This window comes from Sorex fumeus, unplaced genomic scaffold (assembly GCF_029834395.1).
Source record: "Sorex fumeus unplaced genomic scaffold, SorFum_2.1 ptg000075l, whole genome shotgun sequence".
Classification (NCBI taxonomy): domain Eukaryota; kingdom Metazoa; phylum Chordata; class Mammalia; order Eulipotyphla; family Soricidae; genus Sorex; species Sorex fumeus.
The window spans coordinates 25,656,487-25,728,575 of NW_026606132.1; the positions used below are offsets into that span (position 1 = coordinate 25,656,487).

At 42.4% G+C, this 72,089-nt stretch overlaps 1 protein-coding gene across 1 annotated transcript; it reads left to right on the forward strand.

Annotated features, from left to right (window-relative positions):
• The first annotated feature begins 7,186 nt into the window (after nt 1-7,186).
• GPR50 (G protein-coupled receptor 50) lies at nt 7,187-27,104 on the forward strand. The gene is made up of 3 exons (XM_056130265.1): nt 7,187-7,220; nt 21,885-22,162; nt 25,582-27,104. Exons 2-3 carry the CDS (start codon nt 21,958-21,960, stop codon nt 27,102-27,104), a joined length of 1,728 nt encoding a protein of 575 aa, XP_055986240.1. The 5' UTR covers nt 7,187-7,220; nt 21,885-21,957.
• Nucleotides 27,105-72,089: the final 44,985 nt, after the last annotated feature.

The following is a 72,089-nucleotide window of genomic DNA, read 5'->3' on the forward strand; positions in this document are numbered from 1 at the left end:
TGCCAAGGAACTTCGTCATCTAAGGGAAGGTCAGGAAAAGCTGGAAAATATTTTCCAGCTTCCGTCAAACATTCACCTTATGGGAATGAAGACAAGGAAGGAAATTTATGCCAAGTACATCACTTGGTCTAATTCTGAGGTCAAGCACCATAAATCATAAATATTTTGTAATTATTGTGTAATGAAAACCAGATGAAACTCAGCCTGACTTTTGGGACCTGGATCAAACCTGAGATCCTGGAACTGTATAGCCAGTCCAGGCCCACTAAAAGCATTTTATAGTCCCATACCAGCAAGAGGAAAATGATTTGGTTATACTGATAAGTGCAGCATGCTGGTCAATATACACTCTGGTTTTTTCCTTAGCTTGGCTACTGTAATAAGTGCTTCATGAACATAGGTGTGCATATATCCTTTCAAAATGATGTTTTTGTGTTTGGGACTAGATGTCAAGAAGTGTTATCAAGGGATTGAACAGAGTTCTACTCCTACATTTTTAAGATCTTCATTTTCTCCCACAGAGGTTGCAATGAATGGCATTCCCACCAAGAGTATAGGAAGGTTCATTTCTCACCACGATCCCACCAGCACTGGTTATTTCGAGATTTCTTGACATACCCATTAATTCTCATTGGTGTAAGATAATATTTCATTGTTGTTTTGATTTGTAATTCCCTAATCACCAACCAGTGAGATGTGGAAGCTATTATGTTCTTTTGGTCTTTTTTAATCACACCTGGTGAAACTCAGGAGTTCCTCCTGGCTCTGCATTCAGGAAACCCTCCTAGCAGTGCTCAGGGGACCGCATGGGATGACAGTTACCTGGGTCAGCTGAGTGCAAAACAAATGTCCTAGCTGTTGGACTACCAGTCTAGTCCCAGAAGCTTTTTCCCTAAGTATTTAAGAAGTCTCCAAACTATTTCTAAAGAGGCTGAAGCAAGTAACAGCCCTATCAGTACTGAATAAGAGTTCATTTTTCATAAAATCTCTGGCAGCTCTAATTGTGTTGATATTTTTTAAAAAAATGAAAGCCATATTTGCTGGTGTGCAGTGATATTTCTGCACAGACAGAGAAGGAAAGAAACTTGTGGGGAAGAAGAGTCCTACCAGAACTAAATGGAAGGTCGTTTTCATAACATCTCTGGCAACACTCATCTTTTGGCATATTTTTATACAGGGAATGCTTGCTACTGTGGAGTGATATCTTCCAAAAAAGTAGACGGAAGATAGAAGGAAAGAAATCAAGGGGGGAAAGGGAATAAGAAGAAATGGTGTAACAGGCACAAGGGGTTCAGTTATACCAGTGATATGAGGGAAGGGTTTTGCCATATACACAAAGATCAGATTCAACAGAGATGTAAGTGGCAGCCACTGGAACTATGTAATGTGTCTGTCAAGTCAACAGAGGGGATGGAGTGGGGTTTGGCATGGGGAGGGAATCAGGGAAGACTGATGGAGGGGAGTTGACGCTGGTGGAGAGATTGGTGTTGCATTGTTGTATACCTAATAGATAACTGTCAGTAACTTTGCAAATTGTGGCTCCTTAATAAATATTGTAAAAATTTGAAGATAGAAAAAATGAAACAATTATATATTGAGGCATTGTAATTTATAGCACAATGAAAGCTGAGTTAATGTTTCCATAATTGTAATTACCACACCAACCACAATAGTATCCACTTGCCTCCACAGGAACCTCAAAGTCCCATCCATTCAAGCCCCCTTCCCGCTAACTCATTTCTGTGGGACAACTTTCCATTTCTTCTGTCCTTGACTACTTGTTGCTAACCCAATGTACATCTTTGAATCTTATACATGAGAGAGATCATTATGAATCTATCCTGTTACTTGTGTCTTCTCTCATTGTGATACCTCCTAGTTCTATCAATGAACTGACAAATTTAGATTTTGTCATTTTACACAGTTGCATAGCATTCCATTGTGAAAATGACCACAACTTCTTTTTTTGTTATTTTTGTGCTTGGATTTCAATTATACAATGATCGAGTACCCATCCCTCCACCAGTGCCCATTTTCCACCACCACTGATCGTAGTACCCCTCCCACCCCCACCCCCTTCCCCCCTTGCCTCTGTGGCAGGGTATTCCCTTTTGTTCTCTCTCTCCTTTTGGATACTGTGATTTGCAAAAGAGGCATGAGTGGCAATCATGTTCGGTCTATAGTCTACTTTCAGCATGCATCTCCCATCCTGAACCACAACTTCTTTTTTTTTTCCCTTTATTTTATTTTATTTTTTTTTAAAGTTGTAGATTTACAATTTTTTGTGCTTTGGTTTCAATTATACAATGATCAGATACCCATCCCTCCACCAGTGCCCATTTTCCACCACCATGGATAATATCCCTCCCACCCCCATCCCCCCATCCCCCCTGTCTCTGTGGCAGGGCAATCCCCTGGAACCACAACTTCTTGATCCATTCATCTGTAGTTGGGGATTTGTGTTGTTTACATAACTTTTTTACTTTAATGAGTGATACAATGAATATAGGTGTATATATGTATACTTTAAAACTGATGCGTTGTTTTTGGAAGTAGCCATCAAGATGTAGTATCACTGGATTGAATGAAGTTTCATTCCTTCTCCTTTGTAGATCTTCAATTTTCCCACAGATTTTGCACGAAAGGCATTCCAGTAAGATTAAAGGAGACTTTATTGTGAATCACAGTCCCACCAGGACTGTTTTCCCCCTAGATTCCTTGGTATACCCTATTAATTCTCATTGGTGTAAGATGATGTCTCATTCTTTTTTTTTTTCAATTTAATTAAATTATTATTATTATTATTATTTCTTTTTGGGTCACACCTGGTGATGCACAGGGGTTACTCCTGGCTCTGCACTCACGAATTACCCCTTGAGGTGCTCAGGGGACCATGTGGGATGCTGGGAACAGAACCCGCGTCAACCGTGTGCAAGGCAAATGCCGTACCTGCTGTGCTATTGCTCCGGCCTCTCTTGTTTTGTTTTGTTTGTTGCTAATCACCCGTGATGAGACAGGAGTCTATTCTTTCACTTTGTTATTTTTTGGACACACAAGACGGTACTCAGGGTGCCGTCTTGACTTTGCACTCGGGAATTACTTCTGACAGTGCTCTTGGGTTCATATGGGATGCTGGGGATAGAACCCGGGGCATCTGTGTGCAAGGCAAACCCTAGCTGAACTCCTAGGACTCCAATACAGGATGCTCTATTTTTAAGTCTTTCAGAAGTCTGCAAACAATTTTTGCAAAAAGAGGCTGAAGCCAGTAACAGTCCTACCAGTACTGAATAGGAGGTAATTTTTCATAAAATCCCTGGCAGCACTCATGTTTTGGTATTTTTACATAGAGGGCATTCTTGCTAGTGGGCAGTACTATCTTTGCAGAGAAATAGAAGGAAAGAAATCATGAAGAGTAAAGGAGAATAAGAAATGATAGATTAAGAGGAAACCGTGCTTCAGTTATATGAGTGATAGGAGTGAAGAGTTTTTACCATATACTCAAAAAGCAATGATTCAACAGAGCTGAAAACATGAGATGTAAGTGGAAATCACTGAAATTTTTAACGTGCCTGTCAAGTCAACAGGAGGGACTGGGGTGGCGTTTGGGATGGGGAGGGAATCAGGAACACTGGTGGAGGGGATTTGACTCTGGTTGATGGATTGGAGTTGCATTGTTGTTTGCTTGAAAGCGAAATTATCAGTAATTTTGTAAATCATGACTCCTTAATAAGGTAAAGGTAAAAGGTAAAGGCCCTCCCGTTGATCGTCGATTTGCTCGAGCGGGCCTAGTAACATCTCCATTGGAGACTTTGTTGTTACTGTGTCTGGCATATCGAATACTCTCGGTAGCTTGCCGGGCTCTCAGAGAGGGACTCCTTAATAAAAGCTATAAAAATTAGAAGGTAGACAAAATTTAAAAAGCATAAAACAAGTATTTATTGAGCAATTGTGATTTAAAACAATATGAAAGCTGGGTTGATGTTTCCATAATTTTAATACTACCCCTGCCACCAAACTACACTTCCCTCAACCAGGATCTCAAAGGTCCCACCCATTCAAGGCCTTTCCCCACTAACTCAGTTCTGTGGAGCAACATTGAATTCTTCTGTCCTTGACCACTTCCTACCTAATGTACATCTTTTCATCTCACACATAAGAGAAATCATAATTAATCTATCTCGTTACTTGTGTCTTCTCTCATTATGGAACCCCCTAGTTCTTCATGTCCTGGCAAAATTCATTATTTTTCATTTTATATAGTTTCATAGTATCCCATTGTAAAAAATGACCACACCTTTTTGATCTATTCAACTGTAGTTGGGCATTTTGATTTTTTCCATATCTTTTTCATTGTAATAAGTGCTGAAATAAACATATGTGTGCACATACCCGTTCAAACAGATGTTTTGTTTTTTGAAGTAACCATCAAGTAGTAGAATGTTTGTAATGAATGGAGTTTCATTCCATTAGTTTTATTTTATTTTTTCTCATTAAAATTTTTATTTTTATAAAGTTCACAATATTTGATTATTTTTAATATTCAAACTCCAATTCCACCACCAGTACACCTTCCCACCACCATATTTTTTTTGCTCTTTTTGGGTCACACCTGGTGATGCTCAGGGGTTACTCCTGGTTCTGCACTCAGGAATTACCCCTCGCAGTGCTCAGGGGACCATATGGGTCTCTGGGAATCGAATCCGGGTCGGCCATGTGCAAGGCAAACGTCCTACCCCTGTGCTATTGCTCCAGCCCCAGCACCACCATATTTTGGATGTTTCCATTCCAAACCCCAACCCTGTCCCAAACAGGACCAAAATAATTTATTTTGTACTTTTTGTTATGAATAAACCGCTGAAAATGATACAAAAAACTTTCTTTAGAGGAGAGTGTGTGAAGATGGTTGTATTTCACCCAGGGGCCATTAAGTCCTTCTATAAGAGATTACTAATCTGTTGTTAAAGTTTGAGCCTTGTGTGCTTTTACACATACATATATATGTAAAAATATTATTCCCTCTAAGATTGGTTGTCTTGTACTTTAAACCCCATCAAATGTGGTGCACTACTCTTGGAAAATGAGTGGTGTGAGTTATGAGATGTCACGCAGCTACATTTGCAGCCGCGAGGTCCAGGGATAGGTTTACTCGCATTCCACTCATTTTAGATCTTCTTTTGTTTTCATCACAGCTTTTGCACTGAAAGCTATTCCCACCAAGATTGAAGGAGAACTCCTTTCTCACGACAGTTCCACCAGCACCTTCTTTTTTTCATGATATGCCCAACAAATTCTAATTGGTGTAAGATGATATATCATTTTAGTTTTAATCTGTATGTCCCTAATCACTAGAGCTGATGCAGAAGCTCTATTCATTTTTATTGGTATTTTTGGGTAACACCAGGCAATACTCAAGGTTTACTCCTGGCTCTGTAGTCAGGAATTACTCATGGCAGTGGCGGAGGTACCAAATTGGATGCTTGGGGATTGAACCTGGCTCGGTTGCATGCAAGGTAAACGCTAGCTGCTGTCACTCTAGTCTCTGATGCTCTATTTTTAAGGCTTTTAGAAATCTGCCAACAATTTCTTCAAAAGTAGGCTGAAGCAAGTAACAGTTCTACCAGTACTGAATGGGGGTCCTTTTTCATAAATCTCTGGTGGCACTCATGTTTCGGTAATTTTTTATACAAGACATTTTTGGCACTGTGCAGTAATATTTTGGAAGGAAAGATATCAAGGGGGGGACAGAATAAGAAGAAATGGGTAACAGGCATTAGGTCGTCAGTTATTCCTGTGATAGGAGTGAAGGGTGTAGTCATAAAGGGAAAGCACAGTTTCAACAGAAAACATGAAATGTGAGTGTCAACCACTGAAACTCTGTAATTTGCCTGTTAAGTGGGCAACTGGGGGGAGGATTGGTAGGGGTTGGTTTGACGAGGAAGCCTGGGAACACAGGTGGAGGGGAGTTGACACTGGTGGAGAGATTGGTATTGCATTTTCATATGTCTAACATGCAACTATCAGTAACTTTATAAATAGTGAGTCCATAATGAAAAAAATTAAAAATAGAATGCAGAAAAATTTAAAAATATATAAAACAAATATTTATGAGGTATTGTGATTTACAACACTGAATGCTGGGTTGATGTTTCCATAACTGCAACACCACACCAACCAACAGAGTATCCGCTTGCCTCCACCAGGATCCCAAGGTTCCCATCCATTCAAGCACCTTCCCTGCAAACTCATTCCTGGGGAGCAACTTCCTATTACTTCTGTCCTTGACTGCTTGTTGCTGCCTCAAATATACATCTTTGGATCTCACACAAGAGAGATAATTATGAATCTAACCTTTAACTTGTGTTTCCTCACAAAATGATGCTCCCTAGATTTATTCATGTTCTGGCAAACATCATTAGTTTTCCTTTTATACAGTTATATAGTATTCCACTCTGAAAATGACCACAATTTCTGATCCATTCATCTGTAGTTGAGCTCTTTGGCTTTTTATATACCTTTCTTATGGTGATAAGTGCTGCAGTAAACCTATGTGTGCATATATCTGTTCATACTGATGCTTTGTTTTGGGAAATAACAATCAAGAAATTATATCAGTGGATTGAACGGTGGTTCATTCCTAATCTTTTTTAGACCTGCATATTTTCACCACAGTTTTTCATCGAAAGGGATTCCCAACCAGATTGAAGGAAGGTTCATTTCTTACCACAATCCAACCAGCACTTTTTTTTTTTAGTTTTTCTTGATATACCCAATTCTCATTGGTGTTAGATGATATCTCATTATCTTTTGCTTTGCCTGTTCTTAATCACGAGTGCTGATGCGGAAGTTTTCTCTTTTCCTTATTTTGGTATTTTTGTCACACCAGGAGATACTAGGGGTTTATTCCTGGTTCTGAAATTTGGAGTTACTTTTGGCTGTGTTGGAGGGATCATATGAAATGCTGGGGATTGAAGGCAGGTCGACTGCATGCAAGGCAAATCCTAGCTGTTGTCCTATGACTCTGGTCCCTGACACTCCACTTTTAAATCTTTCAGAGGATTCCAAACAATTTTTGAAAAAATAGCCTGAAGCAAGTAACTATCCTACCAATACTTAATGGGAGGTCCTTTTTCATAACATTTCTGGCAGCACTAATGTTTCCATATTCTTTTCGTCAGGGCAATCGTACAGTGTGCAGGAATAACTCCGTGAAGACATAAAAGGTAAGATATCAAGGGGGAGAGAATAATACGTGATGAATTAATAGTGTTAAAGTTATACCAGTCATAGAAATGAAGGATTCATTCATTCATTCATTCATTCATTCATTCATCATCCTGTTATTCGTCGATTGCCTCGAGCAGGCCCCAGTAACGTCTCTTTCATCCTAGCCCTGAGATTATATTCAAGGCTCTTTAGGAGAATGAGACCCATCATTGTTACTGGTATTTGGCATATTTGGTAAGCCACAGGGAGTTTGCCAGACTCTGCCCTGTGGGCAGGCTACATTCGATACCCTGCAAGTTTGTCCAAAGTAGGAATGAGATAATAAGATGTCATAAAAAAGATGTCTTGATAAGATGTCGCGGCCGCGCGGTTCCAGGAGCTGGATTTTATAGTCTCTGAGTCTTGGCCGTTGATGGGATTACACGGCGCCAGGGGGCCAGTTGGTGGGTGTGACCCCCGCCTACTGGAATTTGGAGGATCTGGGTGGAGGATGCTCGACTCCAATCTGAGTAGGCTTGGAGATTTCGGCCCCGGAACCCGCGTGGCTTTGTCCCTCTGCCAGTACCTTCATGTGTGCGGAGAGTGGTCTCAGCATGGTGGTGGCTGGTCCTGGAGGTCTTCCGCTGCCGGATCCCTGGTCGGGGAGGGAAGGAAAGCTCAACCCGCTCCCCTCCAAGGGACCCCGGCGAGGAACAGCCAGGCGCAGGGGCAAGAGACTGCACTGGTCTCGTCCGGGAGCTGGATTTTATAGTCTCTGAGTCTTGGCCGTTGATGGGATTACATGGCGTCAGGGGGCCTCGGGTTGAGAAATGAAGGATATAGCCATATATGCAAACACTGACTCAACAGGAAAATAAAAGAGATATAATTACAACCACTGAATATTTGTATGTGCCTGTCAAATAGAGAGGAGGGGGTGGTGTGGGTGTTGGGATGTAAAAGGATCTGGGTGGAGAAGAGTTGACACTATTGGAGGGATTGATGTTGAATCGTTGTATGCCTATCCTGTAGCTATTACGTTGTAAACAATGCATCCTTAATAAAAATTTTAAAATAGAGGACAGAAAAAAATTTTTTAAAATGTACTTATTAAGCAACGTGATTTGTTAACACTATGAATTATGGGTTGGAGTTTCCATAATTGCAATACCACACCCACTACCATACTATCCACTTGCTTCCACCAGGATTCCAAAGTTCCCATCCATTCATGCATCTTTCCTGTTAACTCATTTCTGGGGAGCAACTTTCCATTTCTTCTGTCCTTGACCACTTTTTGCTACCTCGATATACTTCTTTGAATCTCACAATGAGAGATCATTATGAATCTATGCCTTAACATGTGTCTATTCTCAATATGATACCCACTAGTTCTATATAATATGATATACCAACTAGTTCTATATGATATCTCAATATGATACCCACTAGTCTTTGTAAACCTCCTAACTTTGTCCTTTTATAGAGTTGCATAGTATTCCATTGTGAAAATGACCACAATTTCTTAATGCATTCATCTGTACTTGGAACTGTTTTTCCCATATTTTTCTTATTGTAATACGTGCTGCAATGAACATAATTGTGCAACATTTGTATAAATTGATGCTTTGTTTTTGGAAGTAACCATCAAGAATCTGTATCACTGGATTGAATAGAGTTTCATTCCTACTCTTTTTTAAAATTGAATCACCGTGAGCTACAGTTACAAAACTTTCATGTTTGAGTTTCAGTCATACAATGATCGAACACCAGTCCCATTTTCTACCACCAATGTCCCCGTCCCCAGTATCCTTCCCCCCGTCCCACCCCTATTTTTGCCTCTATGGCAGACAATTTCCCTCTTTCTCTCTACTTATGGGTATTATGGTTTGTAGTACAGATAACGAGTGGCCATCATGTTTGGTCCTTTATCTACTTTCAGCACACATCTCCCATCCCGAGTGATCCCTCCAACTATCATTGACTTAATGATCCCTACTCTGTCCCGGCTGCCTTCCCCCAAGCTCATGAGGCAGGCTTCCAACTATGGAGCAATTTTCGTGGCCCTTGTCTCTGCTGTCCTTGGGTTTTTTTAGTCTCATAATATGATATTTTATATTCCACAAATGAATGCAGTCATTCTATGTCTGTCCCTCTCTTTCTGACTCATTTCACTTAGCATGATACTCTCCATAGACATCCACTTATAAGCAAATTTTGTGACTTCACCTCTCCTAACAGCTGCATAGTATTCCATTGTGTAGATGTACCAGGGTTTCTTTAACCAGTCATCTGTTCTCGGGCACTCAGTTTTTTCCAGATTCTGGCTATTGTAAACAGTGCTGCAATGAACATACAGGTGGAGATGTCATTCTGGTTGGCCTCTTTTTTTTTTTTTTTAGAAACTCATTTATTTCACAATTTTTCTCTGAAAGGTATTCCCACCAAGATTGAAGGAGGGTTCATTTCTCACCACAATCCCACCAGAACTGTTTTTTTCCCTGATAGTTTTTACATACCCAATGAATTCACATTGTTGTAAGGTAATATTTCATTCTATTTTTGATTTACATGGCCATAATCACCAATGTTGATCCAGAAGCCCTACACTTTTTTGGGTATTTTTGGTTACAACAGGCGATATTAAGGGGTTTACTGTTGGCTCTGCATTCAGAAATAACTCCTGGCAGTGCTCAAGAGACTATATGGTATGCTGGAATCGAACCCGTGTCGGTGGTGTGCAAAGAAAACCCTAGTGACTGTCCTATGACTACAGTCCTGGATGCTGTATTTTTAAGACTTTCAGAAATCTGGAGACAACTTCTGCATAAAAAGGATGAAGTTGTAACAGTTGTACCATACTGAATGGGGGGGAGGTTCATTTTTCTCATTTTTCTAACTTCTATGGAGCACTGCGTGGGTGGTCGTGCGAGAGTGCCAGCTGGAGCGATAGCACAGCGGGTAGGGCGTTCGCCTTACAAGTGGCCAACATGGCCGACCCGAGTTTGATTCCTCCGCCCCTCTCGGAGAGCCCGGCAAGCTACCGAGAGTATTCGATATGCCAAACACAGTAACAACAAAGTCTCCAATGGAGACGTTACTGGGCCCGCTCAAGCAAATCGATGATCAACGGAGGGCCTTTACCTTTACCTTTACCTTTTATGGAGCACTCGTGTTTTGGTGATTTTTTAATACAAGGAATGCTTGCTCGTATGCAGTAATATCCTCACACAGACATAGAAGGAAAGATATCAAGGGGGGAAAGAGAATAAGAAGTAATGCGTTAACAGGCACCAGTGCCTCAGTTTTACCAGTGATAGGATAGAAGGGTACAACCTTATAGGCATGCATAACAGAGATTTAACAGAGCTGAGCGCATGAGATGTTAAGTAGCAGCGATTAAACTTTGTAATTTGCCTGTGAAGTGGACTGGAGGGAGTGGAGTGGGACTTTGGTTCAGGAGGGAATCCGGGATCATGGGTGGAAGGGAGTTGACACTGGTGGGGGGATTAGTATTGCATTGTTGTATGCCTAAAAGCAATTATAGGTAACTTTGTAAACAATGAGTCCTAAAAATTAAGAAATGGAAGTTAGAAAAATTAAAAATAGACCCATAATAACACATACTAATTGAGGCAATGTGATTTACAACACTATGAATGCTGGGTTGCTGTCTCCATAATTGTAATACCACACCCACCACTATAGTATCCACTCTCCACCAGGATCCCAAACTTTTCATCCATTCAAGTGCCTTTCCTGCTAACTCATTTCTGTGGAAGATCTTTTCATTTTTTTAAATACTTGAACACTATTGCTACCCCAATATACATATTTGAATCTAAAACACGAGAGAGATCATTATGAATATATCCAGTAACTTGAGTTTACTGTCAAAATTACACTCCCTAATTTTATCCATGTCCTGGCAAACTTCATTAGTTTTTATTTTATACAGTTGCACAGTATTCCACTGTGAAAATGACCACAATTTCTTGACCCATTCATCTGTAGTTAGGCAGTTGGCTTTTTCCATATCTTTTTTATTTGTAATAAGTGCTGCAATAAACCTACATGTGAGTATAACAGTTCATACTGATGTTTTATTTTTGGAAGTAACCGTAAAGAATTTATGTTGCTGGACTGAATGGATCTTCATTCCTAATCTCTTTTAGACCTTCATTTTTATTCACCACAATTTTTGTACCGAAAAGAATTCCCAACAAGAATGCAGGAGAGTTAATTTTTCATCAAAGCCCCAAGAGCGTTGTTTTTTGTTTTTTGAGATTTCTTGATATACCCAATGAATTCTCATTGGTAGAAGATGACTTCTCATTTTTGTTTTGATTTGTATGTCCCTAATCACTGGTGCTGACACAGAAGCTCTTTTTTTTGTATTTTTGGGTCATACCAGCTGATATTCAGGCTCTACACTCAGGAATTACTCCTGGAATTGCTGGGGTACAATACGGGATACTGGGGATTGAACCCGGGTTGACTGAGACCAACACAAATCCTAGTCACTATCCTATAACTCCGGTCTCTGATGGTCTCATATTTAGCCTTTGAGAAGTCTGCCAACAATTTCTTCAAAAAAGAGACTGAAGCAAGTAACAGTCTTACCAGTACTGAATGTGGGTTCCTTTTCCATCTTATCTCCCGTAGCACTCATGTTTTGGTAATTTTTTTACACAGCGCATTCTTGCTGGTATGCAGTAATATCCAGTAATATCTTCACACAGACATACAATGAATGATATAAAGTGTGTGTGGGGGGGAGAGAATAAAAAGCAATGAGTGAAAAGTCATCAGGGCTTCATTTATACCATTTTTATGAGTGAAGGGTGTAGCTGTATTCGTAAAACACAGGATCAATAGACCTTAAAACCTGAGATAGTGGCAACCTCTCACCCTCTGTAATTTGCCTGTTTATTGGACAGAATGGGTTGAGTAGAGGCTGGATGAGCAGAGACTCCAGGAACACTGGTGGAGGGGTGTTGTCGTTGGTGGAGGGATTGGTATTCCATTCTTGTATGCCTAAAATGCAGCTAGCAGTAATTTTGTCAGTAGTGAGTCCTTATTAAAAAGTTAAAAGAAAAAGAAAGTAGAAACATTTGAAAATATATAAAACAAGTATTTATTGAGGCATTGTGATTTACAACACTGTGGATGCTGGGTTGATGTTTCCATAATTGCAATGCCACACCCAGTACTATAGTATCAACTTGCCTCCACCAGGATTCCAAATTTCCCACCCATTCAAGCACTTTCCCTGCTAACTCATTTGTGGGGAGTGAATTTTTCAAATCTTCTGTCATTAAACACTTGTTGCTACTGCAATATGCTTCTTTTAATCTCAAACAAGAGAGAGATCATATGAATCTATACAGCAACTCGTGTTTGTTCTCAAAATGATATCCCTAGTTTGATCCATGTCCTGGCAAACGGCATTTTTTCCTTGTACACAATTGCACAGTATTCCATTGGAAAATGACCACACCTACTTATTCATTCATCTGTAGTTGTGTGCTTTGTTTTTTTCCATATCTTTTTTGGTGATAATTGCTGTAATAAACATATGTGTCCATATATTCATTCATTAGATGCTTGATTTTTGGAAGTAAGCATTAAGAAGTTTCATTAGTGGATGAATGGAGGTTCGTTCTCAATATGTTTAGACTTTCATTTTTTTCACCAGTTTTTCACCGAAAGGCCAACCCAATAAGATTGAAGGAGGATTCATTTCTCATTCTCACCACATTCCCACCAGCACTGGTTTTTGTTGTTGTTGTTGTTATTTGTTTTGTTTTGTTATTTGGCGATTTCTTGACATATCCTATGAAGTCTCATTGGTGTAAGGTGATATCGAATTCTTGTTTTGATTTGCGTGTCCCTAATCACCAGTACTGTTGTGAAAACTGTTTTTATTTTTATTTTTTTGGTCATACAAGGTGATACTCAGGGTTTGCTCCTGGCTTTGCAGTCAGGAAACACTTTGCAATGTTGGGCAATTATATAGGATGCTGGGGATCAAACCCAGAGGGCTGTGTGCAAAGCAAACTCTTGCAAATGTTATTAGTTTTACTTTTATACAGTTGCATAGTATTCCATTGGAAAATGACGATCATTCTGGATCCATTCATCTACAGTTGGGCACTTTGGTTTTTTGTTATCTTTTTTATTGTGATAAATGCTTTTCAAACGGATGTGTACATATCCGTTCATTCTGATGCTTCCTTTCAAGAAGTTATATCATTGGATTAAATGGACTTTTGTTGCTCTCTTTTTTATACTTTCATTTTTTTACCACAGTTTTTGCACCAAAAGTTATTCCTACCAAAATTGCACCAAAAGTTATTCCTACCAAAATTTGCTAATTCCTCACCAAAATACCACAGACACTCTTTTGAGATGTTTTTGATATGCTAAATGAATTCTCATTGGTATTATATGTTATCTCATTCTTCTTTTGATTTGCATGTCCCTAATGACCAGTGCTGATGCTGAAGCTCTCTCTATTCTTTATTTTTAATTTTTTTTGGTCAGCCCAGGAGATAATCGTGGTTTACACCTAGATCTTCAGTCAGAAATTACCCCTGGCAATGCCTGGGGGACCATATGGCATGCTGGGAATCAAACTTGCATCGGTTGCATGCAAGACAAGCCCAAGGCACTGTCTTATGACTTCGGTCTCTAACGCTCTATTTTTCAACTGTTTAGAATTAAGCCAACAGTTTCTTCAATAAAGAGGCAGAAGCAAGTAACAGTTCTACCAGTACTGAATGTGGGTTCCTTTACCATCTTATCTCCAGTAGCACTCATGTTTCAGTCATTTTCACAAAGGGCATTCTTGCTAGTGTGCAGTGATATCCTCACAGACATAGAAAGTAAGATATTGAGCGGGGAGGCAAAGAGAATAAGATCTATTGCGTTAACAGGCGTCAGGGCTTCCGTTACACCAGTGATAGGAGAGAAGCTTGTAGCTATATTAGTAAAACTCAGATTAAACAGACCGGAAAACATAGTATGTAAATGGCACCCTCTAAACCTTTGTAATTTGCCTGTTTATTGGACAGGATTGGGTGAAGTTGGTGTTGGAAGAGGAGAAATTTCGAGATACTGGTGTAGGGTTGTTGACACTGGTGGAGGGATTGGTATTCCATGGTATTTTTAAAATCAGGTATCAGTAATTTTGTAAATAGTGAGTCCTTAATAAAAATTAAAAATAGAAGGTAGAAAAATTTAAAAAATATAAAACAAGTGTTTATTGAGGCATTGTGATTTACAATGTGAATGCTGGATTTGTATTTCTCTAATTGCAGTACCACACCCACAAATTTAGTATCCACTTGCCTCCACCAGAATCTCAAAGTTCCCACCCATCCAAGCACTTTCCCTGCTAACCCATTCTGGGGAGCAACTTTTTCAAATCCTGTGTCATTGAACACTTGTTGCTACCCCAATATATATCTTTGAATCTCACAAATGAGTGAGATTATTATGAATCTATCCAGTAATTTGTGTTTGCTCTCAAAATGATACTCCCTAGTTTTATCCATGTCCTGGTAGACTTCTTAGGCTTCCTTTTTATACAGTTGCATAATTTTCCAAAGGAAAATAACAACAATAAAATTTCTTGATCAATTCACGTATAGTTGGGCACTTCTGGTTTTTCCATATCTTTTTACTGTGATAAACGCTGCTGAAACATGTGTGCATATATCCTCTTACTGATGCTTCGTTTTCAGAAGTAACCTTCAAGAACTTGTATCACAGGATTTAATTGAGGTTCATTCCTCTCCTTCTTATACTTTCATTTTTTTCACCACAGGTCTTGCAATGTAAGGTATTATCACCAAGATCGAACCAGGGCTCATTTCTCACCAAACCACACCAGCACTTTTTTCGAGTTTTTTTTTTTAATATACCCAATGGATTCTCATTGGTGTAAGATGATATCTCATTCTTGTTTTGATTTGTATGTCTGTAACCACCGGTGCTGATGTGGAAGCTCATTCTATTCCTTATTTTTGGATTTTTTTTGTCGCACCAGGGGATAGTCAGGGTTTAATCCTGGTTCCATAGTCAGGAATTACCCCTGCCAATGCCTGGGGGACCATATGGGATGCTGTGGATCGAACCCACGTCAGCTGCGTGCAAGTCTAACCTACTAGGCGCTGTCCTATGAATCTGGTACCTGATGCTCTATTTTTCAGCCTTTTCAAAGTGTGTCAATAATTTTTTTAAAAAAGAGTCTGAAACAAGTAACACTTGTACTATCACTGAATGGGAGGTCCTTTTTCTTAGCATCTACAACAGCTCTCATAATTCAGTAACTTTTTATCCAGGACATTCTTGCCAGTGTGCAGTAATATCTCACACAAACATAGAAGGAAAGATATTAAGGGGGTAAAGAAAATTAGAAGGAACGAGTAAACAGGAATCAGGGCTTCAATGATACCAGTGATAGGAGTGAAGGGTGTAGTCATATTTACAAAGCACAGTTTCAACAGAGCTGAAAACATGAGATGTAAGTAATAACCACTGAAACTTCATAATTTGCCTGTTAAGTTGGCAGGAGGAGGTGGATTGGGTTTGGGACTCGGACGAAATCCCAAAACATGGGTGGAGGGGAGTTGACACTGATGGAGGGATTATTATTGCATTGAATGCCTAAAACGCAATAATCAGTAACTTTTAAATAATGGGTCCTTTATAAAAAATTAAAAACAAATGACAGAAAATTAAAAAACATGAAATAAGTATTTATTGAAGCATTGTGATTTAAAGCACTATGAATGCTCGGTTAGTATTTCCATGTTGTAATACTACAACTGCCACCATAGTATCATCTTTCTTCCACGAGGATCCCAAAATTCCCATACATTCAACTACTTTCCCTACTAGATCATTTTTGGGAGCAACTTTCCATTTCTTCTGTGCTTGAACACTGTTGTCACCCCAATATACATGTTTGAGACTCACGCATGAGAGAGATCATTATGAATCTAACCCTTAACTTGTGTTTCTTCTCAAAAAGAAACTCTCTAGTTTTATCCATGTCCTGGCATACTTCATTAGTTTTCCTTTTGTACAGTTGCATAGTATTCCATTGTGAAAAGGACTACAATTTTATTGTGGAACAACTTTTCCATTCTTCTTTCCTTGTACACTTGTTACTCCAATGTACATCGTTGAATCTCACACATGACAGAGATCATTATGAATCTATGCAGTAACTAGCATTTGCTCTTAAAATGGTACTCACTAGTTTTATCAATTTCCTGACAAACTACCTGGGTTTTCCTTTTGTAAAGTTGCATAGTATTCCAACATAAAGTGACTCCACATTCTTGATCCATTCATCTGTAGTTGTGCACTTTGGTAGCAAATCACAATGCTTCAATAAATACTTGTTTTATATATTTTTAAATTTTTCTACCCCCTATTTAAAATATTTTATTAAGGAGTAACTATTTATAAAATCACTGCTAGTTGCATTTAAGGCATACAATGATGCAATACAAATGTCATTTTGTATTGACATCCACCAATGTCAGTTCCCCTTCACCTGTGTTTCCAGATTCCCTAGTCATCCCAATTCCCACTCCTCCTTCACTGTGAATGCTGGGTTGATGTTTGCATAACTGCAATACCATATCCACCATCAAACTACACACGTGTCTCCACCAGGATCCCAAAGTTCCCACCTATTCAAACACCTTTCCTGATAACTCATTACTGTGGAACAACTTTTCAATTCTTCTTTCCTTGAACAGTTATTGCTACTCCAGTATACATCATTGAATTTCACACATGACAGAGATCATTATGAATCTATGCAGTAACTTGCATTTGCTCTCAAAATGGTACTCACTAGTTTTATCAATTTCCTGGCAAACTACATTGGTTTTCCTTTTGTACAGTGCATAGTATTCCAACGGAAAGATCCATTCATCTGTAGTTGTGCACTTTGGTAGTAGTAGAGAGTGGTGTTGGGCTCCTCAGGAGAGGGAAAGGGTACACTGTTGATGGATGTGGTGCTGAAATTATGTGCATGAGTAACCATTATCAATAGCATTGTAAACCACAGAATCACAATAAAAAATCAACAATCTTTGAATTACAAAAACAGCATTGTACTTCAATAAGGACAGACTCTCATATCAATGGAATAAAACTGACAATCCTGAGATAGATCCTCAGCTCTCCGGACAGTTTCTCTTTGATAAAGGAACAAAAAGTATGCAGTTGATCAAGGAAAGCCTCTTCAACAAGTGGTGCTGGGAAACCTGGTCAGCCACATATAAAAAAATAAACACAGACCCATTTTTAACACCATACACAAAAGTCCAATCAAAACGGGTTAAAGACCTTGATATCAGACCTGAATCCATAAGTTACATTGAGGAAAATGTAGACAGAACTCTCCATGACATTGTAGTTAAAGGCATCTTTCAGGAGTCAAATCCATTGGCTGAGAAAGCAAAGATCTATAAATGGGGCTACATTAGTCAAGAAGCTTCTGCATATCAAAAGAAATAATGACCAAAAATACAAAGATACCTGACAGACTGAGGAAATATTTGCCCCCTCTCATCTCATATAGACCAAATATTCAATATAAAGCACTAGTAGAACTTTACAAACAAGAAAACCCCAATCCCATAAAAAATGGAATGGAGAGACGAACAGAACCTCCCCCCCCAAGAAGACAAAAAAGTTGCCACAAAGCATATAAAAATGGTATGCATCACTAATCATCAGGGAAATGCAAATCACAGCAACAATGAGATAGTATCTCACACCAGAGAGATTAATACACATCAAAATGAACAAAGAAAGGCAGTATTGGAGATGATGTGGGCATAAAAGTACCCTCATTTACCGCTGGTGGGAAAGTTGACTGGTGCAGCTTTTATGGAAAACAGTATGGACACTCCTCAAAAAAGTAGAAATTGAACTCTACGATTCAGCAATTCCACTTCTTGAAATATTCCACAAGGGCCCACAAAAACACAGTGTAGAAAAGGCATTTGTACTCGTACGTTCATTGCAGCACTATGCACAATAGCTAAAATCTGGAAAAGTGTCCAAATGTCCAAGAACAGAGAACTACATAAATAAATTTTGGTTCATATACACAATGGAATATTACTTGGTCATACGAAGAGATGAAACCATGCAATTTGCTGCTATGTGGACAGATCTTGAGAGTATTGTGTTGAGTGGAGCTAGTCAGACAGAGGGAGCGGACAGAGGCAGAATGATCTCCCTCGTATTTGGAGGGGAGCAGGGTGGGGGGTGGAGTGGAGTGGGGGTACAAAGGAACATAGTAGGGGAGTAAGAAACACCAGAGGCAATGGAAACAAAGAAAGTGAGAACTGGTCTTCAGTAGGAAGTTGGGGGGATGATAGGAGGAATACAGGGGTAGGGGGGAGGAGAATACTAGGCCAGTGGGGGAGGGAAGCCTTCTCAGGAGGAGGAGGTGCTGAAATGTGGTAGAGTGTTTAGCTTGCATCCCTAGAGGTAGCAGTACTGAAAGACACAGCACGTCGAATTTACAAAGCACCTGTCATAGAGAGAGGCATGCTGGTAGCAGGAGGAAAACTGGGAGCATTGGTGGAGGAACTGGTCCAGTGGGGAAGGGATTGTTGTTGACACATTGTATTCTTGAAACCCAACCATGAATAACGTTGGAATCCAAGGTGACTACGAAGCAAAAGCAAAACAAAAAACTAAAAGGAATTGTTGTGAGAAAACATCTCCCAGGTGATATTTGGAAAACCATCAAATGTTTATTTAAAACGGCAAGGCACCAATTCCAGACTCGAGATTATTACAATATTTTTTTCAGGTGGCACAGAGAATCTTTGAGGTATGATAAAAGCTAACTGACCTTCCACTATTGTTGTCATAATCAGAACTCTGAAGATGTAGGCACTCACCTCGTGTGTGCAGTGAAAAACCCTACCTTTCTCAGAGCAAAAACTCTCACCTTTCAGGAAAAGGCTGAATTGCTAGCTGCCACCTGCCATTCCGAAGAACCCTGATATTAAGTTTTTCTGAAAAGAAACGGCGAGCCTGAGATCAATGGTTTCTGTATCAAGAGCAGGAGAAGGGTACTTTCCTACTTGTCCTCCACACAGAAGGGGCCAGGGTATCGCCTCTGCTTGGGGGCTGCTCTTTTAGCCCTGGAGTTTTATGGAAGCCAAGTCTACTAGTACAGAAACCTCCCCCCTCACTAATGATTCCTAAGGAACTGAATTTACTGAGTGAAAGGTTTGCCCTACTCTTGCAAACTCAGACTGGTTTTCACCCGCCTGGGTGTCCAAATAACTTGACTTCATATCCATCAGTTGTTTTTGATGGGACCGTGATGAACATCTTTAAGATCTCAAAAGTAGGAAAATGAATTTTAGCAGATGCAAAGCCTCACCACGGGTGAGCACAGCTTCCCCTCTTACTTGTCTAGTACCGAAAACTCCAAGGCTCACCGGGTCACACTCTGGGGGCTCAGCGAGTTATCTCTCCTGCTCACTCTTCAGCCCAACTCAGCAGCCACCTCATCTCAGAGGACAGGCGGAGGATGACCATTCTCAGGAGACAGGATGATTAGGGAGCGGGCAGGGGAGAGAGACCCAGTGTTCAACGTCGCGAAAATGCTTAATTCTTTTTTTGTTCTTCACACTTGTTCCTAATTGATTTCCAAACCGTTCCTTGGCGCAATGAGAGGTCCCCCAACCTTCAGGGAATTAGGGGAAACCTCAAGATGAAGGCTCCACCCTGATGTGCATGAACTACTCCGTGGGGTAGAGGAGCTCTAGACTGCTGCCTTCTAGGGGTGGTCTCCACTGCTTGAGGCAGATACAGAGGGGGTTCGAGGACTGCGCGTTCAGGGATCAATCTAAACTGGGGGGGGGCGGGCGGGGGCCGGGAGAACGTGCAGCATGTAGATGATGCCGGCAGCAGGTAGATAATGAACATGAAAAGGCTTCTGGAGGGCTATTATTATGCGCTTGGATTTCTTTCTTTCTAGTGAGGGCTGGAAGGGTGCTAGTTGAGGGGGCGAGGGCGTGGGGGTGGTTATCGTCAGACCCGGGGACACATTTCTATTTGGGTTTTTCAGCTCGAGTAAGTGCGTGCAACACTTACTTGTCAGGGGTGTCTGTGTCTTTCCATGAAAGGCCCTAGGATGTTGAAGTCCCTCGAGGCGTCCCCAGACCCCACCTCGAGGAGCAGGAAGGGGAGCTGTATCCAGGCGTTGGCGCTCCCAGACAGCGCAGACCCTCCTTCCCCTACGCAGGACGAAGGTGGTCTGGGAGGGAGAAGTTTCAAGGTGTTCACTGAATTTCTCCGGGAGGCGTCTCCACAAGACCCATAACTTCGAAAAGAAGGGAGAAATCCACTCCTCTGAGCGGGAGCTTGGAGGAGTCGAGTGGGAGAACCTTCCCGCCGTGAGTGAGGTTGGCCGGCCGCTTTCCCGGTTCCCGGGCGGGTGAGCCTGGATGCCTGGGAGGGAACAGCCAAGACCAGGGGATGGAGCTGCCAGGGAGCGATGCTGTGAGAAGGCGGGCAGGGGTGGCCAAGGAAAAGGGCCCCAAGCCAAGAACCCTTCCCGAGACAGTCTGCCTTCTCAGATGCTCTGCCGGCTGCCGCAGTGACGCCGGAGCCTGCCCGGTGGCCCGCGATACTCCTGAAGCGCGCGTGCAGAAAAGCCCTCACACCGGAGCGACAAGTCCAAAGGAGGGTTATTTTTATTATTAGTAGTACTATTATCATCATTATGATTATTTTGCCCTCATCAGTTCCCCTGTCAAAATTGGCAAACAGGTGCTCAGTCGCGGAGGAGGGGTGCTCCCACTCTCCTTGACTCCCAAAGTTGCTAGAAGGAGGCCACACGCTACCTCCAGGGCTCCCGAGGTGCCGACTCGCTTCCGCTTCTCTGATCCCGCGTATCGGGGCATATTTGTCACGGAGAGCGCAAGTCCCGGCCCTCTCGGTTACCTCCCGCCACTAACGCGAAGGGCCCCAAGTGGCTCCTGGCAGGCACCGAGCTGGGGACAGTTCACTAGAGACTGAGGCTTCCATTCGGGCTGGACACTGCTGCAGATGTCTCCTGCTCTCCTCGCGGAGCAAAAAGCTTGGAATAGGCACCTGCAGGGGCGAAGGGATGAACTTTTTAAAGACACCTCAGGAAAAAATGGATTGAAGTGTCAGGGGCCGAGCTGCCCGTCAAATTATGCTTCGTAGTGGTTTCAGACTGGTTTGCGTGGACCCTGAGCCCCAAGAAGCACTGCAAGCCTTTCCTGCGCTTCTCTGAGTTCTACAGTGCTTTGCCAGGGCGCTTGCCTAGAAGGAGCGAGCAGAGTTGTCGGCTGGAAGCTGATGCGCCAGCGCCGGTGACGGGAGGGGGGATGAGGACTCAGAGTAGGCGTCAGAACTTGGAGTACCTGAAGGTGGGGGCTAGGGGAGGCACAGACGTGGTGGTGGAAGCCATATGACACTTCTCTGGCTGTTGATTTGTCCAGGATGGGTTGCCCATCGAGGTGGGGGTGAGTGTGAGGAGACCTTTGATTGGTCGGGGGGCCGGGTTTGGGGCGTGGCAAGCCCCTTTCCTCGGCTTTAAAAGCTCACCGGAAAGGGGCGGGAATCTGTCATTTGCTCTCTGGCTCTCGTAGGGGAAGCCACGCTTTTCTGCAGCTCCCGGTGGCAGAGCAGGTGTTCGCTGTCTTGGCCAGCTGGGGGACCATAATGGACTCCGGGCGCACGATGGCGCCTACCATGGCTGTGCCTACCCCGTTTGGGTGTATTGGCTGCCAACTGCCTCTGCCGAGCTACCCTCCGGCCGTCATCGTGCTAATGTACTGCGTGATGGTGGTGACCGTTGTGGCCGACCTCACTGGCAACTCCATGGTCATCTGGGCCGTGTCCAGGAACAAGAAGCTCCAAAATTCTGGTAAGCCGCCCTTCCCTTCCCTTCCCCGGTCGAGAGCCTCTCGCCGGCCCTGGGGTGGGCGCCCCAAGCCGGGAAGTGCCCTCAGCTCCGCGCTCCGCGCCCTCGAATCCCCGCACGCACCCGGGAGGGGAGGTCTGGCGGCTGCCCGTCTACTCAGAACCCCTCGAGGCTGCGGGAGCGCAGGGCATCGGCTCCCGGCTCCCAGCGCCCCGCGCAGGTGCCTGCGGGGCGCGGCCGAGCGCCGGGACCCGGAACGGACGCCGAGGAAGCCGGCGCGGCAGCGGAGACGGCGGCCAGCACCGCGGACAGCACGCGCATCCCGACGCCGGCGGCCCGGGACCTGGGCCGGGAAAGTTAAGTTCGCTCCGGCCCCCGGCGCCGCGCGGCAGCCGCGCCGGGACCCCCGGTCTCGGTTCTCCGCGCCCAGTGCTCCCGGGCGGCTCCGGGGCGGCTCCGAGGCGTCTCAGGGGCGGCTCCCGGCGGCCCCCGGCGGCTCTCGGCGGCGCGCAGACCCCCGGGCCGAGTGCGAGCGGGGTGGTCTGAGCCCGCCAGAGCCCCCCTGGCCGCGGCCGTCGCGGGGCGCAGGGCACCGGCAGCGAGAGGCGGCGGCGAAGGCGGCGGCGGCGGCGGCGGCGACGACCGCGAAGCCCAAAGTCCGTAAGCGGGGAGTCGGGGTGCGCGGGGCCGCGACAGCACGGAGGGGTGCGGGGACACCGCCAGGGACCGGCCGGGCCGGCGGGAGAGACGCCCAGGCCGCAGTCGCGGAAGCGGGGAGCGGGGTCGGCGACCGGCGCGGGCTTTCGGGGGGCACTTTGCGACTGGGCGCGAGAAAAGGGGGTGCCGGGGGATGGGATCACAGCGCAGGCGACCGGAGGGGTCTCCGCGGCTCGCGCGGAGCTTTGGGGGTGGGGGCAGACGGAGCGCAGCCGCGCATCCCCGTTTGCAGGCTGGCCAGACAGCGCCTTGGCGGGAAGAGAAGGGGGTGCCGGGGAGGGGGTCGCAGCGCAGAGGATAGGGGTCTCCGCGACTCGTGCGGGGCTTGGGGGGGGCGGCACACGGAGCACAGCGGCGCCGCGGACCCCCGTGTGCGGGCTAGCAGACAGCGCTCTGGCGGGAAGAGAAGGGGGACGCCGGGGAGGGGGGTCGCAGCCCTGGCGACCGGCGGGGTCTCCGCGACTCCTGCGGGGCTTCAGGAAGCCGCGGACCCCCATCTGCGGGCTGGCCAGAGAGCGCCCTGACAGCGCTGGACGCGGGCGCTGGGGACGGGTCGCAGCACAGAGGAAAGGGGTCTCTGCGACTTGCGCGGCAGACAGGACACAGCCGTGCACCCCTATTTGCAGGCTGCTTAGAGAGCGCCCTGGCCGGGAGAGAAGGGGGGTGCTAGCAGAGGGGATCGCCGCGCAGGCGAATGTAGGGGTCTCCGCGACTTGCAGGGGGCCTTGGGGAGCGGTGAACTGGTCACAGCCGCGCACCCCCACTTGCAGGCTGGCCAGAGAGCGCCCTGGCGGGGAGAGAAGGAGGCGCTCGGGGAGGGGTCGCGGCAGCCTACTGGAGCGGACGCAGCGGACCGGGCAGTGCCACGGACCCCCACTTGCCGGCCAGCCAGGAGCGCTCTGACTGGGAGAGGAGGGGGTGTAGGGGAGGGTCGCAGCGGGCGTATATAGGGGTCTCCGTGACTTGCGCGGGGCTGTGGGGGGCGGCATCTGTCTTTCCAGCCTGGCCTGGAGAGCGCGCTGATGGGGGAGGAAAAGGGGGGCTTAGGGTCCCTGATCCCGGGTCCCGGAGGTGGAGATGGCGCGCGGGAAGGCGGCTCCGGGCGGGGATGGGGAGATGCGGAGAACCCGGGCGGGGCCGCGGGGCGCAGGGACGAGCTGAGATGCAGTTTCAGGGACTCCAGCGGGGCCTCGCAAACACCACGGAAGTTTGAAAACTCACGACTGAGCACGTATTTTTGCCAAGTTTCCTTCTCAGCACCCGTGGTGTGTCTGGTTTCTCCCCGGGCATGGGGAGCCCTCTCGGGGGTCGGGCACACGGGGAGGCACCATCTTCGCCCCTGCAGTGGTGGCCAAGGTGCTGTGCCTCGCTGCCCCCGTCGCCACCTGCAAACCCGGCCGCTCGCTCTTTCCTTCCCTTCTTCTCTGCCCTCCTCTCTCCTCCACTCTTTCTTCCTGGATCCGAATAAAGGTGTTTTTCCTGGTGGTCGTATGTGTTTTGCTACAGCTCTGACTTCACTTTTACTCCCCTTCCCTTCTCCACATTCATGACCAGGAGGACGAGCCCTGTAAAAGACCCTCCACGGTGGGAACAGCGCGCAGGAGGAGGCGGCTGGAGGTGTCCCTAGCTTTGCAGAAATGCGCTGGCTTTCTCCCAGTCCACAAGGAGAATATTTTGACAGAGCGGTGCTGAGTAGCATATTTTGACAAAGCAGTGCTAATTAGCCACTTAGCCTTCTCAGACGCACGGGCCCGCTCCCGCACGTGACCCCTTCCCTTCTGTTTTCTTCCTTGGGAAAGGTCTAATGGATACCTTCCTATAGCCCTCCTGCCCGACGGGAGAGACGGCAGGCATACTCCCTTCACCGCCCAACGCAGCCCACCGGCCCCGGGGCAAAGTTCGGTGCCTCTGCCAGAGAGCCCCAGACAGGGACTTCTCCAAGCGCGGCACTTGGGCGCACCCTGGCTGCGATGTTTCCCCCCCTCAGCCCTCAGTCTCTTGGGTCTCAGACTAAATTTTACAAGACCCTTCCCCCCACACGTCGATCTCATCGGTTTCCACTCCTCGGTTGCCTAGGAAATGGTGGATGACCATCATTTCTGACCTTGCAAGGGCTGAAACGCTGCCCTGATTCCCAGGAGAGAGGCTGGCAGCAGTGAGCCGCAAGCGTTCGCTCGCTCACTCGCCGTTCTACCCTGGCCCCTAGTGCCGGCAGAGCACCGCTTGCTCATTATTATTTTGGGGGGGAGGGGTCTGGTCTTAGGTTTCCTTTATTTCTCCCGGCTTCCACCCCCTTACCCTACTGCCTAGGATCAAGCTCCCCTGGCCCAGGTCCCCTTGGGGGCCAACTTTGTCTTCTGTTTCTTTGAGAGAGAAAGGAAAGACAAAGTGGGGGCCGGAATTAGTTCAAGCAGTTCTGCTTCTTTTCCAAAGCAGAGAACCGGTAGTTTGAAGAAAGGGGGAAAAACAAGGTGGCAAATGACAGGTGCTGCAAAGAGGCTTGTGCACCAGCCTTACCAGGGAAGCACTTGTCACTAGAAGTCCCCACCCAAATGGCGGTTCTGTAACCTGACTCCACTTCACCCGACTGGACTCCAGCTCACCGGTCCACCCCCTTCCGTGCTCACCTCTCAGGAACTGCATAACCCTTTCTTTTTTCTCTGTCTCTCTCCCCTTCTCCCCCGCCTCCCCACTGTGTTTTGCAGCCAACATCTTCGTGGTTAGCCTCTCAGTGGCTGATATGCTGGTGGCCATTTACCCTTACCCGCTGATGCTGCATGCCATGACCATCGGGGACTGGAATCTGAGCCAGTTCCAGTGCCAGCTGATGGGGTTCATCACCGGACTGAGTGTGGTGGGCTCAGTCTTTAACATCCTGGGGATCGCCATCAACCGCTACTGCTACATCTGCCAGAGTCTCCAGTACGAGAGGATCTTCAGCAAGCGCAACACCGTCATCTTCCTGGTCATCACCTGGGTCGTGGCCGTCCTCGCCATCCTGCCCAACATGTACATTGGCACCATCTACTACGACCCGCGCACCTACACCTGCCTCTTCAACTACCTGCACAACACTGCCTTCTCGCTGACCATCGTCTTCATGCACTTCATTCTCCCTCTGTCCATCGTGGGGTGCTGCTACGCGAAGATCTGGAACAGAGTGATGAAGGCCCATCAAAACCCCGGGCAGGATCCTGACAACCAGTTTGCTGAGACTCGCAATTTTATAACCATGTTTGTGATCTTCATTCTTTTTGTAGTGTGCTGGGGCCCTGTCAATTTGCTCACCATCTTGGCGGCTCTCCTTCCAAAGGATTCTGCAAACAAGATCCCCCACTGGCTTTATCTCGCACTGTACTTCCTAGCCTACTTCAACAGCTGCCTCAATGCTGTGGTCTTCGGGATCCTAAATGAGAGCTTCCGAAGAGAGTACTGGGCCTTCTTCTACGTCATTCGCCACCCCATCCTGTTCTTCTCTGGCCTCATCACTGATCTCCGTGAGAGGTGGGAGTCCCGTGCCCTGACCCGTGCCCGTGTCCGCGCCCGCGACCGCGCCCGTGCCCGTGCCCGTGACCTTGCCCGTGAACGAGAGCGTGGCCGTGTCTCTCCTGCTGTGGAAGAAATACCACTGCGAGTCCGGAATGTGCCCCTACCTGGTGACATTGCAGCTGGCCAATTTGAGGGTAGCCCTGTCCACTCTGAGCCAGCCTCGCCACTGTCTCAGCCTACCTCTGTCCTCCGTAAGTCTGTCTCTGGCCATCCCAAGTCTGTCTCTGTTCACCCCAAACCCAGCCCTGTTTATCCCAGGGCCGCCTCCGTCCACTTCAGGGGTGACTCTGTCCGTTTTAAGTCTGCCTCTAGCCACCCCAAGGTTGTCACCGGCCGCCAGGTTCCTGCTGGCAGTCAGTCCAGGGCCGCCTTCACCTCTGCCGCTGGCCGCAGGAAGTCCACCACCAGGATCCACATCAAGCCTCCTGCCAAGGAGCAGGAGACCCCTACCTTCGGCTATCGGAGCCCTTCGACCCTCAGATGTGCCCCTGCCCGCACCAGACGCCTGGGGTATGATGTCCCCAAGCTCTCTGAGCCGGCCTGCAGCCCGAAGCCCAAATCCCCCAGGCGTCCGGTGGCTTTTACTATCCCCACTGTGGTCATCTCGTCTGTCAGTGACCCCGAGGGGACGGTGGTTCTTAATATGGAAAACGTTTCTGAGGAAGAAGTGGCTGTGTGAAAATGCCTTGAGGGCTGGCAGTGACCTGCCTTCTGCTTTGTAATCTGAAATAAGGCACCTTTCCGCACCCCCACACAGGTAAATACCGACCTTTAGACCTGGTGTTAACTCTATGTAGACTCCAGGCCTCCATCTCCTTTACATCATGTAGTTCCACAGAGTGTGCAGACAACCAACTCCCCTTCTGTTCGACAGTTGTTATCTTGAGCCTCTTTATCCGCCTGTGGTTGACAGTGATCCTAAACCTGTTGTTGGACTCTCAATTTTCCCCACTCCCTCTCACCCGTTCTCCATCCCCTCCTCCCAGTTCTCCTTTCTTCTCTCTAGGGGTGGGGAGGACCTCGCTGTAATGAAGGCTCCTGTCAAGTGCTCGTTCCTGCAGTGCTTCTGTAACTGTGTGTTTCTCTGTTGTACTTTTTAAGGGCAGTCTGAAAGACAGTTGTGATTGAACATTTGTACTTGGAAACACATTCTCTTCTCAATTTCAGCAACAAAATATGACCCATATGTGAAGAAAGCAAACTGGTCAGCTTGAATTAAAATAAAGTTGTATGCCTCTCAGATCGGCAAAAGGGGAGTTATGGACACACGGTATTGTTTTTATTTTTTTGAAACTTCAGACGCAGGTGCTGCTTTCTTAGAGTCAGACCTAATTGCACATGGTGACGTGGATTCACTTTATTGGCAGCAACCTACTTTGGAAAGAATTTGCCTGACTTTCCTTTCATTTAGTTACAGAGAAGCAAATTCAATCACTAAGAGAATTCCTTCTTCTAAAATCCACACTTTTGGTTCCCAAGGTCAATTCCAGTGATACCATTAACAACACAGTACATATCCCCTCTTTACCTCAGACATGAAAAATATATGGCCAGAACTTTGCACCAAATCTTTTTTTTTTAAAGGGGGTTCCAGATGATGAGTGGACACCAGGAAAAAAATGCCTTGTACTGCCAGAGAGGTTGTAAGTTAAGGTTGTTCTAAACGTCTTTCCTACTTCTCTGTGCCTCCCAGCTCAGGAGGGAGATTAGGGGTGGGGGGAGAGATGCACCATCCAGCCACACACCCTTGGTTGAGACTCAGTTAAGTCACAGACATCTTGTGTCAGCAAAACTTGACAGCCCTGGAAATGATCTTTCTCTAGAAGTTACAAAAACATTGTTTAAGAAAAACTTCAGTTCTTGATTCAAATTGACACTCGCAACAAAGTTTACTGTACAAAAGTTTGGAAAGATAACTGGAGATGTATTATACTGCCTTAATTTTATTCTGTATTTGCTGTAATAATAAATAAAAATGCTTTTGTGGCTTTGATGTGTGATCAGTTCACTTCCTCCGCCAGAAGTGTTGGTGTGGGGGTTGTGGGGTGGGCACAAAAATGTTGGGTGTGGGAGGGGGGAGGTCAGAAGATTTAGGGGCCACTTCCATATCTATGATGGAGTTGGGGTGGGGGTGGGAAGGGCTTCTGAATATAATGAGCTCTCCAGCTTGCCTTGACCTGGCGGAAAACAAGTCTGAGAAGAGCCCAAGAGGGAGTTGTCAGAGGTGAGAAGCATGGTTGTGGGGCCGATGAGCAAGACCCCTGACCTCAGAATACAGTCCCTAAATCCCAGGAAGATGCCCCTCATAAACCGGTCCCCGCCAGATAAAAGTGGGCTCAAGCTATATGGCAGGGCACCAATTTTGTTAGGAAATCCATACATGGAACACATCACACATATACAGCCACACCAAAAAGTGTCTTTTGTGGGGGGCTGCGTTCAAGTACAGCCAGAACAGGAGCTTAAAATGAAGCCATCGGAACTTTAAACAATTTTTTAATCACAGTGATATACACAATTACAAAATTCTTCATGATTGGTTCTCAGTCATGCAATGTTCCAACACCCGTCTATTCACCAGTGTGTATTTCCCACCACCAATGCCCCCCCTCCTGCCTCTATGACAGGCATTTTCTCTCTCTCTTTCTCTCTCTCTCTCTTTGGGCCTTATGGTTTGCAATACAGAGAATGAAACATTATCAGGTATATCCCTTTACTTACTTTCAATACAATGTTGCTGTCCAAAATTATCATTTCCAACTATTATCATCATGTTATATTGGACTTGTTGTCATAATAGTCCATTCTCTATCCTAACTTCCCTTTGCCACCCGCCCCAGACATATGTGGCTAGCTTCCAACCGTTGACAAGACTTCCTGCCCCTGTTTTATCTGGCCTTGAATATTAGTCTCATACTATTTTTCATATCCCACAAATGAATGCAGTCATTTTATATGTCTCTCTCCTTCTGACTTATTTTACTCAGCATAATACTCCCCATGTCCATCTACGTATACGCAAATTTCATGACTTCATTTTTCTAGCAAGTGCATATTGTAAATGTACGATAGCTTGTTTTTTATCCAGTCTTCTGTTCTCAGTCACTCAGGTTGTTTCGAGATTCTGGCTATTGTGAATAGTGCTGCAATGAACAACGAAGTGCATCTGGCATTTCTGTTGTGTGTTTTTGGGTCCCCAGGGTTTATTCCAAAAAATGGTATTGCTGGGTCAAATGAGAGCTTCATTTCTAGTTTTCTGAGGAATGCCCCTATTGTTTTCCAAAATGGCTGGACCAGACGGCACTCCTACCAACAATGAATGAGAGGCCCTTTCTGCCTGCATCCGCGCCAACACCGGTTGCTCTTTTGGATGTTCACTGGAACATCTTATGTACAAATTACAGCGGTTGAGGCCCACCAGAATGACTGACAGACCTCAGGCCCAGTCCTCATGAAAAACTGCCAAGCATCCCTGAACAGCCAGAAAGAATGCTTTCTTGGGAGTTGGCAAAAAAAAAATATGCAGTCATTCCTGTGTTGTGTCGTGATGTTTGTTTCCTTCCTCTGGGCCCCACCTAAGGTGGTCCTCTTGGGTCTAGTGCAATTGTTCACTCCAACGGCCTCATGCCTGTACCACTATGTCCCAAATCACAATCCTCCCGGATGCTGAGGCTGCAAGGATCTGAGAGGAGATGAGAGAGATGAGAACAATTGGCGTTTACTTTTGCGATTTTGTCCCAGACTTTGCTCTCAAGTGCCCGAAGCCACAGAGCTAATAATATGCAGAGTCTCACAGTCTCGTGACAGTGGCTGTTTCCGCCCACCCACAAGCTGGCTTCATCAGTCCGGCCCTGATCTCTGACCCCTGAGCTCGCCTTGGGCAATTATCAGCCACGAAGCCCGCAACCTTCTCAGCCCATACATAACCAAGACCCTTTCTCCTCTCCCCTTTCCCTATGGACCCCTCAACACCCCCAGTGCCGAAACACCAGATCTCATCGACTAAATTCACTAGCTCTGAGCAATGATCATGGCCAAATGCAGAATAAATGCCTTGAGATTCAAGGTGCTTTGTAATTCTCCCCAGGAAAATCCAAGGCTGATGCTTTTAGGTCAGTGCAAACATTTATGCCACCTTTACCGACATCTCCAAAAAGAAGCTGCCTCCGGGAAAGTGCAAGTATTCATAACCAAGGAATAAAAAATATGCGACTTTGAAATCCCCTTAGTTTCTGCTTTATCTTCTCTTTACATGGAAATATGATGTACTGTGTAATAGGACATACTGACATGCATATTTGGAGGTAAGCCCGTGCCTGATACTTCAGGTGTGTGATCGCCCTCTTCTCAAGATCTAGGGAACTCTCTTCTGTCTCGTGCTTGTGAGTAACCCAACAGAAGGCTGCCAGACTCCTCACTCGAATACACATTCTGGACCCACATAGAAATGGAAACAGACTGTATTGATTATTACTGTATTATTATAATACATACTGTATTATAACATATTCATTTTATTTTGTTGTTGTTTTGATTTAGGGGCCACATAGACAAATGCTTTGGAATGGGACCATGCAAGGCTGGGGATTCAACCTGGGCTTCCTGTGTGCATAGCATGCACTCATCCCACTGAGTTATCACTCCAACCCCCATCCAGTTATTTTTCAAAAATCATAAGGTCCAAGGATATAGAGAAAATAGCTGGAGCATGTGTCTGGCATGTGTGAGGTTGTGAGTTTAATCCCTAGCCCTGATGGCTCTTGAACAGTACTGGGTATAGCCCCGAAGCCAGGAAGCACAAGTGAAGTGGTCCTAGTGTCCCCTAAGTAGCATCACATCACCAGACCCAAGCACTGAACCATTCATCCCTTTCATTTGGGAGAAATGGGCTGGAGCGATAGCACAGCGGTAAGGCGTTTGCCTTGCACGCAGCCAACATGGCCGACCCGAGTTCGATTCCTCTGCCCCTCTCGGAGAGCCCGGCAAGCTACCAAGAGTATCTCGCCCGCATGGCAGAGCCTGGCAAGCTCCCCGTGACGTATCCGATATGACAAACACAGTAACAACAAAGTCTCACAATGGAGACGTTACTGGGCCCGCTCGAGCAAATCGATGATCAACGGGAGGACCTTTACCTTTTTACCTTTACCTTTGGGGGCCTTCTCTAAATCATGATAAAATAAACACAACCTAAATTTGACCATTTTAAGTATTTAAATAGTATAATTCAGTAGCATGAAGTACACTCACAGTGTAAAATCATCAGCATCATCTCTCCGTGGATCTTCATCTCCCTAAATATAAAATCTATTGCCATTAAATAATATTTTCCTATTTCCCCTACCTGAAGCTGCCCATGCCCAACATTTGATAACCTGCATTCAGCTTTCTGTATCTTTGAATTTGCTTATCCTCGGTACCTCCTACAATTGGAATTGTGTAATTTTCATTTTGTGACTGGTTCTCTAAATATGTCTTCAAATTCCAATTATATGAATGTGCTAGTATTTCTTTTTTATGAACTCAATAATATTCTATTCTGCTGGTATATCAAAATTTTGTGAGACCAGCCATCCATTGATAAATATTTGAACTAGCTCTACGTTTTTGTTGTTGTGATAGTGCTGTTATGAATATTGATCTACTTATTTGGAACTCTGCTCTTGAATTCTTTTGGGTATATGTCTGACAGTAGAATTGCTGAATTATTTGTTATCCCGACTTCTTTGGCTCAGCAGTATGACTCTGAGAGCCATTCATGTTTTTGTGATCAACAGTTTTATTTTACTTGTATGCAGTCCTCTGCAGTACAAACAAACCACATTTTGTTAATTTACTCTTCGTTTATGCACACTTGGGTTCGTTCCAGTTTGGGACTACAATGGTAAAGGTAAAGGTAAAGGCCCTCCCGTTGATCGTTGATTTGCTCGAGCGGGCCCAGTAACGTCTCCATTGGAGACTTTGTTGTTACTGTGTTTGGCATATCGAATACTCTCGGTAGCTTGCCAGGCTCTTCGAGAGGGGCGGAGGAATCGAACTCGGGTCGGCCATGTTGGCCGCTTGTAAGGCGAACGCCCTACCCGCTGTGCTATCGCTCCAGCCCCTGGGACTACAATGAAAATTGCTTTTTTTAAATGTAGGAGTACTGCTATTTATTCAGCCATTGATTAAGCTGATCGAATGGGCATTAACTCCACATTCCTTTTAAAAATTCCTTTTAATTGGTTATCCATGAGATAGACCATTACAAAGCTGTTCATAATTGGGTTCCAGTCCTACAATGGTCCAGCACCTATCCTTCCATCAGTGAACATTTCCCACCACCAATGTCCCCCATCTCCCCACCACCGTCCCCCAAATCCCTACAAACTACACCCAGCCTCCCTCTATGGGAGGCACTTTCCTACTTATTTCCTTTCTACTTTTCTTTTTATGCATTGCAGTTTGAAATACAGGTCCTAAGAGGTCATAGTGTTTGTTCAGGGCATTCGGTATTTTTTATCAGGATGGTAAGACTGGAGTAATTTTCCAATTGGGTGGCCACTGTGAGGTGTAGACGTGAGTGCCGAGGCTTCCAAAAGTTCAGGGAAGTGGGGTTAGGTAGCCCAGCCCGAGCCTGAGAAAGCCTGGAGATTTCAGTCCCAAAACCTGTATACCAAATTTTTCAGCAGATTATATCTTGGTGAAGTCCATCCCATGGCTCCCACATACCTAACTTTTGGCCGTTTAATTTCTTGGTAAGCTTGGTCCCAAGTTGTTGATGTTTGGCCAAAGGTATGGTGGCAATTTTGGGGTGTCAGGAAGCCTGAAGGCACCATCGTGCTGCTGCTGCACTCATCCCACGGGTATAGGTTGACCTGTTGGCGGCATCATATCTCCATGAAAATTGCTTTTTAAAAACATTTTGGTATACAATTCACTTTTATCTTGAGATGTGATTTTATACAAAGTGAAGTGCCCAAATCTTTAGTGTAGACATCAAAATGCCTTTATGTGTATACCTGTGTCACTGCCATGTACGTCAAGATAGAAAATCTTTTCAGTTTTTCTATGGTTACACTATGCCAGATCAATTTTGCTGGTTCTTGAATTCCATCTATACAAATGCATCTAGAATGTACTCTTTTGTGTCTGGTGTATCTTTGCTTGTCATTTGGTTTGTGAGCATTAGAATTTTGCTTTGCGTTGGAGTAATTCATTCTTGTTTATTCTTGCATAGACTTCCATTGTATTGAATACAACAATTAAAAATCCATTCTAATATTGATAGTGCATTTTGATTGTTTTTTAGTTTAGGGATTTTATGAGGGAAGCTGCCATGAACCTTTATGCACATGCCTTTTGGTATAGCAATGACCTTATTGCTCCGGAAATATACCTTGAATTGGAATGGTTGAGTCAGTAGTATGTGTATTTACTTTTCGTAGGCACTGCCACATATTTTTCTAAAGTTATTGAAAACATTTCTGTTCCCAACAAAAATATGTGAGCGTTCAAGGCATTCTGAATTTTTGTCTACAGTTGATAGTTTAAATTCTTTTAATTTTAGCTGTTCTAAGGGGTATCCACTGTTATTTCATTACACTTACAATTTGAATTTCACTAACAAATAATGATGGTGACCATCCTTTCACATTAGCAGTGACCACTTGTATGTATTACTTAAGGAAGCCTCTGAACAAATCTTTTTTTTGAAATTTGAAGTTTGTCCTTTTATTGGCACTAAAAGAAATATATAAATCTGGTTACAAGTATATATATAAAATATATATTATACATATAAGTGTATTTCATGAATATCTCAGTCTGAGGTTCATCTTCTGTCTCTTAATTATATATTTCAATGAGCAAAAATATGCAATACTATGAAATTTAGTCATCATTTTAGTTGACATGATATTTTGTGTTTAAGACATTCTGATTGCTCTAATATAATGAATATATTCTCTCAGTTTTTCTCATACAAACATTACTGCTTGGCCTTTGACATTAACGTCTAAGCTCAGTCTCATTTAAAGTTAATTTTTTGTGCTTGAAGTGAGGGAGGAGTCCAGTTCAATTTTTTAATGTAGTAAAGGTTCAGTTTTTCATTACCCCAATGGATTACAGTGGATAATTTGCTATAAAGTAGTCAACAAAATTATCGTCTATCTAATATCTATCTTCTTTCTATGAACCTTTCTTTCTGGAATGTCTACTCTGTTCTATTATTATATTTGTACGGCTTTGCACCAAAGCCATATTATTTTCTTGGCACTTGTCTAGAATTTTTTTAAAAAAAATTATGTGAGGGAACCTGGGAAGGTGGGTGGAGAGATGTTGACACTTGTGGTGGGATCAGTGCTGCAATATTCTATGTCTAAAACTCAACTATGACAAGAACTGAGTCTTGAAAGTAGGCAAAGGGATATACATGATAACCTTTAAGCATCTGTATTGCAAACTCTAATGCTTAAATGAGAGAGAAAGAGAAAGGGAGAAGAGAGAAAAGAGAAGAGAGGTTCCTGCCATAGACACAGGAGGGGATGGGGGGTGTTTTAGAGGGGTGGGAAGGAGACTGGGGACACTGGTACTGGGAAATTACACTGATGGAGGGATGGAACATTCTATGACTGAAACCCAATCATGAACAGCTTTGTTATGCTCTATCTCATGATAATTCAATAAAAAGCTCAACTATGAATAACCTTGTAAATATGATGCTTTAATAAAATTTAAAATTTTACTTCAATTTTTAATTTGAGATTTTGTGGTTTACAGTGCTATTAATGGTTTCTCATGCATGTTATTTTTAATTTTCACTGTTTTAATTGGAGTAAAGTTTGTATAAGAGGTGCACAAATATTACACATAAAGACAGATTTTAATTATATATGATATATATATTGTTTGGGGACCACACCCCAGCAGAGCTCAGAGTTTATTCCTGGCTCTGTGCTCTGGGATTACTTCTGGTGGGGTTTAGTGCACCATACGGAGTTGTAGGGATCACAATGGTTTTTTTTGTGTGTGTGTGCAAAGCAAGTGCCCGACTTACTGTACTATCTCTCAGGCTCCAATTATGTATATTTTATAACTACATACATGCATATTTACATATCATTACCCTCCAGGTTAAGCTATAGACCATTTCTAGGACCCCAAAGAACTTTTTGATATCTTCTTCAAAGTTAATCACTAACTTATCTTTTATTTTCACAGTTCAGTTTTGCTTATTTTAAAAAATCAATTTAAAATAATTATTAAAAATTAATTTACCATTGGTTTACAGTACGATGTTAATTTCTAGGGGTTTTGGATTTCATTATGAGAAATGATACATATCCTTGTTTTTGAAGTATGGTTAATTTTGGCAAACTACTTTTGAGAGGTATTTATGTTGTTAACTCTATCAGCAGTTTTTAAAATATTTCATAGATATAATTAGTGTGGCATATTTGGGCTGGAGCGATAGCACAGTGGGTAGGGCATTTGCCTTGCAATCGGCTGACCTCGGTTTGATTCCTCTGCCCCTCTTGGAGAGCCAAGCAAGCTACCGAGAGTATCTTGCCCGAACGTCAAAGCTTGGCAAGCTACCCGTGACGTATTCAATATGCCAAAAACAGTAACAAGTCTCACAGTTTGTTTACTGGTGCACGCTCGAGCAAATCAATGAACAATGGGAGGACAGTGCTAGCTACAGTGCTATTTTGAAACTGAAAGTATAGAATATAGAAAGTAATATAGAAAGATAAGTAATTTCTTTAACAAAATAAAATGAATGCATGAATGTGTTAAACATAAATGCATATTTTAACACATTTATACTAAATATATGTATATATTTTCATTGATTATAGATTCATATACCATAGACGCTGTAACTTAAAAATATTAATGAAGTGTCTGTTAGTATATCCACAAAGATCTACCATGATAAGCAGATCTAATAGTTGAAGATTTTGCTTTATAATTTTGTGACGTTGAGATGAAATGCAGGACAGACATGCAAGCCATGCATGTGCTCTATTGCTGATCTACATCCTCAGCCCAATAGTTGAGTATTTTAACAACTCCCAAGGAAACTGTACCAGTTGTATTTGTTCCCCATTATCTTCTCCCTATGACAACTACTAATCTACTTTCTGTGTCTGTAAGTTTACTCATTTTGGACTTTTGTGATAGAATCATACCTCTGTGGTAATTTATATGGTTGATTCAATTAATATGTTTTCAAGTGGCATCATGTTGTAACATGCATTAAAATTTCATTAATTCAGAAGACTGAGTGATTTTTTGTATGCATAAACTACATGTTTATTCATTTACCTCTCAGTGAAAAATTGGATTTTTTCACTTTTTGACTATTGTAAACACCACTTGTGAATATTGGTGAACAATCACTGTGAATATGTTTGTGAGTTTGGTAAATTAGAAGAGCAATAGAGGTCTAAAAGAAAAGAAATGAAACAATAGATTAGAGATTATATCAATGACACTGAAAAAGGAAATTGAGATATTAAGTCAATAAAACTAAAAATGGTTATTAAAAAGATCAATATAATTGGCAAACTTCTAACAAGAGTAAGAAATAAAGACTAAGAACACAAATTGCTACTATCAGAAATGAAAGACCAGTATTACTCTTCTTTCATGAACATAAATAGGATAATAAAACAGTAATCTGAATTCCTCTATTGTAATAAATATGATAACAAACAAATGGGTCTAGATAAAATTAAAAAGTTTTTGAATGGCAAAAGAAACTATACTAAATTTAAAAGACACCTTACAAAATGGTAGAAAACGTTTTCGCACAATACATCAAACAAAGGGCTAATACCCAAGATATATAAAGTACCCATTGAGCTCAATCACAAAAATTCAATAAACTCATCAAAAATGGGGAGTAGAGGTGAACAGTCGATGGGTATTTGATCACTGTATAATTGAAACCCAAGCACAAAAATTTGTAAGTCTACAACTGTACCTCATGGTGTCTCACTAATAAAAATTAAAAAAAAAAGTTAGACACATACAATATATCAACCCTCCCCTCTCCCCCACAAAAAAGAAATTCTAGATCTTTAGGCCATTTTGAGGCACAAGTTAAGAGGCTAAATGAAAAAAAATTGAAAGAGAAGATAGAGACAAAATGAGAAAAGAATATGAGAGTAGTTTTCTCAATTGGCCTTGTCCTCTATCCCTGAAACTGAGATACAGAATGAAGTCCTGACTCTGCCTTGGACAATGGCTACTATGACTAGCAAAAAATATATTTGACAAAAAAAGAAAACTAAATGCAAGGTTTTATGGAAATAATAAAATGAACAATACTTCCAAAAAAGGTAGACATTTGAATTACAAATAGGCATATAAAGGTGCTCATTGTCATCTGTTATTAGTGAGATACAAATCAAAACAACATGGAGATGCCATTTTGTACCAATGAGAGTGGCATCTATAAAAAGGACTGGTATACAACCTGCATTAATGGGGATGCAGCAACAAAGAAATCCTCCTTCACTGCTCTTGGGTTGGTGGCACTGCCTTCTTCTTCAGCCTCTTTAAATAGCAGACTACCTGGTTTTGAAACCTAACCCTTCGTATAGTCCCCTGAGCAGGGTCAGCCAAGAGTGATCCTTGAGGGTAGCACCAGGATTAAAACATGAGCAGAGTCAAGGGTGGCCCACAACCCCCCACCAAATTATTTGGGTTTAGAAGATAAATTTTATGGTCACCCTAATTTAATCTATTACAAAATAAACATCTTTGATTGAATTTATGTCTTAAATGCACAGTGGAGGATAAGGAAAACCACATAAAATTTCCTAAAAGACTCAGCTGCCCAAGTATGTCATTTAAAATTTAATCAAGCAAGTTATTTAAATGATTTCCCACTAATGAAATAAAGTAAATTTTATGGGTAATTTGGGAATCACTATATATGTGCTTATACATTTTAGCAACTTTGAAAATGCAAAACAATTTAAAGTTTTAAATTATTCAAGGAAGATTCTGGGTTTTTAAAAACCAAAAGCCTATAGCTATATATGGAATTTTAGATTGAGTCATGCCATTTTTCAAAACTGTGGAGTTCAATCTCTTATTTTGCTCTGCAACATTCTATTGTGTGAATGTTCCACAGCTTATGCATTAATTCTGTTATTGAAGAATATTTTGCCGGTTTCTTGTTTTTTATTATTATGTATAATGATGCTGTGAATATCCCTGTACAAATTGGTGCACGTAAGTACTCATTACTGTTGAGTATATGTTCAGGAGTTAATAGAATTATTGAGTCATAGATTAGCATATGTTTAGCTTTAGAAAATATGATCAAATTGGTTTCCATTATGGTTTTAATAATATAGCTTCACATCAGTAATATATAGCAGTCCCATTTTCTCTACACCTCCATATGCACTTGACATTGTCCACCAATTACATTTTAGCTATTTGGTGCATGTCTAGTGGTATCTCATTATGGTTTTAGGTCTTATTACTGTGATGACTAATGATGTTAAATATATTTTTGTAAAGTATTGGCTATAAAGTCATTGGAACTGCAGATTTTCTCTAGAGAGAACTGAGCTTAAATGGGGAGGGGGTGCTGATAGGGTCTGAAGGAACATTGCTAGAGGGACTTGGACACTCTGGCTATGGGTTTGGTGTTGAAATGATTTCTGCATGAAAAGTATAATTAACAGTATTGTAAATACAAGTACTTCACTAAAAACCTCATTAAAAAATTAAATATTGGCTGTTTAAATATGTTATTTTGTGAAGTACTTGTTTGGATCATTCATACACTTTTGGCTGGGTTGTCTGCCTTTAATACATACTCTGTATTTTGTTCATTGAATTTTAGGTTATCAGATGCTAAATATTAATAAAGTTCAAATTTCAGTCTTTCCTTTTATATTTATTTTAGTATTTTCTTTTATGTTTTAAAATGCTTCGGCATTTTTATATTACTATTATTTTTATTATTCACCTCACATTTGTCTTTTTTGTGAGAGAGGTTGGAAATCAAGGTGTTTCCTCCTTACCCCAAATTACCCGAACATGATTTTTTCAGATGATAGCATATCATGTTATTTTCTCATTTTTATATCTTTATTGAGGTACTGTGACTTAAAAAACTCTTAATCATGGTTTACTGCATACATCATTCCAACACCATACCCATTACCAGAGTACGTTTCACTCCACCAACTTCCCCAAGGCCCCATCTTTCAAGCCCCCCAAGCTCAGCTCTGTGGACCAACTCTCCAGTTGTTTTGTCTTCGATCCTTTGTTGCTACATTACTATGCATCTTTAAATCCCACTTATGAGGGTGATCATTCTGTATTTATCCCTTTCCTTTGGACTCGCCTCACTCAAGTATGTCATTTAAAATTTAATCAAGGAAGTTATTTAATCAGCATGATGTCCTTTAGTTCCATCCATGTCACAGAAAAGTGAATGCATTTGTCCTTTTTTACAGTTGCATAGTATTCATATGTGCAAAAACATATTGTGTACAATTTTTTTACTCATTATTTTTATTAATTCACGGTGGATCAAAAAGTTGTTAAGGACTGGGTTTTAGGAATACAATGTTTATTTATTTATTTATTTTTTGCTTTTTGGGTCACACCCGGCGATGCACAGGGGTTACTCCTAGCTCATGCACTCAGAAATTACTCCTAGCAGTGCTCAGGGGACCATTTGGGATGCTGGGAATTGAACTTGGGTCGGCTACGTGCAAGGCAAACGCCCTACCCGCTGTGCTATTGCTCCAGCCCCAGGAATACAATGTTTAAACTTTAATCCCTTCCTGAATTTCCGCTTTCCTCCACCAATGCTAAATTAAAACTTTTTGACTCATTCATAGCTAGGCATTGACCCAACATGATTTATCTATAGACTTACCATTATTCGCAGGACTGTTTTTGATGTTTTACTTAAGTATCAGATAATCTATATCCATTGTTCTATTTATAAATGCTCTCTGTCGGTCTGTCTGTCTGTCTCTCTCATGCACACGCGTGCACCCGTTTTGGAGCCATACCTGGCATGCTCAGGGCTTACTCCTGGTCCCACACTCAAGAATAACTAAGGGAAGAGCTCAGGGGACTGTATTTAGTACTAGGGATTGAGCATTGAACCTGCGTGGCAAGGCAATTGCCTTACCCATGCATTATCTTTCCCTCTCTCTAAGATTTTTATCTGTGTTTGTAATAGATCCAATACATGGATTTCATTAATTTTGATAGCTCTAAATTATGCTTATTGAGCCCACACCTGAGTGCTATCAAGCAAGATTCACTCCTATAGGCATAAAGAATTCTGAGTACCTTCTAAAGCATGACCAGAGGGGAAGCTTGGGGACACACTTCCTAATGTACTCCCTGAGAGTCCTGGAGTAGGCACTGTGTCACCAGCTATAGCTGAGCCCCAAGTCTCCCCTTAAAATCTATTATGAGTTCCCTGGACACTTCCTAGCAATACTGTGGCAGCCAGTGGTATTGTGGCAGCAAGTTGGTTGCTGGACACCGTCAATCTTGAATCCCAGGTTGTTGCCCACACATCTCAAGCTTAGGACAGAGTTTTCTATTCATGGATACCTGTGACTGCACACCCTCAAATGTATTTATTGGTATTTTTTATTTTCAGGACTTAACAAAATCTATTGCTTTCTTTTGTGGCTCTGTACAAATCTTGGGAGTTTTGTTACATTTTTGTGATCAATGCCAGTGAGATATTTAGAAAAATAAGATTAAATCTGTGCATCATTTTAAATAGAAAAGCCAGTTTGGTAATATTCTTGCAAGAACTTTTGGTTTTATGTAGCACCATTTATGTACCTAAGTTTTTTCATTGTTAAAGGCATTGAAACTCCCCCAAGAGCATCCATAAAACAAATATTTTTTTCCAGTTTGCAACTGTAAATTGCTGCGAGTTTAATTTCTTATCTGAACATAGTCTTAAATTATCACAGTTAGGATGACTATTATTGTTAACTACTGCAAAAACAATGGGTGAAAATATAACTTTACTAGTTCAAGGTGCCAAAATTCAGAGTTCACTCATATAAAAATATTTTGAAATGTATTTATGTGTTTAAAAATTTTTGTTTACTCTTGGGCTGTACTCAGAGTTGCTCAGCGTTTAATCTTGGCTCTGCACTCAGGGATCACTCCTGGCAGGTTTAGGGGAAACTATAGGTGGTGCTTGAATAAAACCCAGATTGGTAGCATGCAAGGTAAAAGCCCTACCCTCTGGACTGTCTGGCAGGTTCTCAAATTCTGACTATGAACTGTTCATAAGCCCCTAAATAATAGTGAACAGCAGTATGACAATGAAGAAAAATTCTATTTGCAAGAAGATATATGGATTTGGCTCTGAATGTTTTCCACAGGTGAGTTCTCGAGACTTGGGGGTGGCGGGTTCTAATTCTTTCAAGGTCCCCAGAAACAAAATAATCTTGTGGTGGAAGGGCGTAGGTGGGGGAGTTGGGAGACAATTGAGAATCTATAAAGGGTAGAATGATTTTCTCTTCCCATCCACACAGGCCCAGATTGAGGTAGAGCTATCACTGTATCAAAGATAAATATGTTCTTAGATTGGAAAAGTGGCTGGCATTATGGCTATTAGCCAACTACTTGTTAAAATTTTATGGCTACAAAAAAATTTGATAGCTACAAACGAATTTAAATTAAATAAGTCATATAATAGCTGTATAAATGAATGGGCAAGATTTTATTAAACTGAAAATGAAAAGATTATTCTATGAGGAGGGCACAATGTAGATAAAAGAGAAGAGTTAGAAGGTGGGCCTGACGATAGTATAGCAGGTAGGATGCTTGCCTTGTCTGAGGGCAGAGCCAGGGGTATGCCCTGAGCACTGCCAGGTAGGGGTATTCCCTGAGCACTGCCAGGAATGGCCTCAAAACCACAGCCATAAAACAAAACAGAGTTAGAATGCTGCATGGCAGGTGAAGAACCCTGGCACATGCAGTTTGGAGAAGCTCTAAGGGTGTAGAACATAAAAAAGTGGCTGATCTCTGGAACTCATTTAGCTCGTTCCTCGCAGCCCACAGTCTTCCAGAGCTACTGACAAAGAGGCAGCTCTGGTGGGTACTTTATCACTCCTATAATTCATCTGTAAAATCCAATGAATTATTCGGCTCACCACATAAAGCAGTTATATATGTCCTCACCAAGAGTTTGGGGAATCTTTTATATTGGAGTAGGCTAAACTGAGCTATTTCATTTAATTATTTATCATGTCTTTTAGGATTTGTCAACTTTCTGACAGACTTTGTTAATTTGAAATGAGGGAGGTTTTCTCTCGACTTGATTTCTTACCTCATTTTTAAAAAATATTCCTTCCATTTGGCACTTGACAGAGAAGTATAAAATTTTAGTGTCATAAAGAACTTTAAGGGCTGGAGTAATAGCACAGTGGGTAGGGCATTTGCCTTGCATGCGGCCGACCCAACCCGGGTTCGATTCCTCCGTCCCTCTTGGAGAGCCCAGCAAGCTACCGAGAGTATCCTGCCCACATGGCAGAGCTTGGCAAGCTCCCCAGGCCTATTCGATATAACAAACACTGTAACAACAAGTCTCACAATGGAGACGTTACTAGTGCCCGCTCGAGCTAATAGATGAACAACGGGAGGACAGTGCTACAGTGCTAAAGGACTTTAAAACTCATGGACTTTAACTTAATACTCAGTGTAGGAATTTTGTTTATAATGTGTCATGCATGTAGTGGTCTAGAATTTGAATACTTGGACTGATGGGGAGTTTTATGTCTCAGGTCTGTTGCATAGTTGGATGGTTAGCTATTTTATTGTAGCACGCAGAGGATAAATGAGGGAGAGAATCTGAGAAGGAGCCACCAGACAAGGAGAAGGAAAATAAAGGAGGGTGGCATCCCAGGAACAAAGGTGACAGAGTTTCAGCATGAAGGGAGCCTTGACCGAGTATTGGTGTCAGGATAATTAGGACAAGAATTGACAACTGTCCATTCAGTTTAGACTTAAGAGTTTCAGAGAAATAAGTGGGAATTATACTGAGAATTTCAACAGAATGCACCATGAAGAGAAAAGGTGATGGAAAGGAGGCAGTGACCAGAATCTATTTTCTTTTGGTTATTGTTCTAGAAATCTTGTTGCGGAGGGAGATATGCCAACAACTAGACCAAGATACATGGTTCAGAGAAGGGATTTCTGAAGTGGAGGCTGTACGTTGGGGAGCATGTTAGTATGACAAGAAGACAGCAGGCAAGAGAGCATAACGACTTAGGGTTGGACTTTCTGAGGAGGTGGCTGGAAGTGAATGGGCCAGATCATTAGTGGAAATATGTGATGGCCAGGTGGAATGGTATCCATTTGTAGTTGAATGTATCTATTTGTAGATATCCATGTGTAATGGTAGGAGACAGGGATGAAAAAGGAAGACTGGACAGTGAGGCAAGGTAGAATAGGACGTTGGCAATAAATCACTGAAGAGATGGGCTTAGGGCTACCGTTTCTCAGTCGTGTAACCTTAGAAAAGCCTTCTCTTCTCTGCGCCATAGGTCGCTTGTCTCTGAAATGAAGATGATAATACCTCGCAAGAGTGTTGCAGAAATGCTATGCTATAGGGTCTAAACACAAACTTCAGTTATTCACATTTTCTTTTTTATTCTTCTGAAAGCCAGTGGGACAAGTCCATTAGTTAAAGTAGTGAGTACTGAAGCTACACTAGTTGCAAAACAGACACAATGTTTAGTCATGGTCTCCCTCTCATAAAATCACTTAATCACACTTAACTTCCCGTTAGTCGGCGATTTGCTCCAGCGGGCGCCAGTAATGTCTCCATTTGTCCCTGTCGCGTGCTAGTGTAGCCCAATGGCATCTGTTCGCTCCGGGAACATGAAGGGCCTCAAACCGATCGTTCATGATCTTGACGAAGAAGTCTGACCAAATGGTGAGATTCGTGCCTTCTTGTCTCGGTCAGACCAATGATGTCGTACTTGATCATTCGCGCTTGTACCATCAGGTCCTCGATGGATGCATCTGATGCTAGCGTACGTGCATTGAAAGTACAGATGATCATTTTTGTCTTCCTTCGTTGTGGCAGCCTAGGTCGGCCTTGAGATTTCGTCGGCCTCTCCTTTCTCATCCTTCTCAGTGCTGCCATGTCGGTGAAGCCTTCAGGGTCCGGTGAATGAGACCAGTTGTAGTTACTGGTTTTGGCATATCGAATACACAACGGATAGCTTGCCAGGCTCTTCCGTGCGGGCGGAATACTCTCGGTAGCTTGCCAGTCTTTCCGAGAGGGATAAAATAAGCTTAAAATAAGCTTCCAATTTTCTTAACATAAGTGCAGAAGTGGGGGGGGGCGGTGAGGTTTATTTAAGAAAAGACTTGATAGTCATCCTATGGAGTCAGGAATAAGTCTTAAGACCAATGGCAAAAGGCAAACATTTTGAGCAGAAGAATGACAAGAGAGAAAAAAAGAGGGGGGAGGAGAAGGAAAATGCCTGTCATAGAGCAATAGGGGCAGCCTGGGGGAGAGGGGTGGCAGGAGAGAAACTGGGGTCATTGGTGGTGGGAAATTTACACTGGTGGAGGGATGGATGTTGGGTCATTGTATGACTGAAACCCAATCATTAGTAAGCAGGTTTGCAACTGTGTATCTCACGGTGATTCAATTAAAAAAGAATTAAAATTAAAAAAAGAAAAATGATGTTTGATCCATTTTGATCTTACTTTTGTACATGGTGTTAGGCAGAAATCTAAGCCCAGTTTTTTGCATGTAATCGTCCAGTTTTGCCAGCACCATTTGTTAAAAAGGCTTTCCTTACTCCACTTCACATTTCTTGCTCCTTTATCAAAGATTAGGTGATCATATGTTTGAGGGGAGATGTCAGTATATTTCTTATATACTGGAGCTGGAGCCATAGCACAGCGTTAGGGTGTTTGCCTAGCACGCAGCCAACATGGCCGACCCGAGTTCGATTCCTCTGCCCCTCTCGGAGAGCCCGGCAAGCAACCGAGAGTATCTCGCCCGCAGGACAAAGCCTGGCAAGCTACCTGTGGTGTATTTGGTATGCCAAACACAGTAACAACAAAAGTCTCCAATGGAGATGTTACTGGGCCCGCTCGAGCAAATCGGTGAACAACGGGAGGACAGTGACAGTGACAGTCAGTATATTCAACCTGAGAGGGATACTGGGATTGGTGGGGGTGGAGAATGGGCACTGGTGGTGGGTTGGGTACTCGATCATTGTGTAACTGAAACCCAAGCACAACAACTTGTAAGTCTACAACTGTACCTCATGGTGTTTCACTAATAATTTAAAAAAAATGACATAATGATTATAATTGTGCATATGTTTTTGGGTCACACGTGGTGGTGTTCAGGACTTACTCCTGTCTGAGCTCATGGATCTCTCCTAGAGGTTCTTGTGGGACATTATTGGGTGTCAAGGTTCTAACTGGGGTCAGTTCATATAAGGCAAGCTCCATAACTCCTATGCTATCTCTCCACTTCTAGGATTGACATTTTTTTGACTTTTCATAGATGACCTTTATTGTGTTGAGGTATATTCTTTCTAAATCCAGTTTTTAAAATTTTTAAACTAATTTTTTAGAGCATCACAAAGCCTCATGATAGGATTTCAGTCATACAGTATTCCAACACCCATATAATTGACATTTTTAAAGAAGATTCATCTAATATGGGTATCAAGGGTGATTGGAAAGGAGACCTCAAGGGCAGGATGAGTAGCTGGTAGGTGACAACAATAATCCATTTACCGTTTGAAGATCAAGTTAATGGAAAGCAAGAACAGTTATTCCCAACATGTCCTGACATGTACACACAGGGTCCGGGCAGGAACCCGCCCGTGGGGTGAAGGAGGACAAGTGCTCGGAGAAACCCCTCTGGGAGCAGTTTGTCACAACTCACTTTATTGCCAAATGCACAGATTTTTATAGAGTGTCTTAGTTTATAGGAGGTCCAGCCACATAGAGCTTAACACTATTGGCCTATCACCTTTTCTGCTTTTCTGCTTTGTCCCCAATCCAATCTCTTTGCTATGCTACAGTTAGGATGACTTGCTTAAGGCATACGTGATGGTTTCTGCATTTCAGGCATAGATGACTAGGGGTCGAGTGAGGCTCAAGACCGGACACGTGATGCAGGCGCCCTGTTTTGCTTTCTCTGCCCAGTTACTCTCTCTTGCCAGGTTTCACTTCAGGGCTGCTTTGCAAGGTCGGGTTTTTCCTGCTCCAGTTCCCGTCGCCCTGCTCCACAGTACCAAGAAAGAAATGAATTTAGGGATGTGTGTGCATATATACATGTGTGTAATGGTAGGAGACAGGCAGGTATAGTCCTGCTAAAAACAAGTCATACTGGGCATGCTCAGCACCACTGACACTACCCCCTCTCCGGCCGATATCTTTAAGCAGCTCCTGACCAGATGTTTGTGTTACCCCACCCATCCCATTGCACCAGCCTGGGATGAGGTTTTCACCGATGGATCCATAATTTATGTAGTATTTTCTCTAGTGATGGATAGCTTGAGGGATTTTGTTTTTCATTACTATACCTGATGTAACCAAACTTTAAGAACTGTGGTATAGATCAATCGGCATAATCATGCCGATTCTGGGTTCTGTGTTCTATTAACCCGTTTTAATGCATGGAGACTAGGCAATTAGCCCATGTGGGTTTGCTGCCTGGAGTATCCCGGAGGCAAAAATTGAAATGCTTATGTGGAAGAACATGACGGTTTAGACATTTTCATCACGTGACCCTGGATATTGGAGCACACTTCTATGGCAAATTGGTCTATTGTGGTTTCATTCAGCGTCCTTTGAATTTCCCATCCAGGAATTTTGGAGCTCAGTTGATGCAACTGTTGCAATGCTAAAATATTGTATCTTTTGCGGGGTTGTTTTGAGTCCATATCCAGCAGTGTGACTGACACCTGACTGTGTGCTCAGGGGTCATTTCTAGTGGTGCTTGGGGGAATCAGATGTGAGACTAGGGATCAAAGTGCATTCAACTGTGTACAAAGCAAGCTCCTTATCTCCTGTACTATCTCTGGCTCTAGAAATCTTATCTTTTAAGATGATAAAATTTAATGTTTTTAAAAATGCAAAGAGTCAAGTTGGTTTTAGTTTAAATAAAATAGGCTATTGTCAGTCTATATTGGTCTCTCACAAAGAAAAAAAATATCTTAAAACATGCTTCCTGGCTTAATGACTCCTGGGTGAAATACAATAATCTTCACACACTTTCCTCTAAGGAAACTTTTTGGGATCATTTTTAGCGGATTATTCATAACAAGCAATACAAAATAAATCACTTCAATTCTGCTTTGGGAGCAGAGTTTGAGGTTCAGGATGGAAACATTCGATATATAGTGGTGGGAAGGTGTAATGGTGATGGCTTTGGTGTTCAAATATTAAATGTAAAAAATAATTGTGAACAACTTTATAAAAATTAAATTAAAAATAATAAAGCATTTTTCCTCTTCCAGCTCACTGTTCCCAGTGCCTCCCAATGCAAGACTACACAGTTTACAGATATGGGGCAATTCCCTCTTGCTGAGATATGAAATACCAGTATTTCCTGGGTCTTACAGAGACTTAACTAGTTAACTGTTAACTGTTCTCCCGTTGTTCATCGATTTGCTTGAGTGGGCCCAGTAATGTCTCCATTTTGAGACTTGTTGTTACTGTGTTTGGCATATTGAATATGTCACGGGTACCTTGCCAGCAAGATATTCTCGGTAGCTTGCCGGGCTCTCTGAGAGTGGAGGAGAAATCGAACCAGGCTTGGCTGGGCTGGCTGTGCGCAAGGCAAACGCCCTACCGCTGTGCTAATTTTTTTTATTGATTGAGATTCTGTGGTATACAATACTGTCATCAATTGTTTCTCATGCACATAACTCCAATATAACATCCATCACTGGTGTACTCACTTCCTAGAGAGACTCAAATTCTCTAAAACTGTTATTCAAAAGGGAAAGCTGAGGTTGAGATAAGTGTGGATACTTATTTAGACTATACTGCTGATAGTTTATTTTGAGAATGTGAAATCAATTTTTTTATTAGTGAATCACCGTGAGGTACAGTTACAGACTTACAAACTTCCGTGCTTGCATTTCAGTCATACAATGGTCGAATATCCATCCGTCCACCAGTGCCCATTTTCCACCACCAATGGTCCCAGCATCCCTCACACCACCCCAACCCCTTCCCACCCCACCTCCCCACCCTGCCTCTGTGGCAAGGCATTCCCTTTTGCTCTCTCTATCCTTTTTTTTGCTTTTTGGGTTACACCTGGCGATGCACAGGGCTTACTCCTGGCTCTGCACTCAGGAGTTACTCCTGGCGGTGCTCAGGGGACCATATGGGATGCTGGGAATCGAACCCGGGTTGGCCATGTGCAAGGCAAATGCCCTACCTGCTGTGCTATCTCTCCAGCCCCTCTCTCTCCTTTTGGATGTTATGGTTTGCAATAAAAGTATTAAGTGGCCATCATGTTTGGTCTATATTCTACTTTCACTGTGCATCTCCCATCTGAAGTGGATCCTCCTAGCAGCCTTTACTTGTTGGTCTTTTCTCTATCTGAACTGCCTTTTCCCCCCAGCATGTGAGGCCGGCTTCTAAAATGTGGAGTAATCCTCCTGGTACTTATTTCTACTATTCTTGTGTGTTAGTCTTTCATTCTGTTACTTTATATTGAGAATGTGGAATCAATTTTCAATGTTTACGTTTAATTTTTGCTGGCATATAGTTAACAATATTATTGGCAATTATTTTATACTTTCAGAAATACTATACCAATCTCTCCAGCAGTGTTTCAAGATCCTTCCATCATTACTTCATGGTTCCTACTCTACAGTTCTACTGATCATGTCTCAGGATTTATTTCCATTGGGTATTGTTTAATCCTATTTTTTTCTTTATACCACATCTGAGCAAGATCATTTGGTATCTATTTTTTAGTTCATGATTATCTTTACATTCTGGGGTAGATTTCCAGGATTGGAATCCTAGGATCATAGAGAAGTTCTTTTCATAATGTTTTGAGAAGTCTACAACCTGTTCTATAGAGAGGCTGAACTATGCAACAATCATACTAACAGTGAATGAGAATTCCTACTTTGTCATATGCCTCCCAGCCCTTACTGTTTTCAATATTTTTCATTATAGATAATTTTCAATGATGTGAGATGATATTCATTATCATTTTGACTTGCAATAGAGCCAATGAACATTTTTACTTGTGCTTGTTGGCCATCTTCATGTCTTCTTTGTAGAAATGACTATTCATGTCCTCGCCGCATTTTGGCAGGTGGTGATGGTTGGGTCACACCTGACATTGCTCAGGGCTTACTTCTGGCTCTGCTCCTAGCAATTATTCCTGGCAGAGCTCAGGAGATCATGCGGGGTGCCGAATAATATGGGGTGCCAGACATTGAGGCTTCCTATCCACTGAACTATCTTTCCAGTTCCTGCTCTCTAATTTTTTCTCAGTTGTAGGCCACACGTGACTATGTTCAAGGCTTACTACTGGCTTTATGCTCAAGGATCACTTCTGGTAGTGTTCAGGGACTGTGCTTAGATAGAAATGTATCAGCCATAGGCCAGGCAAACAGTTAACCCCTGAACTACCTCTCTGGCATCTATTTCTTACTATTTTTGATAGGGGGTTTCTGTTGTTGAACTTTGAGAGTGCTTTATATACCTTGGGAAAAATATATGCATATATATGGATGTAAATATTTTTGGGCCACAGATAATTTCTCACAATCAGAAGGGTGTATTTTCATTTTAAGCCTCCTTTCTTTTGTAGTGCAAAAGCTTTATAGTTTGATACAATCCCATTTGTTTGTTTCTACTTTTGTTTCCTTTGCCAATGAGTTTGTATCATCGAAGACTCCTTTGAGGTCAAGATCTTGGATGGTCCTGCCTATGTTTTCTTTAATGTATTTTAATGGAAACAGGTTTGATATCAAGGTTTTTAATCGATTTTTAATTTGCCTTTGTGTATGGTGTGAGAAAGAAGTCTAAATTCATTTATTTTGCAAGTACCTAATAACTTTTACCAGCACCATTTTTGGAAAAGGCCTCCTTGCTCCACTTCATATACCTAGCTCTTTTGACATAAATTATCTGTCTATACATTTGAGGACTTTTCTCTGGGCTCTCATTGATTGGAGAGTCTGACTTTGTCGTGGTGCCATGTACTCCACTTATTTTTTAGTGAAGATTAAAGTCTAAGAATCTAAACACACCCATATTGTTTTCCTTAGAATTTCTCTGACTGTTCAGGTAGTTTCATGGCTCCATGTGAAATTTAGAAATATTTGCTCTGGGTACTTACAGGATTCCATAGAAGTTTTGATAAAAACTGTTTTGTATCTGTAAGTTACTTTGGGTAATGTGGTCATTTTAATGATGTAGAACCTTCCAATACATGAATAAGCACTGTTTCATTTCCTTGAGTTTTCTTTTATGTCTCTATGATGTGAATTACAATTTTTATTAACTGAATCTTCCAACTTCTTTGTTAGAATGAGTCATAGATACTTGAGGGTTTTAAAAATTTATTTTAGACATCATAACTTAATACTGTTCATGACAGGGTTTCATGCATGCAACATTCTAACACCATACCCTCCACTAGAGTATCTGCTTCCTTCTACCATTATCTCAGTATCACCTTTCCTAAACCCCCATCCTCTCCTCTGCCTTAGGCTCAGTTCTGCAGACGATTTCTCATGTTCTGTTGCCTTAGGATGGTTATTTATCCATTATTATGTTTCTTTATGTTCCATATATGAGAAACAGAATTTTGTATTTATCTCTCTTCTGAATAACTTCACTGCGCATGATAGTCTTGTATCCACATAGCAAACTGGTTGAGTTTCGTCTTTTTTTACAGCAGAGTAGTATTCTATTGCATATATGTAGCATAGTTTATCCAGAATTTGTTCTTGGACACTTGGGTTGTTTTCAGATTTTGGCTAGTGTTGTGATGAACATCGGAGTGCAAATATATATTCAAATTAATGTGTTTGTTCTCTTGGGGTATATGCTAAGAAGTGAAATTTCTGGGACATATGGAAGCTCATTTCTTAGTTTTTTGAGAAATGTCATTTATTGCTTCCCAAAGAAGTCTAACAAACTGTCATTCCCAAGAGAAATGGATGAGGATTCCTTTCTTCCCAGCCTTGGTTGTTTATGTTCTTTGTGATGTGTGCCAGTCACTGACATAAGGTAATATCTCATTATTGTCTTAATTTGTGTTTCCCTAACTATAAGTGTTGGGGAGCATTTTCTCATATGATTATTGACCACATGTATGTCTTCTTTTAGAAACTACTTTTTCATCTCTTCTCCCCATTTTTGTTTGTTAGTTTTGGGGCCACACCCAGCGATACTCAGGGATTCCTTCTGACTCTTCACTCAGATTCATAGATACTTAAGGACTTTCAAAACTTGAAATACTCCTGGCAGTGCTTGGGGGACCACATGGGATACCAGAGATTGAACCTGGATAAACCATGCACAAAGCAAGCACCCTACCTGCTGTACTGTCTTTCTGGGCCCTCTTTTTCCCATATTTGAGAGGGATGAATTTGTTTTACTGTTGTCAGGTTTACAAGTGCTTTACGTTTGTTGAATTTTAACCCTTTGTCAGATGAATGGTGTGTCAATATATCTACTAGTCTGTGCAGCGTGTATAATCGATTTTTATCTTTTATAGGGGCATAGCCAGCTATGCTCAGGGCTTACTCCTTGATCTATGTTTAGGGGTCACTCCTAGTATGACAGGGGTAACCATATCGAGAAACATGGCCTAGAATGGAACGAACAGGGTGAGAGACTGTCTGAGTTCATCATGTCGACCAAGACCATCCATGGTAACTCACAGTTCCAGAAGGCAGAATCTAAACGTTGGACATGGGAGTCTCCTGGTGGACGATTCCACAACGAAATAGACCACATCATATTCAATCGATGGTTTTGCCTGACCGATGTCGCTGTTGTCCCAAAATTTCGAACGGGATCGGACCACCGTCTCCTTCGTGCAAAATTCTACTTCACAGAGCGGGGAGAAAGGGCTGCAAAGTTCAAAAAGAGAACTCCCAGAACGACCACCAACTGGGAACTCTTTGGCACTATTGCGGCAACATGGGAAGATGCCATTGTTGACAACATTGACGAGGAATACGATCGACTGGTTCAGCACCTCCATGATTGTGCGAGGAACGCCAAGAGAGAGATAGCCACAAAAAATCGCCTATCTTCGAAAACTCTTGAGCTAATTCGCCAACGTGGTTTGGTGCATGCCTCAGGCAACCGCAAGCTAACGTCCGAGCTCGCAAAGCAGGGCAGAGATGCGATCAAGGAAGACCTCAAAGAGAGAAGAGCAGAAGTATTGGTAGATGCGGCAGAAGCTGGGAAAAATATTCGTAACGCCCGCCTGTCCTTCGCCAACTACAAGACCAAGATGACTGCCCTCCGACATCCTGATGGATCCATCACATCTTCCAGAACGGCAATGGAGAAGATTATTCATGACTTCTACTCAAATCTCTTCGATAGCCATGTCCACTTGCCGACATACCAAATTCCACAGGATGGATATGTTGTTCCCAACGTTCTCCCTTCCGAAATCCAACACGACATTTCGTCGGTAAAGAAACAAACAGCACCCGGCCCAGACAAGGTCAGACCTGAACACCTGAAGAACCTGCCGTCAGTACTCATCAATACACTGGCTCGGCTCTTCACTCGCTACCTGTCTGAATGCAAGGTTCCATCCCAATGGAAAACCAGCAGGACCGTACTACTGTTCAAGAAGGGAGACATTCTTGACATTGGCAACTATCGCCCGATCTGCCTATTGTCTGTCATCTACAAGTTGTTTACTCGACTCATCCTAAATAGGATTGGCAGAACACTAGATGAAGGACAACCATGCGAGCAAGCCAGGTTCCGCAAAGGATTCAGCACCATCGACCATATCCACACAATAACCAAGCTCATTGAGGTTTCTCAGGAGTTTAACGTTCATTGATTTAAAGAAGGCCTTTGATTCTGTTGAGATGGAAGCGGTCATTGAAGCCCTAGTCAATCAGGGCATTCAAGCCCAGTACATCAAGATCCTCCATGAGCTGTATTGAGGATTCACTACCAGGACCTCACCATTCTACAAAGAAGTGATCGTTGATGTCAAGAGAGGGGTTCAGCAGGGTGATACCATTTCACCGAAACTCTTCAGTGCCACCCTCGAGAACATCATGCGACGACTGGAATGGGAAGGAATGGGAGTGAAGATAGATGGTCAGCAACTACACCACCTCCGCTTTGCTGATGACATTGTTTTAATAACACCAAACATCAGCCAAGCGGCACAAATGCTGGCCGACTTCGACTGTGAGTGTGGAAAGGTAGGACTACAGCTGAATCTTACGAAGACAATGTTTATGAGAAACAGCCTTGTTCCTGATGCCCCATTCGCTCTCAACAGAACGACTATCTCTGAATGCAACAGCTATGTGTACCTAGGTCGAGAAGTCAACATGACAAATGACCTGGCATACGAGCTGCGCAGGAGGAAGAGAGCAGCTTGGAACGCCTTCAAGAACGTTGAAGAAATAGGTAAGAGGAAGAAGAACCTCCGGCTCCAGGCACATCTCTTTGATTCCACTGTTCTTCCTGCATTAACATATGCCTCAGAGACCTGGGCCCTACGCAAACAAGATGAGAACGCTATTCAGGTCTCCCAAAGAAGAATAGAAAGAGCTATGCTTGGAATATCACGTTTCACTCAAATGAGAGACAGAATCTGGAGTTCTGACATCTGTCTACAATCAAGAATTAGGGATGCTGTCTCATTTGCCAAGGTGTCAAAAATCAGATGGGCTGGTCACGTAATGAGATTTAAAGACGACCGCTGGACTAGAGCTGTTACTGACTGGATTCCACGGGATGTCAAAAGACCGCATGGCCGCCCACCTACCAGATGGTCAGACTTCTTCGTCAAGATCATGAACGATCGGTTTGAGGCTCTTCATGTTCCCGGAGCGAACAGATGCCATTGGGCTACACTAGCACGCGACAGGGACAAATGGAGACGTTACTGGCACCCGCTCGAGCAAATTGACGACTAACGGGAAGGTAAGTGATTAAGTGATTAAGTGACTGTTTCTAGTTGCATCCAACTCTTACCAAAATGTAGATTTTCATCTTTTCTTATAGCTCATTAATATCCCATTGCGTATGTATATGAAAAATTCTTTTTTTCAGTCATCTTTCATTGGGCATTTGAGTTGTTTCTAAATCTTGGCTATTATAATCACTTCACTTAATCACTTAATCCCTGTTATTCATCGATTTACTCGAGCGGGTGCCAGTAATGTCTCCATTCATCCAGGTAGCGTGCTAGCGTAGCCCAATGGTATCTGTTCGTTCTAGGAACATGCAGAGCCTCAAACCGATCATTCAGGGTCTTGACGAAGAAGTCTGACCATCTTGTAGGTGGGCGTCCACGTGATCTTTTGATGTCCCGTGGAATCCAATCAGTAATGGCTCTAGTCCAGCGGTTGTCTGTAAACCTCATTACGTGTCCAGCCCATCTGATTTTTGATGTCCTGGCAAATGAGACAGCGTCCCTGATTCTTGAGCATTGACGAAGATCAGAACTCCGGATTCTATCTCTCATTTGAGTGAATCGTGATATTCCAAGCATAGCTCTTTCGATTCCTCTTTGAAAGACCCGAATAGCGTTTTCATCCTGTTTTCGTAGGGTCCAGGTCTCTGAGGCATATGTTAATGCAGGAAGAACAGTGGAATCAAAGAGATGTGCTCGTAGCTGGAGGTTCTTTTTCCTTTTAGTTATTTCTTCAACGTTCTTGAAGGCATTCCAAGCCGCTCTCTTCCTCCTGCACAACTCAGGTGCCAGATCATTTATCATGTTGATTTCTCGACCTAGGTATATATAACTGTTGCATTCGGAGATGGTGGTTCCGTTGAGAGCGAATGGAGCGTCAGGAACAAGGCTGTTTCTCATAAACATTGTCTTCGTAAGATTCAGCTGTAGTCCGACCTTTCCACATTCACGGTCAAAGTTGTTCAGCATTTGTGCCGCTTGGCTGATGTTTGGTGTTATTAGAACGATGTCATCAGCAAAGCGGAGGTGGTGTAGTTGCCGACAATCTATCTTTACTCCCATGCTTTCCCATTCCAGTCGTCGCATGATGTTCTCGATGGTGGCACTGAAGAGTTTTGGTGAAATGGTATCACACTGCCGAACCCCTCTCTTGATATGGATGATTACTTCTTTGTAGAATGGTGAGATCTTGGTAGTGAATCCACAATAGAGCTCACGAAGGATCCTGATGTATTGAGTTTGTACGCCCTGATTGACTAGGGCTTCCATGACCGCTTCTGTCTCAACAGAATCAAAGGCCTTCTTTAAGTCAATGAACATTAGACAGAGCGGCATCTTGAACTCCCGAGAAACCTCAATGAGCTTAGTAATCATGTGGATATGGTCAATGGTACTGAATCCTTTTCGGAATCTGGCTTGTTCACATGGTTGTCCTTCATCTAGTGTTCTGCTAATCCTATTCAGGATGACTCGAGTGAACAGTTTGTAGACGACAGACAATAGGCATATTGGGCGATAGTTGCCAATGTCGTGGATGTCTCCCTTCTTGTATAGTAGTATAGTCCTGCTGGTTTTCCATTTATATGGAACCTTGCATTGAGACAGGTAGCGTGTGAAGAGCCGAGCCAATGTCTTGATGAGTACTGATGGTAAGTTCTTCAGGTGTTCAGGTCTGATCTTGTCTGGGCCAGGTGCTCTTTGTTTCTTTACCAACGAGATGGCATGTTGGATTTCGGAAGGAAGAACATTGGGAACGACATATCCATCATGTGGTATGTGGTATGTGGGCAAGTGGTTATTAAAGAGATCTGAGTAGAAGTCATGAATAGTCTTCTCCATTGCCCTTCTGGAAGATGTGATCCCTCATGATGTCAGAGGGCAGTCATCTTGGTTTTGTAGTTGGTGAAGGACAGGCGGGCTTTACGAATGCTTTTCGCAGCTTCTGCCGCATCTACCAGTACTGCTGCTCTCCTGTTTTTGAGGTCATCCTTGATGGCTTCTCTGCACTGTTTTGCCAGTTTGGATGTTTTCTTGTGGTTGCCTGAGGCATGTGCCAAGCCATGTTGGCGAATAAGTTCAAGAGTGTTCGAAGACAGGCGGTTTTTTGTGGTTATCTCTCTCTTGGCATTCATCGCACAATCATGGAGGTGTTGAATCATTCGATCTTATTCCTCATCAATGTTGTCAATGACGGCATCTTCCCATGTTGCCGCAACAGAGCCAAAGAGCTCCCAGTTGGTGGTCGTTCTGGGAGTCCTCTTCTTAAACCTTGCATTCTTTTCTCCTCGTTCTGTGAGGTAGAATTTTGCATGAAGAAGATGGTGGTCTGATCCCGTTTGGAATTTTGGGACAACAGCAACATCGGTTAGGCAAAACCGCCGATTGAATATGATGTGGTCTATTTCATTGTGGAACCGTCCATCGGGAGACTCCCATGTCCAACGTTTAGATTCAGCCTTTTGGAACTGTGAGTTACCATGGAAGGTTTTGGTTGACATGATGAACTCAGACAGTCTGTCACCCTGTTCGTTCCATTCTAGGCCATGGGTCCCAATGTGGAGTTCATCGACTGATCTTCTTGGTCCTATCTTGGCATTAAAATCACTGATATGATCTTGTAGAAGGTGTGATCTTCTTTATAGAAATTCTCCAGCTCCATGTAGAACTTCTCAGTTTGTCTTTCACCATAACTGGATGTTGGTGCATAGACAACAAAGATAGAAACTGCCGGTAGTGAGCCACATCTATTCAAGTGTAATCGTCCGATTCGGGTCGTTAGGCATTCGAATGAATCAATGCTCGTGGCTAAGTTTGTGTTGACAAGGATACCGACACCACCAAAGCCTCTTTTATCACATGTTCCAAGGAACAGTTCTTCTCCAGTGTCGAAAACAGCATGATGTGATTGATGTCTTCTCGTTTCAGTCAGACCAATGATGTCGTACTTGATCTTTCGCGCTTGTACCATAAGGTCTTCAATGGATGCAGTAGATGCCAGCGTACAAGCTATTATAAACAATAATGAAATGAACTTTTGAATTATCTCAGTACATTTGTATAAAAGCAATTGAACATTAATATAAGAGTTAAAATTGTTGAATTGTGTGGTAACTCCATGTTTAAATCTTTAAGAAATTGCATGTGTTTTGTTTTTGCTTTTGTTTGTAGTGCTGAGAACTGAATCCCAACACTACTCACATTTGAGTCTTGTGCTCTACCACAAAGCTACAACTCTGGCACCAGAATATTTTTAAATGACCGAACTTTTAAGAGTTCTTTTGGAAGTGCATGAAGATTTCATTTTTCTTCTTCCTGACATAAAACTTAACCATCTTTTTATTACAGCCATCTAGTGGGTAGAAAGTGTTTAGCCATGATTTTATTTCTATTTCCTTAGTCAATTAACAATACGGAATACTTTCTCATGTGTTATTATTTATCTATATTCTTTTGAGAAATATTTTTGAAAATATTTGATAATTCAAATGTCTGTCAACTGATCACCGGATAAAAAATTATGGTCTATCCATACAAGGATATTTCATCATAAAAGAGAATGAATAGCTAATACATTGGGGAGCATGGATTAGCTTAAAATACTGTGCCAAGTTAAGTAAAACAAGCACGAAATACCATTTACTATATGATTCTTGTTATGTGAAACATCTAGGATAGGCAAATCGATTGAAAGAGACAAAAAGTATATTAGTAATAAGAAGATGGTTGGTTTTGTAGGGAATATGGATTTATTACTAATGAAATCAGAATTTCTTTTTTTCCTGTTTTCAGGTCAAACCCAACCTTCTCAGGGCTTAACCTGGCTTTGCAATCAGGGATCACTCCTGGTGGACTTGAGGCTGTCACTGTCACTGTCCTCCCTTTGTTATCAATTTGCTCGAGCGGGCCCAGTAATGTCTCCATTGGAGACTTTGTTGTTACTGTGTTTGGCATATCGAATACATCACGGGTAGCTTGCCAGGCTCTGCCGTGCGGGCGAGATACTCTCGGTAGCTGGCCGGGCTCTCCGAGAGGGGCGGAGGACTCGAACTCAGGTCGGCCATGTTGGGTGCGTGCAAGGCAAACGCCCTACCGCTGTGCTATCGCTCTAGCCCATACGGGATACTGGGAATTGAGCCCAGCTTGGCTATATATAAAGCAAGTTTCCTGCTTCCTGTACTATTATGGCTCTGCCACTCCTCCCGGTGAATTTTATATTGATTTTTAAACATTTTTTTTACTTTAATCACTGTGAATTACAGAGTTACAGTTATTTATTATTAAGCTTAGGGCAATATTCCAACAGCAACCACTTCACCAGTGTCTACTTCCCTCCACCAGTGTCCTCAATTTCCCTCCTGCCTCCAAGCTTGCCTCTTGAGGAGGCACTTTCCCCCCTCCACCATAGTCCCCCATTCCAGTGGCAAGCTTACTACTGAAGAACGGATCTTCTGAGCTTTGTTTCTATTGCTTTGGGGGTTTTGCTATTCCCTTACAAGGTTTCTTTATGTTCTCCATTTGAGAGAGATCATTCTGTGTCCCTCTCCCCCTGACTAACTTCACCTGACCTGGTACTCTCCAGATACATCCGTATAGCAGCAAATTGCATGACGTTATCTTTCCTTAAAGTTGAAGTATTTAGCCATGGAGTACGATTCCTGGTACTAATTTCGGCCATTATTGGGTGTTAGTCTCCTATTTTGTTACTTTATGTTCCCCAGATGAATGCAATCTTTCTATGTCTATCCCTCTCTTTCTGACTCATTTTTCTTAACATGATACTTTCCATGTAGTACCACTTGTATGTAAGTTTCATGACTTACATGCTAGGGGAAAAGGGAGCTCAGATAGAGAAGGGAGAATCAAATAAAGGGTGTTGGGAGGATCCTCCAGAATGGGAGAAGCATGCTGAAAGTAGACTATAGACCAAACATGATTGCCACCCTTTGCCTCTTTTGCAAACCACAACACCCAACACCCAATAGGAGAGAGAGAACAAAAGGGAATGCCCTGCCACAGATGTAGGGTGGGATGGGGGTGGGGTGGGGGGTGGGAGGGATACTGGGATCTGTGGTGGTGGGAAATGGGCACTGTTGGAGGGATGGGTATTTGATCATTGTATAATTGAAACCCAAGTACAAAAATTTGTAAGTCTACAACTGTACCTCATGGTGTCTCACTAACAAAAATTAAAATAAAAAAGCTGAAGTATTTAATGGAATGGTGTATATGTACCAAAATTTCTTTATCCAGTCATTTGTTCTTGGACCTTTGTATTGTTTTCAGATTTTGACTATTGTGAATCGTGTGGTTTTTTTTTATTCCACTGTTCTTCCTGCATTAACATATGCCTCAGAGACCTGGACCCTATGAAAATAGGATGAGAACGCTATTCGGGTCTCTCAAAGAGGAATCAAAAGAGCTATGCTTGGAATATCACGATTCACTCAAATGAGAGATAGAATCCGGAGTTCTGATCTTCGTCAACGCTCAAGAATCAGGGACGCTGTCTCATTTGCCAAGACATCAAAAATCAGATGGGCTGGACACGTAATGAGGTCTACAGACAACCGCTGGACTAGAGCCATTACTGATTGGATTCCACTGGACATCAAAAGATCACGTGGACCCCCACCTACAAGATGGTCAGACTTCTTCGTCAAGACCCTGAATGATCGGTTTGAGGCTCTGCATGTTCCTAGAATAAACAGATACCATTGGGCTACTCTAGCACGCAACCGGGATGAATGGAGACGTTACTGGCACCCGCTCGAGTAAATCGATGAATAACGGGGATTAAGTGATTAAGTGAATCGTGTGACAATGAACATATATATTGGTTTTAAAAAATAAGGTGTGTTGGGGGCTAGAGAGATAGCACAGCGGGTAAGGCGTTTGCATTGCATGCGGCCAACCCGAATTCGATTCCCAGCATCCCATATAGTCCCCTGAGCACCGCCAGGAGTAACTCCTGAGTGCAGAGCCAAGAGTAACCCCTGTTCATCGCCGGGTGTGACCCCTCTCAAAATAAGGTGTATATCAATGTTTTTGTCTGTTTCTGAGCTCTCTGCTTCTATGATATGGATTTCTGTTATTTAATGCTATACTATTTTGATAATATTAGTTCTCTAGTAAATATTGAAATCAAGTAGGAAAAGCCAATCACATTTTTTATTTTTCATGTTCTTTTATAATTTTGACATCAATTTCTGCAGAATATTCTGTGGAATTTTAATTGCAAATGTGCTAAAATTTTCTAGCAATCCACCTGAACTTGTATTATTCAGATAAATATTTTAATAACGGTAGGATAATACTCCTCAAAGGATGCTAAATGCTATTGTGGAACTGATGATCAGAGAGGTTACCTTATTTGTACAGCTTACAATTACTCTTATAGGTTTGACTCAAACTAGGATCTGATTGGTCCAAGCCAGCGTACTTTTTTAAAACATCATACAATTTTAAGGTTTTCACTGAAAACTCAGTGCGACTCAATGGTGTGCTGTTGATGCAAAAAGGTGATAATATCCTTAAAATGCATTGATTGGTATGCTATCTAGAAAGGGGGATAAGAGAGTCTCACCATGCTGTCTCCTATCAGAAAAGTTCTCAAATATTACATACACCCTTTAAGAGGGGTTCAGAATGAGAGTCACCATATTCACCAGGTTACTGATTCTCACATCAAGGGTTAATTTGCCACTGAAATGTGGAAAAGCTTTCTTCGTTTACTTGGGAAACAAGAAACCATGGAAAAATTAATAGTTCAAGAAATCTCAAAGGCTCTTTTGGTAGGCTTCTAGTGGCAGAACCTGCAAAGTATGTGGGGTTTGACTCGATGGGAACTTTTCAGCTTTTATAATCTATGAATTCACAACAATTGAAAACTGTTTCTGGTGTCTTATCAAAGCGCTTCCTCACATTCGAGAAATTCACACAGATTTTGGCATATTAGTGACTCATTAAAGTATTTGTTGAATTGAGTCTTTGCGATATAATGAAATCATTAAAAAAACTGAACCTCATTATGTTTAACTTGACAATAGAATTATTATCCAATTTTTCAACCCCTGAAACAAAAATCCTTTGTTAAATGATACAATATTTATGTGAATTAGTACCAACTTTTAAGAGTGCATTAAACATTCCCCATTAATGATTGCTTCCAAGTTATATTGCATACTTGGCAGGGAATGGGAGCATTTATGGTTTTCTCTCTCACTATTCACAGTCTTTTCATGAAAACTGTGGCTCACTTGAGGTGAGGGAATAAAGGACAAGGGAGCACTTGGATTCCTCCCTTTGCTCTTCACATTGTGACTAGTGAACAAGGCTGACTTAATTCCACAGCTGGATTGATATGCTAATTTGCCCCGACTAATTGGCTTCCCCAGCTGTCTCCAGAGGGTGGATGTATTCTTTTATAAAGTGATGTCTAGGGCTGCATTGAGAACATTAGAAATACTTAATTGAATACCAATGAATCTTTATAAACTAATAATGACGGGAGCCTGGGAAGCCTGATGTAGATGTCTAGCATTGAGAAGAGGAAAGTCCTGATTTGAATTTGTGGGAAGTGAAATTTTCTGGGGATTTTACAGAACTCAATTCAGGCTTCTTTGATCTGAAGTCCTTGAGAGCCTCTCTGGTGTTTTCTTGAATACGTCAGATGATGAGAGTTGCCCATGAACAAATGTGTGCGTCTGGCCCAGCACTGTCACCTTCCTGCTTTCCATCCAACTTTTCTAATGCAGCAAAACCCAATGGTCACTGTGGTTACATATAAAAATGAGTTGGCCTCAGCCACACGTGCTAGGGGAAAAAGAAGCTCATATAGAGAAGGGAGCACCAAATAAAGGGTGTTGGGAGGATCCTCTCAGGATGGGAGAAGCATGCTGAAAGTAGACTATAGACCAAACATGATTGCCACTCAATGCCTCTCTTGCAAGCCACAGAACCCAAAAGGAGAGAGAGAGAAAAAAAGGGAATGCCCTGCCACAGAGGCAGGGTGATATGGGGGGGCTGGGGGGTGGGAGGGATACTGGGACCCGTGGTCACGGTCACGGTCCTCCCGTTGTTCATCAATTTGCTCGAGCGGGCCCAGTAACGTCTCCATCGTGAGACTTGTTGTTACTGTGTTTGGCATATTGAGATACTCTCGGTAGCTTGCTGGGCTCTCTGAGAGGGGTGGAGGAATCGAACCTGGCTCTGCTGAGCTGTCTGCATGCAAGGCAAATGCCCTACCACTGTGCTATCGCTCCAGCCTGGGACCCGTGGTGGTGGAGAATGGGCACTGGTGGATGGATGGGTACTTGATCATTGTATAACTGAAACCCAAGCACAAAAATTTGTAAGTCTGTAACTGTACCTCATGGTGTTTCACTACTAAAAAAAATTAGTTGGCCTCGCATGTGGGACAAAAAAAATGGCTAAAGGCATCAGAACTGGGGAGTTGGTCTACAGAACTGAGTTGATCTGGAACGTGGGTGAGAAGGTCTTTTATGCATTCTGGAAGTGGTTGTGGTATTAGAATAATATTTGTATGAAACTATCATTAGCAATATTGTAAATTGTAATTTCTCAATAAATATGGGGAAAATGATAGGATCTTTTCAATGGATGCAGAGAATGCTTTCAACAAGATTCAGCACCCATTTGTGATTAAAAACGCCCAAAAGAATGGTGTTAGAAGATACTGAGCACAGTAAAAACCCATAAAAGAAACCCACAGTTAACATCATCTAAGTAGTCCTTAACATCAGATATGACAAAGAGGCCCACTCTAACCTTCAATAGTGTTTTGGACATCCTTGCAGCACAATTAGACAAGAAAGAGAAGCCGAAGGAGTTCAGATGAGAAAAGAATTCGTCATCACTATTTTCAGATGATGGGCTATTATACATATAAGTTCCTAAAGACTCCACCCAAAAACGTCATAGAAAGTATAAACCTATGTAGTAAAGAGAAGCATACCAAACAACCAATATGGCAAAATCTATTTGAATTCTTATATTCAAACAGTGATGTAAAAGATAAAGAAATTAAAAAATCCTATTTGCAATTGTGTCAAGAAAACCAAGCACCGAGGAATAGAACAAGGATGAGAAAGACTTTATTGAAAACTACAAATCACTATTAAAAGAAATAGAACACGAATGGAGTAAATGTGAAAAAATACTCCATGTTCAAGGATTGGAAAGTTAACATTGCCAAAATGAATAGCTTATCCAAGCAAAACACTACCTAGTTTCAATAGAATTCCTACCCAAATTCTCATGGAACTCTTCAATAACAGAACAAATAGTGTTAGTATTTATATGGAAACATCAAACCACCCAAATAGCCGAAGAAATTTAGAAAAAAAGGAATATAGGAAGCATTATGGTCTCTGACTTTTTTTGCTTTTTGGGTCACACCCAGAGATGCATAGGGGTTACTACTGGCTCTGCACTCAGGAATTACTCCTGGTGGTGCTCAGGGGACCACATGGGATGTTGGGAATCGAACCCGGGTCGGTTGCATGTAAGGCAAACGCCCTACCTGCTGTGTCATTGCTCCAGTCCAGGTCTCTGATTTTTATTGCACATATTTGTTCATTACAAGTGCTATTTACAATATTTGGAAATGACCCAAGTGCTCAACAACGGGTGAGTGGAAAAGAAATTGTGGTATATTATGTATCTATCTATCTAATGGAATACTACACAGCTGTAAAAAGAAGAAATATTATCTTTTGCTACAACTTGGATGTAACTGGAGGGTGTCATTCTAAGTGCAAGAAGTCAGAAGAATAAGGACAAATAATAAATGATCTCACTCATATGGGGAATAAAACAAGCAAAGAAATATAAAATGACCAATGACAACGAACTCTGAAACTCTACCAAGTGGGGGTGTATTGAGTGAGAAGCAAAACACCAAACCAAGCAAAATTAGAAAACAACAAAAAATCTTGAAAAGTCCAAAGTAGCTGAGCAAAAATCGTTGTTCTGATAATTCTGGATTGCTGTGACAATTTCATTTTCCTCCTCTTTCCCTTCTTCTCTACTTTATATTCTATGACCTTAAAGATGTTGTAAGATTTAATAAAACAAAGCAACGCCACTGTAGGAAACATAGATTTATGTAATAGAATAAGGAGTCAAGAAATAGGCTCCAGTATAATGCGGTAAAGGCCCTCCCGTTGATCGTCGATTTGCTCGAGCGGGCCCAGTAACGTCTCCATTGGAGACTTTGTTGTTACTGTGTCTGGCATATTGAATACTCTCGGTAGCTTGCCAATGCGGTAAGTATATAAAATTTTATTATGTTTTGTTATGCATTAAGGATATAATTTCCGACCTAGGAAATAATTGCTTATTTCATAAGTGGCACTATTATAAGTGGTTTAGTATTTGATATATACAGTAATTGTTACAGATAGACCCCCTGGTATATTCTTAAGCAGATTCTGTTTGTTTGCATAATTTGACACGTACCCATTTTAAAAATCATTTAAATAGCTGGGAATGCTTCTATGTAAAGCAGCAGGAAGATTTCTCCAAAAAGTAAGAATAGAGTTCCCATATATATTCTACTACTTGGCATCTGCCTTACAACACAAAAACATGCATTCAAAAAGGATGTAGATTATCCATATTTATAGTAGCCCTGAGAACAATTCTTGGGATACGAGAACAGCCCAAATGTCCAATGACAAAGACATTGTGGTATATATACACAATGGAATACTATTCAGGCATAAGAAAAGATGAAATCATGCTGTTTTTTACGACACTGATGGAACTGGATGATATTATATTAAGCAAAGGAAGAGGGAGAAAGACAAAAACTGAATGATCTTACTCATCTCTGATATATAGAGAAACATGACAAGTAAATGGAAGTTTTAAAATGATGACAAATCTTTGCACTACACGCTAAAATGTCAAGTAAGGGATGGAATAGGTGACAGGGAATTCTGAGGTAGACTGGAAATATTATAAGATCATTTGGACACTTTGTTGAGGATTAGGTGTAATTTTTTTTTTCTTTTTGCTTTTTGGGTCACACCTGGCGATGCTCAGGGATTACTCCTGGCTCATGCACTCAGGAATTGCTCCTGGTGGTGCTCGGGTGACCATATGGGATGCTGGGAATCGAACCTGTTTTGGCCATGTTGGCTGCGTGCAAGGCAAACGCCCTACCCGCTGTGCTATCGCTCCAGCCCCAGGTGTAAGCCTTATGTATAGAAAATATAAATGTCAGGGCCAGAGTGAAGCCAGGGTTGCCTCTTGTGAGGATGCTTGCCTCTTGTGAGGCTGATCCAGGCTAGAGCCTCAGCACCCCATAGTTTCCCTATTCTCTGTAGGAGTGATTCCTGAGCACTGCTGTATGTGGTCCCCAAACCAAAAAACACACCCATAAATTGTAAACAGATGACCCCATCTTAAAAAATTCTTTAAAAAATTTTTATGAAGTGGAGTGGGGAGGTAGGAGGCTTTGGAGGAGGCCAGCTGACACTGGTGGAGGTGTATGTGTAGTTGGAACATTGCTTACCTGAAACTTTGCTATTAATGATATTAAAATAACAGTATACAAATTAAAACATGCTTACTGCTTCTGAATGAACACCGTAAATACTGAACAAATATTGAAATTTTTATGACACATATAATAGAGATTAAACTTTTAAAGATAATTTACATGGAAGCTTCAAGTAATTCTTGTAATAAAATACTAACGGGAGACCCTTGCTATTTTTAAGATATATTCATTTATATAGACTTGGAAGAGCTGGAGCGATAGCACAGCGGTAGGGTGTTTGCCTTGCACGCAGCCAATATGGCCCACCGGAGTTCGATTCCTCCGCCCCTCTCGGAGAGCCCAGCAAGTTACCGAGAGTATCTCGCCCACACGGCAGAGCCTGGCAAGCTACCCGTGACGTATTCGATATGCCAAACACAGTAACAACAAGTCTCATGATGGAGACGTTACTGGGCCCATTTGAGCAAATCGATGAACAACGGGAGGACCGTGACCATGATAGACTTGGAAAGAAGCCAACTTGCTGTATGAAAATAAACATCAGTAATGAAAAAAATGAGATACATGAAATCTATGTGTAAGTGTAGAAAGCTATCTTTTAGATATTGTTGGGTTTTAAAATAGAGCTGAGTAACAATATAATATAGTCTCCTATGATAAAACTATGCAAAATGTTCTTATTGAAAACAATTAATTGGGGCCAGAATGATAGTCCAGTGAGTAACATTGAACATGGTGCACCCAGGTTAGATTCCCTGCACGTCATTTGGTACCCCAAGCACTACTCGGTGTGATCCCTGAGTGCTGAGCCAGGAGTAAGCACTGAGCACAGCTAAGTGTAGACCCAAAACAAAAAAGCAGGAAAAAAACCCAATGAAACTCCCTCACAATGTACTGGTTTATTGGATACCTTTCCCCTTTCATGATAGATTGCAATAACCCTCTGATCCATACTCATAAAGCAAAATATTTCAGAATCTATATTTTTGAAATAGCCATGAAATATATCTTTAATAAAAAGTAACAAAACAAAAATATTTATGCATACAAGAAATAATGAAGGGAGAAGGAAAGGAAGGCGGGTAATAATGTGATTTGCAGGATATATATAATATTTCAATATGTAATAAAAAGAAGAAATACTAAAAAGTTTGATAAACTTTATTTAAAAGAACTGCAAATCAATAAGATCATCAAAATAGTATTACAAAGAATACTAAGTCTGAGGACAATATTTGTGGTATTTGTAATTCAGTTATAGCAAGGATTCTGGCAAATCAATAAGGCGAAGAAGTACCTACTAAATAGAAACATAAACATTATCAACAGACATAAAGAGACCAACAAAGGACCACGAATAGCCAATACACATGAAAAACCTCATTAGTAAAACCCCACACATTTCAAGAATTCTACTTTCTTCAGAGTGATCTCTCTCATATGTGGCCAATAAATAAACTTCATAGAAAAATGTCAAATGCCCAGAGGCTATAGAAATGAAGAGCAGGAGATCTGGTCTTCAATAAGAAGCATGCCACTAGATTGGAGTGGCAGGGGAAAGTTAGGGAAGGGACAGTGTGTAGGGGCAAAGTGTCTGCCACAGAGGTGGGGAGCGGGGGATGGGGAGAGAGTAGTGTGTGGGGAGGGTTGGAGGGAAACAGGAACATTGCTGGGGGGAAAAACGGGTCTTGGAACATTGTGGGACTGAAACCCAATCATGAACAACTTTGTAACTATGTAGCTCACAGTGATCAATAAAAAAGACCCTTCCCATCTCTTAATTCCTCCCACCCTCCTCCCATTTTTTCCCTAACAAACACTCTACTTTCTCACTGAGGCTAGTATTTACTTTTTTTGTTTGTATAAAATTTATTTTTCACCTAAAAAGATGTTGATAGTGTATAGAATATGTAAATCTATGCCATGAGTTCTTTTTTAAATTTTTATTAGTGAAACACCATGAGGTACAGTTGTAGACTTACAAATTTTTGTGCTTGGGTTTCAGTTATACAATGATCGAGTATGTATCCCTCCACCAGTGCCCATTTTCCACCACCACTGATCCCAGTATCCCTCCCACCCCCCATTCCCCTATCCTACCCTGCCTCTGTGGCAGGACATTCCCTTTTGTTCTCTCCTTTTGGGTGTTGTGATCTGCAAAAGAGGCATTGAGTGGCAATCATGTTCGGTCTATAGTCGACTTTCAGCATGCATCTCCCATCCTGGACGGATCTTCCCAATACCCTTTATTTGGTGCTCCCCTCTCTATCTGGGCTGCCTTTACCCCTAGAGTGTGTGGTTGGCCTCCAAGCCATGGAGTAAACCTGCTGGTATTTACCTCATATGCCATGAGTTTTTTATGGCTAACAAGAATTTCTTTGTGTGGCCATTTTGTCATCAAATAAAATATTTCCTCCTTATAAACACCACCTTTAAACAAGTAAAAACAAAAGTGAAACTAATATCCTCACAAATATATCTTCAGGCTGTTTTCACTCAGGGTGCTCCAGAGGGTGAGAGCCCTCCTCTCCCCAAGGGACCCAGCCCCGGCAGCCGATCTCCACTACCCAAACGCCACCACCTTCCAGGCCACTTTGCGGCCGCGTGACACATCATAAGACACTCCTACCCATTTTCCGTAATCACCACACCATATTTGATGGGGTTCAGATAGTAGGCAACAAATCATAGAGAGAGTTACATATATATGACTCTTGGAGAGCCTGGCAAGTTACCGAGAGTATCCTGCCCGTAATGCAGAGCCTGGCAAGCTCCCCATGGCGTATTCGATATGCCAAAACCAGTAACTATAACAGGTCTCATTCCCCTGACCCTGAAAGACCCTTCAATCACTGGGAAAGAAGAGTAAGGAGAGGCTGCTAAAATCTCAGGGCTGGGATGAATAGAGACGTTACTGGCACCCACTTGAGTAAATTGATGAACAAAGGGATGACAGTAACAGTGACAGTGATAATTGTGATAATAATTTTTGTAGAACCAAATATAGTTTTCCCAAAATGGAGTTTTAGTATTATGGAGCATGCAGACCCCTGATTTAACAGACATTAACATATATTGTTCATATACGGGCATGCATATACTTATATATGTGTGAGCGTGTCTATATATACTCTGTTTTATAAATAATAATTACCAATTCCATATCACCCACTAATGCTTCATATTATCAACACTTTGATGCATCTGAATCTGACTGGGAAAACAGCACATTATTTTAATTTGCATGTTTGTGTTCAGAGAAGCTGAAATTTTTTCATATATTTATTAGACATTTGCATTTCTTAAAAATGTGCAAATGATATTTGATTTCTCCATTCACTTTTGACTGAATTGTTTATAGAAACTCTTTGTACTGAATTATTAACTTTTGCTAGCTGTGTTGCAAATATTTTCCCCAATCTAGTTATTACATTTTAACCTTGTTTTACAAGCATCCTATTTATAGTTTACTATTTTTTGTGTAGTCATAATGTAAATATTTCCTGTTACGTTTACTGGGTTTAAGCATATTCTTTTTGCATGATGTGAGAAAATATTATTTGATGTTTCCCCTTAAAATTCTATATTTTTTGCATCATTTTTGGAGTTGGGAGTGTGGAGAAATTTGGACCATACCAGGCAGTGGGCTCTGTATTCAGCGATCAATCCTGGCAGTACCAGGGATTAAACCAGGTTTGGTCACATGCAAGGCAAGCACCTTAATCCCTATAATCTCTGGCCCTAGTTTTCACACCTTGACTTTAAATCACTGGAATATTTTTGTGCGTAATATGTTAAATGGAGAGAGGGGCTAAGAGGTAGTAGTAAGGTGCTTGCATTTACCTCGCAGACCCTGGTTCTATCCGTGGCACCACAAAGTCCCCTGATAATTCCTGGTTGTAGCCATGGAGGTCTCAAGGACTCCCAGTCTGGTGGTGGAGGTTCCTGACATGCAAGTTGTTGGGAGTAGACTGAAAACAAAACTCCTTTAAGAGAAGTGATACAAGGAAAAGAAGTAAGAATGGGGGTAGATCAGAAAAATAGAGGGATGCTAGATGTTTTCTAGCATCAAAAGAAATGAGAGAATTAAATGTGAGGGAGAAAGACAATGCAATCGTGAGTTACAACTTAACGACGGGGATACATTCTGAGAGTTGCTGTTGTGGAAATGTCCTAGAGTTTATTTAGACAACTTAGATGGTAAAGACTTCTACACACTTACTCTAGATGCTGGAGCTTATTGGTATCATAGCACTGTAGCACTGTCCTCCCGTTGTTCATCGATTTTGCTCGCGCGGGCCCAGCAACGTCTCCATTGTGAGACTTGTTGTTACTGTGTTTGGCATATAGAATACGTCACCAGGAGCTTGCCAGGCTCTGCTGTGCCGACGAGATACTTTCAGTAGCTTGCTGGGCTCTCCAAGAGGAGCGGAGGACTCGAACTCAGCTCAGCTGGGCCAGCTGCGCGCAAGGCAAACACCCTACTGCTTATCGCTCCAGCCCATTGGTATCATAATATATTATTATGCATAATATATAATCTTGATAGTAATCATATAATATATTAATATTATCTATATAATATGTGATGATATATGACATAATATAGACCAACAATATGCAGTCTGCAATTGACATATGTCTTCAGTGACATATAAATGTATTCTGTGTTCTCTGGCTATAGTACTTTGACTAAAGGTATGAAGAAGAGGGAAGACTAGGAATGGGAAACAATTGTGCAGTTTCTTTGGGATGGGAGAGAGACAAGCTGGAGACCCCTGCAGGGAGGAAGAGAGTGACTAGCTAGTCAGAAACAATCTGGGGGAGACCTTGCCTATTTGATTGTAACTGACCCACAAGGCTGATTAACAATAATTAACATTCTGGGAAGTAAGAGCTTTTGATGGGAGCTTCAAATGAGCAGAGAAATTGGATTTATGGTGGAGACCATATTAGGGGAAAAAGGGTCAGAGTGGTGGCAGGATTATTCTACTTGGAAGGCCGTAGTCAAAGAATATGTTCATTCTTTGCAGGAATAAAACACTGTCTTGATTAGGCAGCTATTGTAGATGTATTTGCAGTTGCAAGACAAGGGAAAATAGCCCTAGGAGCTGGCCTGAACAGGAATGTGTGACGCAAATCACTGGCAGGACGAGTGGGGTCTCTTCAGCTGGATCCAGGCCAGAATTGGATATGGAAGGAACATTGCTTCTTGAGATTTTTTTCTAGAACATACACATGTGACACTTGTGAGAAGGACTGAGTAGGATTTAGTCTTTTGCTTTGGAGTACACTGCAAAACTGCAGAGGCTAATTTTTTTTTGAAAAGCATCCATTGCTGGAATTCTGGTTTCGAAATTGTAGTACATGCATTGGGGGAAACCTGAAGCATACCATGGGTTGTACAAGAATCCACTGGTAAGGAACTGAGGAATAGCAAGGACCTAGAATGCCAGCTTTGCATGCATGCGGTCATGAATTTGAGTGTCTGGCGCTCTGTATATCCTAAGTGTGATCTTGGAAGATCTTTTGTTTGACTCTGTGACATTGCTGCTGTTGTGATCCCTGACACTGCATGCGATGTCTGGCTGCAGAGAAGACAGGTATGTGTTAGCATCACAAAAAAGGGATTCAACTCCTACTGAGCATCACAACTAAGATGCTATATGAGTGCCACAGCCAGAATGTTTGATCTCTGTCAAGCTTATGCATGAGCACTGCACTGACCACAGTGAACACCAACTCTAGTTAAGAGTCTGATCTCCTGCTGCAAGTGTGGCAGGCACCACAAATAAAAGAGTGCAAATCTTACTGCCCACCACGGTCAAGTGTGTGAGCACTGCAGCTGGATATGCGATGAGCATCTCAATTTAAATTGTGTGAGCTACACAGCCAGGTGCACGTGTGTGTGCTTGTTGTATGTGGCTGGACCCTGAACGTTGTACAATTATTGACAACAAAGGCAATAGGGATAG

What these genes read in the sequence shown, in the direction of transcription:
- GPR50 (XM_056130265.1), top strand. Translation starts at nt 21,958, where the DNA reads ATGGACTCCGGGCGCACGATGGCGCCTACCATGGCTGTGCCTACCCCG. An exon ending in CAAGAAGCTCCAAAATTCTG is followed by an intron (nt 22,163 to 25,581) that starts GTAAGCCGCCCT and finishes TGTGTTTTGCAG; the next exon opens with CCAACATCTTCGTGGTTAGC.